At 36.1% G+C, this 60948-nt stretch overlaps 1 pseudogene; it reads left to right on the top strand.

Moving 5' to 3' along the window:
• The first annotated feature begins 23586 nt into the window (after window positions 1-23586).
• On the top strand, window positions 23587-27807 carry LOC137838634 (small ribosomal subunit protein uS12-like; annotated as a pseudogene).
• Window positions 27808-60948: the final 33141 nt, after the last annotated feature.

Here is a 60948-nt window from a genome sequence, read left to right as displayed (position 1 = left end):
TCTCCTCTGACGGCTAAACTCACTTGAGGATGCTAAAGCACTACTCCTAGATAATGATACTTTGGTCCTGCAAAATCACTTTTCATCTCTTGATGGTTTGAAAATTACAAACGCGGGAGGTGGTCATAATACTGATACACCAATTATTCCATTTGCCACTATTGATATTAATTCTAAACATATAACTGTTGCCAATTAGGTCGTCTCCAAATTTTGGGCGGATCATAATGAGATGGAGGAGAATGCAGTGATACTGGGCGGAAACTGTTCGCACTACTAAAAAACCAGGGAGACCACCTAAGGGGACTGGTAAATCCAGGAAAACTGCTAAGGCAGTTCTATCCAAAAAGTCAATGAAGGTCCCTTATTTTTTTTGGAATGTGAGTGGACTGGCAAACCACAAAACTATGGAGATGTTGTTTACTTTACTTAAACTGCATAAAACCTCTCTTTGTTTTTCTTGTTGAACCTATGATGCCGTACATTGATGCTTTAGATGTTTTTTTTTTAAATCTGTTAATCAACATTTGGTTGCTACGTCTCCTATCGTTAATAAAGCTGCTAAGCTTTGGTGTTTTTCGGTTCCAAATCTTGTCCAAAATTTATTGGTCAATGATCATTTTATTTCTGTAACTTTTCTTTTGCATGATAAATGTTTTTGCTTTGCAGGTGTTTATGGTGCTAACACATACTTGGCTAGATAACTTTTGTGGAGGGATCTTAGTTTTTTCACAGGATCTTGGTATATTTTGGGAGATTTTAATGTTGTACTCTCGGCTGATGACTACAAAGGGGAGGGGGCTGACTCCTAATAAAGTTTCTTGTAAGGAATTCCTTGATTGGATTAATATTAATGATCTTATTTGTATGTCTTTTACTGGTCCTTGTTATACTTGGTGTAATGGGAGGAGAAGGTTACACAAAATTCATAGAAAACTGGATAGGACTTTATGCAATGGAGTGTGCTTGGATGAATGAGATTCTTGTACTTATGGTTCTTGTTAAAAACTGTTCTAACCACTCCCCTATTCTTGCTAGTAATTTTTGAAGGAAGGTTAGCAATTTTCATTTCTTTTCTATGTGGCTTCAGGATAGTTCATGTATGAAGCTTATTGATGATTCTTAGGCTAATATGGTTGTTGGTGGTCCTATGTTTATTTTGAAACATAAGTTAAAAAGGTTGAAAAATGAGCTCCGAGCCTGGAATAAAAAGTCTTTTGGTAATGTTCACAATACAATGCTTCTTAAGCAGGGTCTCCTCCTTGGTATTCAACAAACTTTAGAGACTACTAGTTTGTCTAATATTGATGAGCTTCTCTGTCAAGAAAAGATTGCCAAGGAGGAGCTTGATCATGCTCTTCAGTATCAATATTTGTTTTGAAAAGAAAGGGCCAGAATGCTCTGGTTTAAAGACGGGGATAGAAATATTGCTTTTTTCCATGTTGTGGTTAAGAGGAGAAATAATTCTAGTGGGATTTATCGTGTACGAATTGATAATGAGGTTATTGAGGATCCTCAACTCATTTAGGATCATATTTTGGATTTTTATAAAGAACTTTACGCTGAGTCTGTTTCTAATGATCAAGATATAGGTAATATAAAAGATTTTATTGGTACTTATATTCATGAGCTGGTTTCCTCTGAGGAGTATATGATGTTGATTAAATGCCCTGATTATTTGGAAATCAAGAATGTTGTTTTTAATCTTAATGGTAATAGTCTTCCCGACCCTGATGGTTTTTGTGGTGTTTTCTATCATTCTTGTTGGGAAATTATTGGGATAGATGTTTGCAAAGTTGTTCAACAGTTTTTTAAACAAAGCTGGGTTATTCCTGGAATGAACAGTAATGTGGTATCTTTTATTCCTAAGATTTAGGATGCTGAATCCATTAAAGTTACAGGTCGATTGCTATTGCTAATTTCAAATTTAAGATTATTACCAAAATACTTGCGGATAGGCTTGCAATTGTGGCTTCTAGAATCATTTCTCCTAATCAAGGTAGATAGATTCATGATTGTATTGGTATTGCTTTTGAAGTTATTAACATGCTTTATAAAAAGGTTTGATGACGTAATATGGCTTATAAAGTCGATATTCATAAAGCATTTGACACTTTGAGTTGGAAGTTCTTATTATTAGTTTTGACACGCTTTGGTTTTCATCCCTTGCTTGTTGGTTGGATTAGTCCAATTCTCCATTCAGCTATGCTTTTTTTATCAGGATAAATGGTAGTTTGGTGGGTTTTTTTTCCTTGTAGTAGAGGTGTCAGACAAGGAGCTCCATTGTCTCCTTTACTTTTCTATCTTGCAGAGGAAATTCTTAGTAGAGGTATCTTTAAGCTTGTGGATGATAAGAAAATTATACATATGGCTAGTCCGCAATGTTATGTCACTCCCTCTCATATTTTATATGTTGATGACATATTTGTTTTCTATCAGGTGCATAGTAAGTTTTCTTAGAAATCTGAGTATTTTTCTTAAAATATATGAAGATTTGTCTCCAAAATTCAATGTCTTCTTTCTTGTAGTCATGATTGTTTACCTTTTACTAATTTAGGAGTGCCTATTTTTGTTGGTGCTCCAAAGTGTCGATTTCAAACTTTGGCTAATAAAGTCAAATTGAAGCTAGCATCTTGGAGAGGTAAATCTCTTAGCATGATGGGTATGATTCAGTTGGTTAATACTGTGATTACTGGATTTTAAGCTTATAACTTTAATATGTATAAATGACAGTTTCCCTTCTTAAGCAAGTTGAGTAATGGTGTAGAAATTTTATTTGGATTGGTGATATTATGAAAAAAGGCATAGCAACAGTTAAGTGGAATAAGATTTGCTTTCCTCTTGAGAATGGAAGTTTGAAGATTATTAACCTTCATCATCAAAATAACGCGTATCTTCTTAATCTTGCTTGGAACTTTTCTTATAGCAACAAACATTGGTCTTTTATCTTGAAAGACATAGTCCTTAAATCAAAATATAAGCTTAGAATGGTTTATAGATCCTCATCTATATGACCTGAAATTAAGTAGTTTTATGAAACTATTCTTGACCCTTCTTCTTGAACTGTTGGTACAAGTACTTTTATTAATTTTCGGAATGATAAATGATGTTCTACTACTTCTTTAGCAAATATTGCAAGATTATCTGATGGTGTTAGCATTCCAAATACAGTCTCTCAGTTTTGAACTGGTTGTGATTGGGATATTCCCTTGTCTTTACAACATATGCCTCATTTTTTTAATCATATCATGGTTAGGAAGGAACAAGATATTCCTAATTGAATTCTAGATGAGTCTGGTTGTTTCACTCTTAAATCAACTAGGACTTTTTTCTTGGAACCAGGAGTTCCCTGTGGTTGGGGTAAATTCATTTGGTCTTCATATATTATGCCTTCCAAAACTCTAGTACTCTGGTAAAGTTCTTCGTCCTTTTCCTGTTAGATGGGAGTTTCCTTCACCAGGCTGAGTTAAAATTAACACTGATGAGGCTGGTAGGAGATATCCTGGTCTTGCTACTTGTGGAGGTATTTTTCGTGGGAGTATGCGAGACTTTATTGGTGGTTTTCCTGTGTTTCTTGAAGTTCAAACTGCCATGATTGTTGAGTTTTATGGAGTTATACATGCTATGAAGGAAGCTCAAAAGATGGGGCTTACTAATGTATGGCTTGAATGTGATTCTACCTTTGTTTGTGTTGCATTTACTGCTAGGATTAATGTTCCGTGGATGCTTTGTAATTGATGGAATACCCTTCTTAATTATTGAGGGAAAATCAGGTTTAGGGTTACTCATATGTTTCGTGAAGGGAATGTGTGTGCTGATAATTTCGCTAATTTAGGATTTATTCATAGAGAATAATTTCATTGGTATAATAGGCTTCCATGTAGTTTGTTCTTAGAATTCTTTATGAGTATGTATAGTCTACTTATGTATCATTTTTGTTAACATATGAGTTTTGGTCTAGTTTCTCCATATTTTTTAGTATTTCTTTCTTTTTTCCTTTTTAATACATTTTCCATCCAGATGATTGTTATTACTTGAGGTGTCAGTTAAGCTGAGATATCAAGTTGCATAGTGATGGCTAACATAAACATTTTATAAAAAAAAAAACTAAAGTAAATTTTTTAATTATAATAATATAATAAATAATTGAATTATATTTTTTTGATTATAATAATATAATAAATATTTACATTAAATATAAATAAATGTAATAATTCTTTTGATGATTATATGAATAATGATAAATAATTTTTATTTTATTTAAATATAATAAATATTACCATTAAAATATAAATAAGTTTAATAAATATTTTAAAAAATGTTGAAATATACGTTTATTTGAATATGATAAATATAACAATAAAAATATAAAAAGTGTAATAATTATTTTAAAAATAAATATTTATGTATTCAATAAATTCAAATATTTAATATTAATATTAGATTATTCATAATAAAAATGAAATGAAAATAAAATTGTAAAATTTTGTAAATAATAAAATGTAAAAATTGCAAAATTTTGAATATACATTATGCAGTTAAAATATTAAAATTTGAATTAATATTAAATTTTTTTAAAATAATAAAATTAATGTCGTGGTTGAGAAATGCATGTAAAACTGGTTATATAATTTTAAATTTCCTTTTTTTAATTTTCTAATTATATTTATATAATGTGAAAATACGGATAAGTAAAATTTGGATAAATATAATGAAAGAGATTATAAGATTGATTATTATATTTTACAAAAACTTGTAAATGAAGATAACAAAGTTTTTTTATATTACTTTGTTTAACTTAAATGTATAATATGATTACTTTTTTGTGAATAAGACTAAATAAATAAAGTTGAATAGAAGAAGAAAAGACCGTTAAAGTTATTGATTCTTATTTTATTTTTATGACATATTATAAAAGTAGTATAAACTATTGATGGGAAGTTGAATCTCGAATGTTATAATTATTGAGACAATTATTTATTGTGTGTCTTGGAGTTTGACAATAAAAACATATTTTTGATAAATTTGTTCCTTGATATCCATTTTAGTCTTAATTCTTGGTGATTTTGGATGACCTTTTAAACTTCTTCCAATTTTTTGATTTGGTAAGACTTGTGACTTTTATGTGTTGACTAGGAAACAATGAAGTTATGCAAAGAGTTTTTCATGCAATTATTAAAACTTGTTGTTTCGAGCTCCAACGTTCATCTTGTAAAAGCTTTATAAAAGATTCTAAGTCAAAGTTGAAGACAAGAACAATATAAATAGCTTTGTTCATAAAGTTTCATATATATTTATATATGAGTGTTTTCATATAAACTTTATACAACATCTGGTATACCCAATGAGCTTTGATTGTACTCTCTATAAGAGCATTTTTATTGTATCTTGGGAGATCTTAGTCTCAGTGGAAGATTAAGACTGGTATAACATGGAGAGGTTTGTGTACTCGTGTAACTTATAAATGTTGGTGTACTTGTTGTAATTATTTGATTGATTAGTTGAACCTTTTAAACAATGTCCTTGGATGTAGCCCAAAGTTTAAGGTGAATCAGTATAAAAATATGCTTTGTTTGTTTCCTTTATTTTGTTGTCAGACATTGATGAAAACTTAAGAGATAAAGCATCCCCTGACCAAGCCCAACCTTCCAGAAGGATGACCCGGAGCATGACATAGGATCCAGGGTTAGGTAAGGACCATCCACTAGCCAGTGCCTCAGAGGCTATCATTCCTCAGAGGATCGCTAGGAGCAGAGCCCATGTGATGGGAGTTGAGCATCAGCTAGTTTCTCTATTTGTAATTTCAGTAAATTAGGTTCAAATAGCTAGAATAAAGTGTGCTTTGGGCTTGTGCCAAGCCCATTTTCTCTTCATGAGCACCTAGATTTAGATCTTTTGTAGCCCTAAGTTCTAGAAGCTATGCCTAAGGGGCGACTTTGACCTTAGTCCCTTATTCCTAGGGTGTCTTCCTCCATGTATTTTGACATTGAATTTAAATATAGTAAAGAAACTCTGCATGAGTGTTTAGTGAGACTAGTGTTCTCCTATTCTTGGGTCTTATCTTGAGTGTGCAGCACCTCAAGTGGCGGCTCTTTCACCACTAATCTTGGAGTACATTCTTCTCCAAGTGGCATGACAACCCCTTTTCTTCCATAAGCTTCCTTCATCCCTTCCTCTTTATACCAATGAAATGATTCTCTATGAATAAATCTTAAATTAGCCAATTTATCAGCACACACATTCCCTTCACGAAAAATATGAGTAACCCTAAACCTGATTTTTCCACAGTAATTAAGACAATATTCAATCAATTACAAAACATCCACGAAACATTAGTCATAGCAGTAAACGCAACACAAACCAAAGCAGAATCACATTCAAGCCAGACATTAGTAAGCTTCATTCCTCCATAGCATGTATAACTCCATAAACTCAACAATCATAGTAGTCTGAACTTCAAGAAACACAGAGAAAGCCCCAATAAACTTCTCCATACTCCCATGGAAAATACCTCCACAAGTAGCAAGACCAGGATATCCCTAGCAGTAGTGTTAATTTTAACCCAGCCTGGTGAAGAGAACTCTCATTTAACAGGAAGAGGACGAATTAAAAAAAGAAAAATTGGAATAGTTTTTTGGTAATTCGCTTTTCTTCTTCTTTCGTGTAAGTAAGTGATAGGAATAAAAGATAATGATAGGGTTGTTGGAGACAAGAACGATGGTTGTTGACGGTAGAGAAACTGTAAAAATATTAGATTTGGTTTTTTAGGTTTTTTCAGTTTTAGAGGGAGGGCAGGAAGGGTTGTACCGCCTAGATTAATATTTTGGTTATTCAACAATTAACTTAGAATATATCTTTCTATGTAGATTTTTTTAGCAAAGGTATTTTTTTTATCTTTTGTATTCATGTTATATTAATGCAAGACATTGTATTGATATTATGCATATGGGAAAAGAAAAAGAATGTGACACTTTCATTAACATGCTTATGAACATGTTATATAAACACTAAGTATGTTTTCCAACATATCACATTTCACTACAAGAAAATCATGAAACAGAAATCAATTTTTAGATACCAAAATAATTAGTTGCAATAGTAACTAAATTAGAGACCATTTTAGAAACTAAAAAAAAATTGGTTTCTAAATTAGTTTCTATTATTGATAAGTAGTTTCTAAATTGATATCTAATTAGCAACCATGGTTTTAGAGACAAAATTTAGAAACTAAATAATTGGTAGTTAAAACCTTGATTGCTAATTAGATACCAATTTAGAAACTATTTAACAATAATAGAAACTAATTTAGAAACCAATTTTCTTTTTAGTTTATAAAATGATTTCTAATTTAGTTACTATTGCAACTAATTATTTTGGTTTCTAAAAATTGATTTCTATTTCATTATTTTCTTGTAGTGTTTTATAAAAACAAGAAGAGTATACTCTTTAAATATTAAGAATCCATGAAAGATACTAGGTATGTTATGTATGCCAAGGTAATTGACGAGAAGTTATTTAATTGGAAAATGAGATTACAATCTTATTTTGTAAATTGGAGATTTTTCTCCTTTTACATATTGTTTATATTGTTAGAGAAATATGATTGTGACTTTTTTTTATTCAATATGGATATATCAATTAAATGATATCTGAAGATTTTGAAACGGTATACCAAGAACTTATAACAACCAAAAGTGTCCATTGTTTGAAAGATATATTATATATAAGGGCCAATGAATTTTGTTTTGAGTACTTGACTAAAGGATATCCAATTACTTTTGTCATGATGATAGAAAACACACAAGTCAAAACATTCACTCACAATTATCACAACTATAAGTATTCTAGTAGTTCATTAATTTATTATAAACAACTAATTAATGTATATAATACTTAATTTTAGTGTAATAGGCAACTTAGTTGCTCTTAGTGTGACTATCATGCCATGTAAAGGATGTGACTCATAATGATAAGAATTGTAAGAAATTCTTTAAAACATTAAACAATATAATGTTTATTCTTACTTTAACAATATATATATATATATATATATATATATATATATATATATATGATCTTAGCTAATATATATTAGGTATTTAAAGAAAAAAAAAACCATTGTCCTAATAAACATATTTCAGGTATTTAAAGAAGAAAAAATATCATTCTCCTGATAAACATTTTAAAGATGTTAGAAAGCCTAGCAACTACGTTTTTACAAGTTAGGAATTATCAATTCAACGTATTTATGGTTAATTTTGATTGTTATAAACTATTTTTATTCTTATATATGATACTAGTTTTTATTTTATAAGATGATAATTACCTTAAAAACAACGACCAAATAAAAAAAATCATATTTTATTACAAGCTATATCATAATAAAAATGAAATCTAACGTTACTTATCTTAGAAAAAGAATATTTGTACTTAAATTTTTATGTCTGATTATGAATATAATCATTATAAAATACTATAACATTTTTTACGTCCATTTTAATATAATCAACGTGGAATCCTAATTTTCAATATCATCTTAATCTAATGTGAAATTTTTTCACTTTGTCGAAAGAAGATTTTAGAACTGATGTTATATATATATACCTTCTAAAATCATCATTATTTAGTGTTACTATAATATTATTAATTAATTTAACCAATTTATTAATGATCACCCCTAATCATCCTCTAGTGTTACATAATAAATAAAAATTTCTTGATGGAAAGAAATCAAAATCACTCAAATTGTGATACCTCTCGTATTCCACATAATATTTTTTGGATGGTAATATATTGTAATGATAACCAGTTGAAGCAACATAAGGTGACAACAAAACCCGAGGTCTTCTTTGGGACATTTATTTCCAAGTTTGAGATGATTATAGTAGACAATTTTAACAACATCTTTTCATTAGCTTTTTGGAACTTCAAGATGTTATAATTTGGTGGTCTTTGACTAGGAATCGATGTTAATTTAACAATATAAATATCATCATAAATTATTTTTATATAATTACACAAAAATAAAAAATATAATATAATGAACATAAAAAATTATTAATTTCTATCTAAGTTAATTTGTAAAAAAAATAAAATTATACTAACCTTTTTAAGGTTTTAATTTTTTTATTTGTGTAAAATAATATTAATTTTAAAAAAATTGATTTTGTTTGCCTTCATATTTTTCTAGAACAAATAAATTCTATATTTTTATGATGAAAATTTATAAAAAAAGTTCTAGTTATAAAACTAGTCTGACTGCAAATGAGAAATATTTGATATTTTATTGTGTTCGTAAAACTATTATTTAAATATTTCATATAATTAAAATTATTTTTATTTTTAATTGTTTTCTACTTATCAACATAAAATTGGTGAAATATAGATTTAATTACACGTTTATTATATAAGTATCACAATGATACAACTTTTTTTTTCAATTAAACTAGTTAAATTCTCTAATATCCTTCAATGTATAAACAGGTTAGCCAAATATTTAAGAGAATATATTGATATAACAATTAGCATATTAACATAATCATGACATCATGCTAACATGAGTGATGTGATAATTGACAATGTACTCACATGGTGGACATAAGCAGAGAAGAAATTTGCAAGGTGATGTTTCTGATTCAAACTTATACCTCAACACTGTCACTCAAAGTGGTGGAGTTTGACAACAAGTTTCATTCCTTTGCCCCCTTCAAGTACATTTTACTAATTTTATTATAAATGTGAATTATCAAACCAAATTCTTACTTTAATACATCATGTTAATTTATTAAAAATAGAATAAATATACAAAATATAAACATATTTATTATTAGTTTATACTAATAATATATTAAGTATAGATATAATAACACATTTTTATATTTAAATGTGCATTTAAAGTATGTATTATATATGATATAAATATATATAAAATATATTACTATAAATATTTTTTTAGATAATCTTGAATGATTTTATATTTTTCTGTAAATATAAAATTCTTATACAGTTGTGCTGTGGAAAAAGTATCATTTTTTTTAAAAATTATTTTAGTATTTTTATTAATGTATCACTGCAAGATTTTTTTTAAACTCCAGGAAAAGGCTTTCATAACCTCCGTAAAATAAAAATCCTTCCAGTAGGGAGGAAAGGGTTAACCACTAAACCAAAAAAGTTCTTCGGTCATATTATCATTTTTATTTTACTTATTATTATTAACATAATTTATACATATTAATATTATATTAACATTATTATTAATATTATTCATATTATTAATATTATTACTATTATTATTATAAATATTATTATTAATATTATTAATATTATTATTAATATTAGTATAAATATTATTATAAATATTATTATTAATATTATTATAAATATTATTATAAATATTATTATAAATATTATTATTAATATTATTATAAATATTATTATTAATATTATTATAATGAATAGTTTCCCGTGTCTGATTCTTCAAAATTTGATACTGCAAATGTAACCAAAAAATAAATTATGATGATGTATATATGTGATAAGTTAATGTCACTTCACACACAACTTATTTTTACTTATTGAAATTCATAAAAACAATCTTTAAGAATTGAATAATAATTTCAATTAATGAAGTGCCTTCTAACTTCAATTAATGAATCAACCTCTAAGACCTAAGTTCAAAGCATATTTAAATATGTATACCAGTTTAGGCTAAACTCACTAAAAAATTTAATTATATCTATTTATTAAGAATTGAGAAAATATAAAATATTTTATTGATGTTTTACAATAAACTTTTGACACTTAAAAAAAATTAAAAAACTATATTATTTTGATGAGATTTTAGAATAAATATTTAGAATTTAACGAAGGTTTTAAAATAAACTTTTGGAAATTAACGAAGGTTAAAAAAATCTTTGTTATTTTATGGAGGTTTTAAAATAAACCTTTGTAAATTAACAAAGGTTAAAAAAACCTTCGTTATTTTGTGGAGGTTTTAAAATAAACCTTTGGAAATTAACAAAGGTTAAAAAAACCTTCGTTATTTTGCGGAGGTTTTAAAATAAACCTTTGGAAATTAATAAAGGTTAAAAAAACCTATGTTATTTTACTGAGGTTTTAGAATAAACCTTTGGAATTTAGCTAAGTTAAAAAACCTCCGTTATTTTGTTGAGGTTTTAGAAAAAACCTTCATTAATTAAATCAATTCTTAAGATTATATTAACCTCCACTAAATAACCTCTATTAAAACCTTTTTTTCTTGTAGTGTATCCGGATATATATATATATATATATATATTTATATTTAATTTTATAAATGTATTGATGAATAAATATATTTAAATTAATATTTATACAACATAAATTAATTATGTTTACAACATAAATAAATATGCTGCATTTTAGCCTATTTCTTCATATATCTACATGATTTTTTTCCCCTCTATTCTTTAAGCATTGAAGCAACTAAAATCACCACCCTCCATTCCTTCACACGTTCATTTTTCCCTTTATTCTTCCCTAACACCCCATAAAGGTAACTATTATTCCTATTTTTTCATTGTCCAAATAATGATTGGTATATGAATATAATTTAAACCCTCATAAATTTTATTCTTAACTGAAGTTCACTGAATCACAAAATTATATAAATTTTTATTTAATGAACTTTTCTCTCTGGTTTACTTTCCTTCTTCAATGTTAATACCAAATGATTTGATGTTTAACAAATTTTATATACATACATATATATATATATATATATATATATATATATATATATCCGCCTTTCAGTTTTTATTCTAAAAAATAATTCAGTTATAATAGTTGAATTAAAATGATATGAAAATAAAAAGAAAGAATAATTCTTTTGAAACTTTTTCTTGGAGTAACTTTATATATTTGAAAAAAGGTTAAGTTTACACTTTTTCTATTATTCTGTTTTTTTTTTAATTTTGATCCTCTATTTTTGAATAGATTTAATATCTCTACTGATTTTAATTATGTCATTTTAATTTATTAACTAATAACAATAATTAGGATAAATGTGTACTTGACTGGAACACTTAAACCAGTACATTTATGCTAAATGAATATGAAGTTAACAGATAGATAGAAATTAAATAACGAAAGTAATGAGAAACAAATTGGAAGAAAAAGGACCAAATTTATAAACGAACAGAAGTTAAAAGGACACGAACTTATTCTTATGAAGCTGCAAAATAATAACTGAAGCATAAAATTGCAGAAAATTAGAGGAACAATCTCTGTGGAATTTGCCTTCGGTTTCTCTTTCCTTTCATGTACAAGAGCTATAATTTTACCTCAAATGAAGCTACATAGTACATCATGACTTCAACCCTTCAAGTTTCTCTTATTACAAGAAGCACATATATAAATATGAACTTGAGCCAGTCACATGATGCATGGAGAACTCAATCTAGGTTCCATATATATGCTTTTAAGCTTCTTACTTTTCTTTTTTAGCCTTTGAAAGGGCCTCCAAAGTATCCAAAAACAAGGGGAAGTTGATACAAGATGTTAAAGGATAGTTAAGATACCATATACATATTACCCCATACATATATTTTCTAACAGATGAGTGAAAGAAAGGAGTAAGATAACCCTCTATGGTTTTTTCCCCCTTGAGTTTTGTAATTGAATGCTGTTGTGCTGCCTAGAAGGTCCTGAAGGTGGCAATGGCATTGCCTTTGGCAAGAAGCCGAAGAAATTTTGTGACAAGCCTTGAGACTTTGGCTGCATGTTGAAAACTTGAGTGTGTCTAGAGCCATTACTTGTGCCAACGGAGTGAGCCATCAAAAGAAGCAGCATTAACCATGCATGAAGATGTCTTCTACCCATCTCACCAAACCAAGGGAAAAGAGAATAGAAAAAGAAGAGAGGGAGTGGAAAAGAGAAAGAGAGGGAGGGGGGAGGTGTTGTTAAACAGGAAAAGGAGAAAAATGTGAAGAGAAAGTAGAGAATTTTGAATGGTGCAAATATACTCAATAAATGAACATTAAAGAATTGGGAGTGCATTATGAAGTGCCAAGAGAGGTTTGTTTATGAAGGATAAATGAGAGAATGGAAGTGGTAGGGGCAATGAAGGACGAGTGTGCGGAAACATGGGGAGAGTAAATGCAAGATCATGTGATTTGAGATTTGGATGTTAAGAATCATATTTGTGTAAAGCTTTTGGTGGCTTGTAGCATTAAATGAGACAACATGAAGCAATAGTCCTTTTGTCCAATTAAATAGAGACTAGGAAAGCCTTTTAAGGAACCTAGAACGGGTCATTAGGGAGTGTGTTTTAAGTCACATAAAAATAGTAGTAGTAGTAGTAAAGACACAAAAATACCAAAAGGGTATTGGCAAATAGGAAAAAAGCTGAGAATAATATTACTATATCACACTATGGTCCATGCTACATTACTTTGAGAGAAAAAAAAAACATATTTAATACAAAGATTCACATAAGATTTAACTGTTGAAATTGTTTCTCTGACTCTCAGACAAAATGTGTGTGTGTGTGGTATTTTTAGAGGAAAAAGTGGAGAGTGTCGTCTGGTTAGGTGAGTTTGTGGGCCTGCATGGAAAATAATGGCTGAGAAATGAACTCAAAGTCTGAAACAGTTGTGCCAAGTCTCACAGCAATAGAAGATGTTTCATCTCTTGCCAAACATATTTTTTTGAAGCTTTTATGAAACTAGTAAAAGACATTATGAAAAGGCTAATACTAGTTTTGAGATTAATGTGATGAGTTTAGATACCTAATACAATAGTTTTGAGATTGGGTCACCCCAGAAAAGATTCTAAAAATGAGGTGAACAAGTCCATGGTGATGTGAGATTGTGAGGCATGGCAGAGCAAAAGATGGAAGCATTAAAACTTATTGCAAACTGAAAAGAGAAAGCTCCCCACCCTGCTATCCTACACACATAGGGAATTGATGAATGAGGCGTGTACTGCATGAGTGGATAGGCCAAGGAGTTGGGTTTCCTTGACATAATAACTAAGGGTAGGTCCATGAAATGCAGCCAAACAAGAAAAGACACATAAAGTTGGACCCACATGCTCTATGTATAAAGAAACAGATATGATGGATGACATGAGAGGGAGGATTTTGTTGTAAACTGACCCTGTGAGTTTTCAGCACAGGGAAACCTCAATGCTCATAATTTATGCAAGAGTGGAAACTACTTGAAACAAAAGGTGAAACATTGATTTGATGTCCCCAGAAGAACACGATGTAAGTGTAACTGTAAAGTTTTCCAGATTGTTGTCGGAATTATTACTATTCTGTGAAAAGATTAACAACTTAAATGGATCAACACACGTGGTAATTAAGCAATTGTACGTAATTGTATGCAAATTCTTTCATTCAACCCTTCAGTGACGATGCTTTATACCCAAAGGTTCCTATTTATTTGATTGGTTCTTTTGTTCTCTAAGATGTGGTTTTCTATTTTAACTTCTACCTCATTATTCTACTTCTTTAGTAATCAATTAAAGACAGTTTTAATATATTTTTTTTTTTGTAATTTTTCGGTAAATTTTTTAAGAATAAAATCGAGATGAAATTTCAAATTCATCGAATACATTCATTAATTTTAGTGATATTATCTTCATAGACATAAAGTCATAATATTATTTAAAATAATTTAAAACTTAGTATTTCCCCAATTTAGAGAGAGAAGCACATGAAGACATAGACAAAGGGATATCCTAAGATTGAGCAATGCTACAAGGTGTTTTCGCTTGAGTTACTAAATAACTACTTTTGTTGCTTACATACATGAGTAAAATAAACATTAAAATTAGTGAAAAAACAATTCATTTGTAAACAATTGTCACTGCAATTTTTTTAACCGCGGTATTAATAAGAAAAAAATATAACTAATTTCATTGGATATCTAGCTGAATTGTTCATTATTTTTTCTTTAGAAAAGAAAAAGAGATTCAAGACCTTTTCTAGCCCATAATTCTTTTCATGATATTGAAATTCTAGAATTTTTTTTCCCTTTTTGTTGAATAGATGATGCTGTACTTTCAACTACTTTTTGGAATATTCAAGTAATTGTTTTATGTATATTTATATTTTCTTCACACACATTCTGATATAATGTAATATTTTAAATCATTTAAAATTTTATACTTTTTAGAAAATATTTTCCGAATGGAATCAATTTTTTTCTGGAATGCTTTTCAAATACGTAATTCGAAAGTTTCTTAATACATTTCAGGTAATATTTCTGATTTTAAAATGGTAGGTGTCGAAAGCAATTAGGATGGTGAAAAAAAAAACTATCTCGATAGTGTTTCAAATTGAAAAGACACTATTTCGGCCCAAGGCCTTTGTAATTTTCATTGTTGTTTTGGACTATTCAAGAACGTGTTGGGAATTATCTCACCCAATTAGAATCAAGAAAAGGAAATTATTTCTGTACCTGCATGTATTTCTTCCTGCACCCCACGTTTTTTTTTTGTAATTTCAAAAGGTGAAATCTAATAAAATATGAAAATTAAAATTTGTGATATTTTTATTTATTTTAAATACAAATTTTTTATACCATATTTTGAACTGTATATTTTAAAAAGTAAAATTTGTATTCAGAATTGTATAATTTAGAATAAAATTATGTATTTCAAATTAAAAATTATGAGATACAAATTTATATTATAAATTACAAAATCAAAAATAGATAATTTGGTACTTTTGAAAGTATGGGTTGTAGGGATTCTAACCCTTAACGTGACAAAGAATGGAAAAAAAAATTGGAAATATGGAAAGAAAATTTCTCTCAAACAGATTTCATATTAAAAGAAATTTAGGAAACCACTTTTTGATATGCCCTTTCAAATATATTATGTTTTATAAACTTCAAATTTATTAAAAATTACAAAAAAATATAGAATTCGCATTTTATTTAATAATTCTCTCTTGACTGTGTAGTATTTAATAAAGTGAATTATTGAAAAAATTTCTTCTAAACATATTCTTTTATTTACAAAAAAAGTGTGGAACCCACATTTTGTTTAACGATTCTCTTTTAACAATGTAATTTTCAATAAACTTAAATTAATAAAAGAGATTGCTTCCGAAAGATATTGTTCCTAAATTTTTTAGAAAAATACAATGTATGGTCCTTTGGTCTACGAAATAAATAGGTGTATTAATTTTTTCTAATTAGAAAAATTCGTTCTTAAAACTATTAATTACTAATTTTGATTTTTATAATTCAATTTCAAAAAGAAATATAGTTAACTATACAAATACGGTGAAGAAACGATTTTCAAGATGCTTTTTTATTTGATAAGTTATCTCTAAAACATAATTACGATTGTTCTTAAGCTCTTGAAACTAAAATCACATCTCATGTAAAGAGATAATTCACTTTCATTGCAATAATTCACTAATAATATAATTTACAATTTAATATAACACTACAAGAAAATCATGAAATAGAAACCAATTTTAGATACTAAAAATAATTAGTTGCTATAGTTACTTTAGACCATTTTAGAAACTAAAAAAAAATTAATTTCTAAATTAGTTAATATTATTATTAAATAATTTTTAAATTGGTATCTAATTAGCTACCAAAGTTTTAACTTCCGCATTATTTAGATTCTAAATTTGGTAGCAAAAATCTCGGTTGTTAATTAGATACCAATTTAGAAACCATTTAACAATAATAGAAGTTAATTTAGAAACCAAAAATTATTTTAATCTTTAAAATGGTTTTTAATTTAGTTACTATAGTAACTAATTATTTTTATCTCTAAAATGGATTTCTATTTCATGATTTTCTTGTAGTAGTGTAATGTTCCGTTTAGTTAAACTAAAAATAATTGTTTATGAAATAGGTCATTTTTAAAATAATCACTCATGTCATAGGAAAATAAGATTTTCTTATTAAAAATAATAAAAATGACTTATTTTTAAAATAAAGAGAGTAGACAAACACACACAAAAAAAACTAGATATTTTATTCTATAAAAAGTCACTTTTAAAAAAAAATTAAGCACAAACAAACTCATCCAACATTTTATTAATTTAAAAAAAAAATTAAGCTCAGATACATATATATAAGAATATTTTAGAGTTCCACAAATTAATTTCAGAAATCAGTATAACCGACACAGTTTAAAAAGTTATTTAAAGCATTTTTCTTAATAGATTATTCCCAAGAAAAAAACCATATACTTACCTCTCATTTCTCAATTAGGTATATCACTTATTCCCTCATATGAGAAACATAACATTGAAGAGTTTAGTTCATTTAGATTATTGCTTTTCTTTAGATTTTTACTTTGTGTCACTTGACGAACCATGATGGGGTCTTTTGAGCTTGAGATTCTTTGTTAGAACTATTTTGTTGAAGGAGAGCATCTACCAGTTTCCTTTATTGAAGGGATATATAATTTTTATGTTCTTTTCGGAAAAAAAGGTGGGGGTTGGGGGACACATGATGGTTCCCTTCTCACCAAAAGTGATCTTTCATCACTTGAGCTTCTCTCCATGAGGATTCCCACTACAAAGACTATGTCATTCCTACACTAACATTATTAACATTGTTATGTCATTCCTACACTAACATTATCAACATTGTGTTTGGAAGAGGGATTTGAACCAATAACATCAATTGTATTTGAATTGTTTGCAATTGAGTTCTCTTTATTTTATAAAATTTTGTTTGGATAGAGTAATTAAAATATCTTATATTTTAATTTATTTTGTTTGCATAAAGTAATGAAATTCTTCTTTTAAGTTAAAATTCCATTTCAAAAATATTTACCTTAAATTCATCAAATAAGTGAATCATTCTCTTAAATTACCACATCCAAACACATTATAGAAAGATTCCCACAAAGAGTATGTATTTTCTAAAATTGTCACTTTTAGGTATCCTTTTAATTTTTAAGCGTGCTAATTGTTTTCTGTTCATATATCTTTTATCTTAAATGTGTCACTCATTATTATTTTAGATTGTATTGTATTAATTTTTTATTTAATTTAATAAAAAATTATTACGATTTTACATTTTTTTAGTTTTTTTAATAGGAAGGTTAAGAAAGAAGAGTTATAAATACATTTCAATTTTTGGTGTAATGTTGATTGTTCAACAAATTTATTCAAGGAATAGAAATCTTATTTAAGTACTTTAGAATTTGTCTACTAAAAGGATTAGGGTTAAATTGAATTTGTGGATCAATAAATTATTTGAGTAATAAAAAATATTAGGATAAGAATTTGATTAAATGGTATGGAAAAGATTAGTCAAATCAATCTTCGACATTTCTTTATATATTTATATTTGAATTATATTTTATCTTAATCATTGTCATTTCAATTATATAGAGTATTTTTTTTACATTTTTGTTAATTTATGAACAAGATTTATATAGACACCTAAAATTGAAGAATATATCTCTCAAAACAAACGAAAAACAAAACATAAATCATGGATCAATTAAGCCCTCTAAGAGACTTGCTTAAGAATGAGAAAGATGAATCTTATGTAAATACCACAAAATAAGATTTGGTCTTATTCATGGGGATTCGGTAAATATTTCATTCCAAAAAGATAAAAAAATTCAAAACAATTGGAATTTTTTGGAGATTGGATGCAGTTACTAATTCATGATCTGACATGTAAAGAATGAAAAACTTCATTCTCGATTCTACAAGAACTTTTACGAAAGCCTTTCATTTGCTTCTTTTCAATGGAAGTTTTATTTTCCCAGAATATATCCTATTTTTTGGCCTAATTCTTCTTCTCGTGATTGATTCAACCTCTAATAAAAAAGATATATCTTGGTTCTATTTTATCTCTTTAACAAGTTTAGTAATGGGCATAACAACCCTATTGTTCTGATGAAGAGAAGAACCTATGATTTCCTTTTCGGGAAATTCCCAAACGAACAACTTCAACGAAATCTTTCAATTTCTTATTTTACTATGTTCAACTCTCTGTATTCCTTTATCCATAATAGAAATGGCTATCACAAAGTTTTTCTTATTCATATTAACAACTACTCTAGGAGGAATATTTTTATGCGGCGTTAACGATTTAATAACTATCTTTGTAGCTCTAGAATGTTTTACTTTATGTTTCTATCTACTATATGGATATTTTAAGAAAGATGTATGGTCTAGCAAGGCTACTACGAAATATTTACTCATGGGTGGGGCAAACTCTTCTATTTTGGTTCATGGTTTCTCTTGGCTATATGGTTCATCCGAGGGAGAGATCGAGCTTCAAGAAATAATGAATGATCTTATCAATACACAAATGTAGAATTCCTCAGGAATTTTAATTGCACTTTTATTCATCACTGTAGGAATTGAGTTCAAGTTTTTCCCAGCCCCTTCTCATCAATGGACTCCTGGCGTATACGAAGGAGTGCAGTTCATTCGATAAATTTCTATCTCTTTCTCTATTTCTGAGATGTTTGAATTTTTCAAAACTCCAAGGACATGCATAAGAGAAATGCTATTCCCACTATTTTTAATTTCAAATTCTAGATATCTTCATTTTTATTTATAGTAAATAGTTGTATAGAAATTCTATGTAAATTTGATACTTAAACTCTTGTTTGTTTACTATTTGCACAAACACTTATTATACAATGATACTTAACACTTATTACTATTTGTTTGTCTAGAATCCATCATTGATCATTCAAGCACAAACACTTATTATACAATGATCACAATAACTTTTTTTTTTTTTACAACATTACACCTAACCCAACATATATTCAAAAGAGAAGGTAAATAGAACACAAATAAAAAAACTTCAAGATAAATAAACCCAAAAAGCTTATTACAAATATGGGGAGTAAGGAGAGGGGGACAAGGATGAATATTACAATGTTCTTCCAAGCATAAATATTGTTGAACTACAATGAACTTTGTCTATGGAAAGTAATCCAAAGTAGGGAGAAGGTATGATAAGTATTGATTTTTGAAAATTAAAAACATATGGGAGATAGACTAGGGTGTGTGAGATTCATAAAGGTAAAAACACAAGGCAACTAAAGAGGAAACTATAAAATACTAGGATAAAAAATGTCAAGATCAATGTTAACCTACCAAGATTCAATAAATGTTGAAATAATAATCAAAGGGAAGCACACAAAAAAGTAGGAAGTAGACAGGTCTACTAGTCAAAAGCCTAATATGGATGATAAGAGGATGTGAAGAAAAGGAAAAAGAATAAATGGGTGGAGAAGAAGAACCCAAGAAAATGGAGTGAAGAATAATGGAGGGGTGGGATGTAAATATTCTAGTGACACAAAATTCAAATCTAGAAAAAGGGTGGGTGGGGAGGAAGCAAGGTAAGTCAGAAGGTGTTTTTTTTTAAAGTAAGAGGAGAGCTTTGGTAGCATGAAAATTTTTGAGTCTATGGTAGGTGCTAACTTGTTACACATAAAAACTAAGGTGTGATAAAATTATAAAGATTGTGCTATTAATATTTACATCAAATGTATTAACCCTAAAAATAATAAAGGAATAGTGTATTTATCAAAAGAGAGAAGGGTTATTGAGAAACGATTGGAAACAAACAAAACTCATACCTATAAGCCAAATTAACAAGAAAAAAAGAGAAGAAAGGGTTTGGTTGCTTGAAATGGGCACAACCTAACTCAGGGTGTAATCTAGGATGAAAGAAGAGATCAAACTTGATCTGATCGGTCATCGGTAGTCGATGACGTCAGCAGCAGATAACCACGGGGACCACTCGCAGGGTGACACGTGGACCAGGTGACAGAGAGATCAGGGAGGCGATCGCCTAGAGCGGTGATCGGTGGTCAGTAACCAAGTGGCCACCGACAGGTCAGGTGGCAGAGAAGTCAAGGGACAAATCACCCAGAACGGTGATCGGTGGTCAACCGAGTGCCCACCGACCGATCAGTTCCCAGATGAACACCTGGGGGCAGAACGCGAGAAGCAAGAAAGCACCGATCAGTCATCGGGGTACATGGTCATCGGGGTCTCGTGTTACACGCAGTTAAACTGGGGCTGTGGTTCCCAGCGAGAGCGTTACGCATGGACCTCGTGTGATCCTATCTCGGAGAAAGAGGAGTTGCTCGCCGGTAGAGTCGTGCACGAGAGTGGACTGAGGGAGCTAGTAAACCGGTCAGTGATTGGTGACTCCCTCAACCCATTACGTGCATGACACCGCGGAGGGGAAATCGTTCACGCAGAGAGCAATGCTTGGTGAGTGTGCCTAGACCAGCCACACCTGGCGTTCTCCTGGGAGTGTGCGATTTACCCAGACGAAAGAAACGCGTTAAGTTACTCCGCAAGGGAATGACTTAAGCGCACAAAGAGACGCGCTAGAGCCCTCCAGGGGGTGATACGTGTGTGGTTAGATGTGAGTTGCATGCCTCCACGTGTCACCATCTGAGTGAGGCGCGGCCCAGAGAAAGATACACTCCGTGTCGCTAAAGGTACAGACACGCACAGACGCTCATGTTTCACTGATTCTGGAGGTACGTCTCTGCAGAAAAGCATAACAGAATTCTGACACATGCCAGAAAAGCATAACAGAATTCTGTTAGGCACAGATGCAAAGAGAAGTATAAAAGGGAATCAGAGTGAGACTGAGAGAGGGGGATTCTTTTGAACACACACAGTTTTTCTATTGGTGGTTCTGTCGTCTAACTTGATCGTCGGAGTGCAAACGGCCGCTAGAGGCGCCGTCTGTGTGTTTTGCAGGTCACAGTTGGAGATCCTAGAGAAGGTTCTGGGGGTGATTTCACAGATAACACAGTCACGTAGACGGGGTAGTGAGAGCTACGAAGCGATTCCTCCACGCCCGAGTTGTCGGCAGGATCAAAACTATTATTGCATAATGACCATATCATAGTGGAGAAAGAGTTAGGAACAAGAAGCATGAGCAATAGTGGAATTAAATTAAGAGAACAAAGGTATGTGTCACAGGTGAAAGAGACAAATTTAAAGGAAGAAATGGTAGATAAAGATACAACAATGATAGTAGAAACAAAGAAGGATGATGACAATGATGTGCATTCAACTTACATAAGGGAAGAATTCTCATGCCAAGGGGTTATCTCTCTGCACCTCCTCCAAATAATGGTTGGTTTAACTCTTATGCTAGCCTAACAAAGGATTAAAGTATGGAGAAGAGGGATGATGAACTACCTGTATCCAGAGGCATGTTTGATCTCATTTCTAAAATGTGGAATATATTTTGGGTGGCTAGTAGTTGAGATGGGATGGAGAAGCAAAACATATTGGTTGTTTTATTGACATCTCCTACTATATCTTCCTGTGATATGGATATATGCTATGTTGATTGAAGTAGAATTGGCATGTGATTAGACTGTGATCATATTTAAATAACATTTCAGATTAAAATACAAACACTTATGGATATTTATTGATAATATAATTTAACCTCTAATTCATGAATTTATACCTCTTTACATATTTTGTGATTCTAATATGAATAAGAACAAATTATTTCCAAATTTCTGTTAATTTCATAATTCTATGGGAAAATGGAGATGAAAAGGTTAAAGGAAAACATACAAGATAAAAAGGGAAAGTTAGAACGCTCTAACATTCGTCCAAATTCGCCTAAGCCATAAGCCTGAGGAACTTCGCCTATTGATTGGTGATTGGTATTGTCATTTTATTCATAAGGTTTGTTTACCAGGATTTTAATCCTTAGATTTTACTTGAAAGTACTTATAAGTTTTTGACCTAAATGATAATGGGTAACATATTTGAATGCTAGCAATAGATTTGAAATATTAATTGCTATCAACATCTAATCGTAAGGATAAAGAGTTTTTATAAATATGCGAATAATCAATATTTAGGAGTCTCTCTTAATATATTTATATGCGAGAAATAAATATAAATGAATTTTATATGGACATCAATATCAATCAAAGATAGAATATTATTATGATTTTCAAAATACAAAAGAGTAAGAAGGATGATCCCCAATCCTAATTTTCTCAATTGAATCAACAACTCTTTACTTTGCTTTATTTCCATTCTTGCAATCATACACAACAAACATCATACAAAATTTTACTTATTGTCTTCTATTTAGTGAATCTTATTCTTGATAATTCAATTCTTCCTTGGGTTCGGTCTCTGTCCACAAATTATTACTTCTGACATGGTACACTTATCGTAAAATAGTCATTAAGTTTTTAGCGTTGTTGTTGGGGAAAAGTTTAATTTTAAGTACAAATTCCTAAATATTGTGAATATTTTAATTGTTTTTGTTTATGCAATTTGTTTTATTTTATATTCAGATTTATTTTAAATTTATTTTATTTTATTTTTTTTCAATTTTAATTTTTAGAAATAGTTTATTTATTTTTACTGCTAGTGAATCCTTGTGCTAACCCTTGGGTGAGTTGTCTTATATGATATTAAGAGGTCAAGTTCCTAGAGACCAATTATTATTTGAGTCAGAGATTGAAAAGGTAACTAGAAGAAACTGAGAGACAAAGATAAAAGAAAAACAAGGAGACACTAGAGAAGAATTTTCAACCACTTCTTCCCTTCCTATTAATATTTTTCAGGAGAAAAGCAACATGGCTGAAGAGCAAGCACCACCTTCTAGGAGAACACTTGGAGATTATGCCATGCGACAGGGGTCAAGCCATTTTTTTAGTATTGCAATACTTGTTACCACCGAGGTCTTTGAGATGAAACCTATTTTCCTTAGTCCTATCAGTACCCATCAATTTACAACAATGGACCATGAGGATCCATATACACATTAGTCTACATTTTAAGAATAGTGGGAATAATGGGCTTTCAATCAGGTATATTGAAAATATTTATATGCGTTTGTTTCCTTTTTCATTGACAGAAAAGATAAAAGAATGTCTCAAATCACATCCAAATCAAATCCTCACTAGCTGGAAGGATATAAAGAAAAAAAATTACAAATTTTTTTTCCATTATCTCACTAAAGCAAAGTCTGATATTTTTATGTTCAGACAAGGAGAAGATGGAGCCTTTTATGAGACATGAGAGAGATTTAATATGATGTTGAGAAAATTCCAAAATCATGAGTTTGAAGACATTGCTCAACTAAGCATCTTTCATAATAGTCCGAGATTTGATACCAAGATGCTTTTAGATACTTCAGCTGGTGGCACAATGATGATTATTGATATGGAACAAGTGACAAAGATTATTGATGCATTGGCATCAACATATTATCAAGCCCAACATTATAAACAAGGTATTTAAAAGAAAGGGTTGTTAAAGTTAAGTTCTTCATATGCACTCCTGACTCGGAATAAAATTCTTATACAACAGCTTGAAGCATTAACTGCACAAAGGGTTAAATTGCCACAACAATTACAAGTTGTACAATCTTCTCAGAGTCAGGGTTAACTAATAAGGTGTGATTTTTGTGGAGGTAATCATTCCAATGGTCACTGTTCTTATCAAAATAATTCATCTGATGCATAAGTAAATTTACATGGGCAATCAGGGAAGGCAAGGTGGTTTCTCCAACAAAAATAATTATTCTCAAGGTTGAAGAAGTAATCTGATGTGAGTTTATTTTACGATAGCACATTTTTATAGGTCACTCTTTGTTTATGATTTTTGGATTAACAATTATGGTGAGAAAACCAAAGAAGATTCCCACTGCATACGAACTTAACCAAGTGGTTAAGTAAATGTGAAGGTTCACTTCTAGAGGCCAAAGAGAAAACACAATTATATGGTGATTTAGATGATGATGGGTGGAAATGAAGCACATAAGAAAAAAAAAATACAATGACATAGAGAATGGAGAAAACTGACGCAAAGAAAAGGAACGAAAAAGGTGAAGAGATGAAGAAAGCTTATGAATATGAGAGGTTGTCATGCCACTTGGATGATGGGATACTCCGAGATGAGTGATGTAGAGCCTCCACTTGAAGTGAAAAGCACTCAAGATAAGACCCAAGGATAATAGGAGACTCAAGATAATACACTGACAAAGTTTCTTTACATTCAAAATTGAATGTGTCAATACATGAACCAATGCTTTCTTTATATAGGAAGAAATGACTTGGAGAGCAAGATCAGAGAGGGGTAGAAAGGGAAGGAAAGTGAGGGCGGCTATGGTTGCCCCCTATGCCTTGCTACTAGAAATTAGGGTTACAAAGACCTAAACCTAAGTGCTCATGAAAAGAAAATGGGTTTGGCACAAGCCTTAATTTATAGGCATACCCTATTCTAGCTTATTATTCTATTTAGACCCCCAAAGTGAGCCCAGTTTATTTACATAAAACTTGTTTTGTGAAAGAACTAGAAGGAAGAACATCTAATAATCTGGTTTATGTTTGGTTCTTCTTCTGCTGAGGCTCTCTTGAGGTTTGGTGGGGTCTGGTCTTGTATGCTGAGATGACTGACCTAATTGTGAAGTGTTTGTTGTATCCTTAGTCATTTGCTTGTCGAGGTGGTTTGCATCACAATCAAAATCAAAATTGTGTGGAAACAAAATAGTGGTCCATCCAACAAGCAAGGTTCTTCCACTAATAACAACAACCCATATACCCTTCAATTCCTAGAAGGCTGAATAAATTTGAAGATACCTTGGAAAAATTCATGAAAGCTACTCTGGTCAATCAAGAGAATAATATGTCGGCAATCAGAAATTTAGAAACGCAGTTGGAACATATTGCCAAACAATTAGTAGAGAGATTGGGTGGTTAGTTTTCAACCAACACACATACCAACCCAAAGGAACAGTGTAATATAATTACCATTGAAAGTGGTAAAATACCAGGAGAATGGGATGGTGATAAATTAGTTGCTGAAAAAGAAAGAAAATATGAGACTGAGAAAGAGAGATGAGATGGAGAGAGGAAAAAATAAGATTGAGGAGGAAAAAGAAAAAAGAGAAAAAAAATAGTGAAAATAAGAAGAGATGTGTTGCTTTAAAAGATTTACCATATCCTCATGCTCCTTCAATAAAAGATAAAGAGAGACCATTTTTTTTATAATTTGCATTTTGATATTTCTGTTAAGACTCTGGAGCAAAGGCCAACTTGTGAAAAATCTATGAAGGGGTTAACAACAAAAAAGAAGAGCTTCATTGATGAAAATAATATAAAGCTGGAGGTTGGTTGTAGTGGAATTGACATGTGATTGGAGTGCATATCTCATAATAGGTGCAATTATTTTATCTTTGTAGGAGGAAAATGTAGTATTTTAGGTTTTTATTTATCAAGGACTCGTAAATTAAAGGGAAGATTGGTAGTGAAGATTTCTTCATCGGTGTCAAGTGAAGGTTTTTGTAGAGAGATGAATAACTTATTGTTTGAGGTGGAGAAAGTTGTTGCACTGGATATGATATGATATTTATGCCACGAAATTATCAAGTGAAGATGACTTTCTCTTATCTAACTAGGGAATCACATGGCTAAAACATCCATCATAGTCTGATAAGTCATGCATGAAAACCTTTTTTCAAACAGATCAAGAGTGTGAGAAGAAAGGATATTGTTGAATTGGTTATAGGATTTTTGATGAGTGAATGTAGGTAATTGTAGTACTGTTTTCCTTGGTGCTGATGTTATGAGTTGTCTAGATTCTTAAACAATTATGCATATACAAGGTTACTGAACAACTTAAGTGATGTGGTTGATATGCAAAGGCACAAGCAAGTTTCTATTGGGAGATAAAAGGGAAGTGAGAGATGGATAATTGAATAACAAAGTTTCTATTGGGAGATAAAAGGGAAGTGAGAGATGGATAATTGAATAACAAAGTTGTTACTAAAGTTACCAAGGTAAACTATTTGTGGATTCTACATAATAAAAGTGCAGTGATGTGCAGTGTGCCAAAATAAGATTGTTTGTTACAGCTAACAAGAATTGGAGATTAGAATGTTAAGAATGATGCAAAACGCCAAATAGAATTGAAGGTGCTGGCCTGGGACCCATTCCAGGATTGCTAACAGTGCTTTAGTTTTAGCTTTAGGAAAAAAATTTGTAGTTAGTGTATGAAATGTGGGTGAATGTCGTGGTTAACCATGTAAGGTGAATGTCGTGTATAAGACTATTGTCTCATTACTTAGAGATTTTAATGGTATTTTCTTATTTGTTGATAAAAAAAGCAAGGTAATTAGAACATACATTGATGAAAGAGCATGAGGTACAAATACACACCTTATAAATCATTGAAATCTTAAGGCTTAAATATTAAATCTTACTTAGGTTTTTTGGTTGTGGTTTCTTATCATCCTTCGAAGTTGTGCACCGAAGAACGAAGTCGTGGGGAAGACACGTGGAATGGGAGTTTCTCACAAGCTCAAGTCCTATCGCAAGAGGCAAAGGTGGGCTAATAAGTCATAAGTCCGAAGTTGTGCACTAAAGAACGAAGTCGTGGGGAAGACACGTGGAATGGGAGTTTCTCACAAGCTCAAGTCCTATCGCAGGAGGCAAAGGTGGGCTAATAAGTCATACAAGAAATCCCATCTTGGGAATGAATGGAAGAAACCTTTTGTTGGCTCTTCCCATGGAAAGGGAATTGTTATCGAGAAGATAGGTATTGAGGCTAACCAACCCAATTGTGCTATTTGAAAGTGTGACAGGGTTCAACTCATCAAAAATGGGAAGAAGATTGCTTCTTTTTTCCCAAATGATGGTTGCTTGAACTACATTGAAGAGGATGATGAAGTTTTGATTGTTGGATTTGGACAAAAGGGCCATGCTATGGGTGATATTCCTAGTGTCAGGTTTAGGGTTGTAAAGGTCTTCGATGTGTCTCTTTTAGCTCTTTTCAAGGAGAAGCCAAGGTCGTAAATTTGTGGGATGCTAGTCTATTTTCAATAGATTTGTTTAAGTATTATGAATTTGTTTTTAGGTTAATGGGTTTTATTGACAATTTTGTATTTTTTTCTCGTTCATTTACTGAACATGATTATTTAACAATTTTAGTTGACATATCTTGGATTCTCTTCCTTATTTCGTGTTGTCACTTCTTTGGTTTATGACATGGACTTCCTATTAACTCTTACTCTAAAGGGTTTAACACTATGATCATGTTCCTTCTCTATAAGGACATGAATTTTAACTTAGAAAGCATGCACTTAATGACAAAACTTGATGGGAGATATATGCTTAAAGCAATTTAAGCCACACTTAGATCTTTAACTCAAGGCATTAAGAATACTTTTTAAAATTATTGTTCTTATTGTGAGTGTATGTCATTCAGCACCTAAACATTACAGAGGGTTTGTTTATATCACTAACATAGTTAACATAAGTCCTATTATACATAGGTTTTAGGCACCTTTCTAGATGTCTAACATTTAGAATACACAAGTAACACTTAGTGTGAGTATGCCAAATGATTTTTTGAGACTTTTGAACTCCACACGTAGAGTGATTACTTTAGGTATCAAACTAATATTTTTGTTAAACTTGTTCTTAGAATGTTAAATTTGGACTTAAGGCATACTATTAATATGATTATGAAATTGTAGGTATGCAAACTCTAAAACCTTTCAAGTCCCAAACTATGTATTCTTAACATTAAGCTTAAGATGATAAAATAGACTAATTTATCTCATTTTGATCCATTATGTCTGTAGTACCTAACTAAAAATAGGTTGGCACAATTTTTTTAAATTACAATATTGTTATTATATATTACCATTCTTCAAACAATTTTTTTTAAATTTTTAATAAATAAACTTTAATATTTACACATATAATATAATTTAAAATTACAATAATATTGTCTATTTGCATTTTTTAGAACAACACAACATAAAAAATAATTTGTTATTATTTAATAAATTAGTTTTAATATTTTACATATATAATATAATTTTTTAAACACTTTGTCACCCAATTGAAGCTACATATTCCTAAACATTAGCTACTCTCCAAAAAAAATCCATCAAGAACTCATAAACTTCAACAATATTAATCAATATCTTGTATCTAATAATGAAAAATGTGTTTTCTAAAAGAATGAAAAAGGAATAATAACACACTTAAGTTAAGGAGATGCATGATCATTGTACATAAGACATGATATTTAGGTCATTGTCATTTCTTACTTCATTGTTTTTTTCATTTATTTTATTCTCCTTTCTTCTTTTTTTTCCTTGTAAAACATATGTGTAGTAGCATGAATATGGAGAGGGAAATATTATTTTATATCTTCAAACTCTTTTTTATTCCTATAATTCATTATCTCCTAAACTGCAAATTAATAAGCTTGGTGTGGAGTATGTGTCATAAGTGGGTAAATTTAACATCGGTATATCATAATCAGATAATACAAAGCTACAATCACTTATATAGTGTGTTCCTAAATGTAAAGCAGAATGCATTTTAGAAGGGGTTATAGTCAACAATAGTTAGGGAAATATGGAAAAATAGGAATAACATAATCTTTAGGTAAGGGAAGGCTGACATGGAAGATGTTTGGTGTCTGGCACAACTAAAAGCATGACCATGGATAAAACATAAGAACAAAAATGTAAACTTTTTGTTCTCTGACTAATGCATTTTTCCTTTTATGTGTCTTAAATCGTTATAATTGCTTTAAACGTGTATCATGATGCTACACAAAGGTATGTGTTTGCTTAGTGTTGTTAGAATATATGGCCTTAAACAAGAGGGGGGTGAATTGTTTATGAAAGATTTTTGCAAACTTTGAAGGTAAAACAGAGTTCAATGGAGAATCACAAATATAGAAATCCAGAAAGCAATCAAACAAAGTTGTTTAAGTTGATTATCAGAAAATCAACTGGTTGTTTTTGCGATTCAACCGGTTGTTTTTATCAGCAGAGTTAAAAACAACTTAAAAGCAGAATTTAAATGAGTTCAGGGTAAGAGAAAAGCACACAAGCAATTTATACTGGTTCACTCTTATCCCAAGAGCTACATCCAGTCCCCAGAAACCATTGGGTATCTACTATGCAATCAAAATCCATATTACAAACACACAACCAAAGAAGTTACCTTGAACACCTCAAGTCACACACTTCCTTTGGCACACAAACACCACAAAAATCATAACACCCTCTAATTCTGCACTTACACACCAGTATTCAGAAATATAAGAGACACAGAAAAGATTACACATGATGAAGATCAAATCAAAAGATTACAGCAATCCTATTCCACTTCTTTGAGAAAACCCAAAAGCTTGAATGCAAATCTTGAAAACTCAAATTCGTTTTCACAATTTCACAAAATGTCTCAAAATTGTATCAATCTTTAAGAGTGTATAACAACCTCTTTAAATACTCCAAAATTTGTTAAAAACATTTAAAGCAGGAGCCTATTCAGTTAGAAAATATTTAAAGCTGATTGGCAAACATAACAGAAATTTTGTTATGGATTTTCAACAAACAATTGGTTGAATTCACGAAACAAACGATTGAATTGGTTTGACAGCAAAGTCAACCAAGTCAAATAGTTTCAAATCCTTTTCAAAAACCACTAAGTGTCAAACAACCGATTGAAACGATAAAACAACTTGTTGTTTTTCCACTTCTTTATAGAACAAACTTTTTCAAAAAGGTTTTGATTCCAAACTGTTTTAGATTCAAACAAATAGTGGATTACACATTAATCTAGCCAGAAGCAGTAACTTCAGCCTTCCATCAAACACCATGGATTTAGAGACATCAAAGCTTCAAGATCATCCTTGATCAACAATCTCCCCCTATTTGATGAAGACAAATCCCTGGTTGTTTGTGTTGATTTGTTTGAATCTGAACCAGCACCTGCAAAACAGAAACTATGCAAACATAGAGCATATATTACAGCAGGTTACCAAGGCATACAAACCAGTTTTTTGCATTATCAAAAGAGCAGAAAAACCAGCCAAAAACAGTGTCAAACTAGTGAGTGTAGCAGCAGGCAGCAGCATAAACAATTTTTAAAACTTTAAATCAGAGTTTTGTAGTTGCAGCATACACAACACTTAAACCAACACCTTCTCCCCATATTTGTCTTCACAAATAGAATGAAGAAAGGGATATGTACCGCCCTGGTAGTCGGGAGTGATGACGTGGCATCCTGCTACAGTATAGGCGTGTTGGCAAGGCGCCAGGCTGGCAGAAGGGAAGGAAGTCGGGGGGCTCGTGAAGCCGCCAGTTATTAAGTTGGCGTGTTCCGATCTCCAGCATATCAGAATAGGCGATCACCAGGTTAAGTATGAAGTCGCCAGATGTGAACCCAGGCGACCTAATCATTGGAAATCGCCAGAGCAAGCACATCGCCAAAGATGAAGGAGAAGCAGATTATGAAGGCGGCCGACGAGACCACAGGGAAGGTGTATGAAGGCCCCTAACTCGCCAGTTCCAGTAGAGATCGCACTCCCAAGTTAACTATGCACTGGGCAGTACCATGCATAAGTAACTTAGCCAAAATGAGAGTAGAAGCAGCGCCAAGTCAAGGAGGCTCCAGATGATGGCACGTGTACGATTGGATGCGAGCCACGTGTCCAGGTCTGTAACTGCCAGGAGAGAGAAAATAACCAGGTATATAAGAGTTCTCAACAAACTTTCTGAGGTACGCACGTTCAGTTCATACTCTTTACGCTTGCGAGTTATAGAGCTGACTGTGAGAGAGGATTTGCACGGTTCTTGTTCTCTTAGTATTTGGTGATTCGGTCACTGACTTGAGCATTGGAGTGCGATCGGCCGCAGCGGCGCCGCTCTGTTTCTTTGCAGGTTCTTGAGGTGGATCTCGGAGAGGAACGGAGGTGAGAAGCGGTGCGCACGTCGATCCTTTGACGAGGCAGTTTCCAGCGTTCCGGTCAACAGGCAGGATCATCAGGCGCCCACCGTGGGGCCGTGTAAAACTTGCTCCCATCCACAGCGTGAGTTCTTGGAGGTTTTCGAAGTTTTTTTGTGTGGTTGTGTGCTGGTGCAACCATCGCTCGCTGTTTGCTTGAGTTTCGTTCGGTGAATTCGCGTTTTATACCGTTCGTTTGGGTTTTCGATCGGTGGAGTGAGGTTTCCTGCTGTTTGCGCGTAATTTGTTTGGTGGAAGTTCGAGTTCTTTCGCTCGTTTGGTTGTCCGTGGGGAAGCGGTGGTTTCTAGTGAGGTTGTGGTTTTCTTTGAAGGTTGACGGTGTTCTTGAGTTTTCTTGCGCAGTTTCGCACTGTTTTCTCCGATTGATCGCTGATTCGATCGTAGTTGAAGTGTCGTTCGCTGCATCCTGTGATTCGCTGAAGTTCATGAGAAAAATGAGAAGCAATCGTTCAAGCCCCGTGGCGCCTGTCGCTGCTGAAGGCGACGCTGCCATGACCATGGCGCAGATGGCAGAAATGATGCGTTCGTTGCAGGCAACTGTGGAAGCCTCACGCGTAGAGCAGGCGAGAATGCATGAGGACCTGGTCGCCTCTCGCGCCAGGAACGAGGAGCTCAGCAAGGTGACTGAGGAGCTGCGTCAAGCTCTTCAGGAGCAGCAAGGGCGTTCTTCTGCTGAAGAGGTGGCGCCGTCGACGCCACCTCGTGTTTTCCCTATGCCTTTTGTTCAGGCGATTACCGACACGCCTATTCCCACGAGCGTGGTTCCGGTTAAGGCTGTCTTTACCGGCGTGGAGGATCCAGAGGCTCATCTGACCACGTTCCATACGCAGATGATGCTGTCGGGAGGGTCAGACGCCGTCTACTGCAAGATGTTCGTGAGTACGCTCCAGGGAACGGCAATGGAGTGGTTTGTGAGCCTGCCTAACGGCCACATAACCAATTTTCAACAGTTCTCGAAGATTTTTGTCGAGCAGTACATCGTGAATAAGGCACCGCCCAGGGTGTCTTGTGATCTGTTTGATATAAGGCAGTACCATGGGGAGTCCCTCAGGGATTATCTGAATCGCTTTGGAGCGCAGATGGTCAGATCGCCGACCAAGGATGAAGAAATGCTGGTCTATGCCTTCAAGAAGGGCGTGCAGCCGTGATGTGAATGTAACTACAAGAACACATGATTCTTGACATTCTTAGGAGCAACTTGAGCTGGATTGAAAGGCACTTTACTTTAGAATTGGATCAATGTTCTAAATTCAAGAACTCACCAAAACTTAGCACCAACCAAGACTCATATGGAAGTCCATGTATTGTCAAATTGAATCAAACACAAGGAATGAAGAACAAGAATTAAAAACTGGACAGAATTGAAAAGCTAGCTACTGAACCAAATAGAATAAATGGAAACCAAGCTGAAAATAGAAATGTAAACGGTAGAAAAATGAAGGAAAACACTAGGAAATTAAGCTACCAAATGGAAATTGAAGAAAAGGAAGAAGAACACTTATAGAAGAAGATGCTTGCTGGATTTTGAGAATTGGAAGAAGCCATTCACGCCACTTGGAACCTTGAACCAAGATAAGTGATGGAGTGCCACCACTTGAAGCTCACCATAGCTCACAAGATAAGGCAAAGAAGAGGAGGACTCAAAACTCACAAATTCTCTCCCAAATTGAGTATAGTCTCTCTACTATAAAATTCCAATCTGAATTGTGAAGGACCTAAGCCCTCCTTTTATAGGAGTAAGGGCTGGTCATTTACATAGCTTATTCCCTAAGCTACCCAAAAAACTCCTAAGATCACACCCCCCTTACTAAGCTCACTCCCCAAGCTTCTAGAATTTGCTGAACTAAAGCCTAAAGATGCTTTTACAAAAGAGGTGTCTCATGTTTCCCTCTAAGCACCTTTCTAAACATTATTCTATATTATTTTCAATTTAAAAGAAACTATAAAGAGAGATATTTAATATGAAGCCTATTATTTGAGAGTTTGTAGACTTCTTTATCTTTAGGCTTGATCTTCTCTTTGACTTCTTTTAATTTGTGAGAAGACTAGAAGGAAGAACTTTAAATGTGTAGGAGAAAATCCTCTTCCTTCATTAATAAAATCCTCTCCTAGTGGATATCCATCATACTCCCCGAGTTGGAGAGAATTCGTCCACGAATTCAGTACTCCTGCATAAAACAAAGTCAGTTTGCTATTATATAAGAGAAGACAAGAAGAAATGGGCAAACATGACTTATCACTTTGAAATGTGGGGAGTTCAGAAAAAGATGGTCTATACACAGACCATGTTGGAAAAGATTGTTTAGGAATGATATTATTTGGTAAAATAGGAGATATGAAAAAGTCATCCTTAACATTCTTTATCCAATATGGTGTGGAAGTAGGAACCTTAGGTAATGAAAATGACAAAGAAGAAGAAGACCTTGTAGGCGTAGCACGAGTCAACAAAAGTGATTGAGTTGAGAAGGTATTAAGACTCGGTTTATCATGTACTTCAATTTCCTTTTCATTTTCTTTTTGAGTTTCTTTGGGATTGGTCCTATATGCTAGACGATGTGGTAAAGAAACCCTGGGCATTAAGTCTATTTGGTGTTCAATCCCTCTTAGAGGTGGTAAGCCTTTAGGAGGATCTTGAATCACATCTTCATAGTCCTTTACCAAATTGTCCAAACATGTGGGACTATCCTTAGCCGACTCACAGTCAATAGTCCTAGGAATAGCTAAAAAAATAGGCTTTTGAGTAACTATTACCCTTTTAACTTGTTGTGTGGACATGAGAAGGCTTCTCTTGGAATTTTTTATATCATTTTCTTTCTCTCTTTTTTCTCTCATTTTAACTTGGTCCTCATGTACTTCCTTTGGAGAGAGAGACTTAAGAGTGACTTTGTGTCCATGGAAGTGAAAAGACATTTTGTTGGTAAAGCCATCATGAAAAACTTTTCTATCAAATTGCCATGGCCTACCTAAAAGAATATGTGTGGCTTCCATTGGGACAACATCACACAAGACCTCATCTTTATATTTACCAATAGAAAATGTAATGAGGACTTGCTTGTTAACAACTATCTCACCCACCTCACTCAACCACTGTAACTTGTAGGGCTTGGCATGAGAGATGGTAGGCAATCCAAGTTTGTCTACCACTCTTGTGCTTGCCACATTCGCACAACTCCCCCCATCCACAATCAAAGAGCATACTCTATCATTAATAAGACACCTTGAATGAAAAATATTTTCTCTTTGAGTTTCATCAAAAGGTTTTAAAACTTGACCAAGCATGCATCTTATTACTAATAGGTCACCCTCATGTGGGTTTTCACTCTCACTCTCACTTGGGGATCTAGAAGGTGAGGAATGTCTAGAAGATTCGGACTCATGCTCACTACTATCTACCCCATCATGCATATACATAGCTCGTTTAGAAGGGCAATTAGAAGCAATATGTCCATAGCTTAAGCATTTAAAACACTTCTTACTAGACGATTTAGGTGGTGATTTAGGCCTAGAATTGGAAGTGGAAGGCTTAGACTCTCTAGGTTTGAAAGTAGAGTCCTTAGAAGGGATATTTGAAAAAGAGTTATTTTTATTTTTCCAAGAAGAGTGGTAGTAGTTATCCTTAGAAGAATTTTTGAAAAACACTTTGGACTCGTGTTTGTCCCTGGGATATCAGCTCGACGATCTGGTTAAGAGCGGGTTCCTAAATGACTATCTGCTGGACAGAAGGACGGGGGGAGCGTCGAGTTCCCAGCCAGCAGGTGGAGAAGCCCAGCAGCACGAGATGCCTATCCACGGGGAGATCCACACCATTGCAGGGGGCTTCTCAGGTGGTGGATGCACCGCATCGCAGAGGAAGAAGTACGCGCGATCGGTGATGACAGTGGATATGTTTGAAGATCACTCGCTGGAAGTGGACATTACGTTCACCAAGCAGGATCTTCGGGATGTTGTGCCTCATGACAACGATCCCATAGTCATTTCGTTGGTTACAGCGGGAAGGAAGGTCCACAGAGTTCTGGTGGACCAAGGAAGCTCGGCGGACGTGATGTTCTGGCCGACTTTCACGCAGCTGGAGTTGCCCCTTGACCAGCTAAGGCCCTATGGAGGGTGCCTATATGGGTTCGCTGGTGACCAGGTGGAGGTCAGGGGGTACATTGAGCTGAGAACCACGTTTACAGATGAGGCTGGGTCGAGGACGGAGAAAATCAAGTACCTCATCGTAAACGCTCCTTCAGCATATAACATCCTGTTGGGAAGGCCCACGCTTAACAGGATAGGTGCCATCCCGTTGACTCGGCACATGAAGGTAAAGTTGCCGTCCATGGAAGGGGTGGTGATCACGATCAAGTCTGATAAGAAAGAAACGAAAAAGTGCTATGAGAATAGCCTGAAAAACAAAAGATCAGTGAGTTATGTAACAACCACCCCACCTCCCGGTGTGAAGCCCAGATCGACGGTAACAGAGGAGGCCGCCGGAAGAGATGTGGAGATGGTGGACGCTGAGCTAGGGGAGAGGAATGCTGGTCTGGGGGAGGAAGAGGCGCGAAATCGCCCTGAGGAAGCGAGAGAGCAGGGAATCGCCAGGGCGGTGATCGCCAGAGAAACCAGACCAAAACCTGTCGAGCAGTGGCTCGAAAAGGAGATCGGAGGAAAGATCTTCAAGCTGGGAAGATCTCTGGAGGTCGAGCTCCAGGACCAGATCGCCAAGGTGATTGAGCGGCATCTGGACGCGTTCGCATGGTCCGCTTCAGACATGCCCGGGATTGATCCCGACTTCTTGTGCCATCATCTGGCGATGGACAATTTGGTGAGACCAGTGCGACAAAGGAGAAGAAAGTTCAACGAGGAGAGGAGGCAGGCGATCAGGGACGAAACACAGAAACTCCTCGCTGCAGGCCACATCAGGGAAGTCCAGTACCCTGAATGGTTGACAAATGTCGTGCTGGTGAAGAAGAGTAACGGGAAATGGCGCATGTGCGTCGACTTCACCGATCTGAACAAAGCTTGCCCAAAGGATTCATATCCTTTACCAAGCATAGATGCCCTGGTCGATAGGCTGCAGGGTGTAAGTTGCTGAGTTTCCTGGATGCCTTCTCAGGATATAATCAGATCAAGATGCATCCCATGGATGAAGAGAAGACAGCCTTCATGACGGAGAGATCGTGCTATTGCTATAAGGTGATGCCGTTTGGGCTAAAGAACGCGGGGGCCACATACTAGAGGCTGATGGATCGAGTACTTGCACCAATGCTGGGAAGGAACGTGCAAGCGTACGTCGATGAATTGGTCGTGACCTCGCAGGAAAAAAGCAAGCACGTTGCAGACTTGGAAGAATTGTTCACGACGATCGCCAAGTTCAAGTTAAAGCTCAATCCGGAGAAATGCATTTTCGGCGTGGAGGCTGGAAAGTTTTTGGGTTTCCTCTTGACTGAAAGAGGAATAGAAGCCAACCCAGACAAGTGTGCCGCCATCTTGGAGATGAGGAGCCCAGCCACGGTGAAAGAAGTCCAGCAGCTAACAGGCCGGATGGCAGCCCTATCTCGCTTCGTGTCAGCTAGCGGAGAAAAGGGGCATCCCTATTTTCAGTGTCTGCGGCGCAATAATAAGTTTGTTTGGACGAAAGAGTGCGAGGAAGCTTTCGTCAAACTGAAGGAGTATCTGGCGAGCCCGCCGGTTCTGTGCAAACCGCTGGTGGGAATCCCTCTCAGGTTGTATTTTGCTGTAACTGAGAGGGCGGTAAGTGCGGTGCTCGCCCAGGATCAAGATCAGGCTCAAAAGCCTATCTATTTTGTGAGCAAGGTGTTGCAGGGCCCCGAAACGAGATATCAGGCCCTGGAGAAAGCTGCGCTGGCTGTGGTGTTTTCGGCGAGGAGGTTGCGCCACTACTTCCATAGTTTCACAATACTGGTGATGACTGACCTGCCCATCCAGAAGGTCTTGAAGAAACCCGACGTTGCGGGAAGGATGGTGAAGTGGGCAGTAGAGTTGTCAGAGTTTGATATTAAATATGAGCCCCGAGGCCCGATCAAGGGGCAAATCTTTGCAGATTTCGTGGTTGAGCTCTCATCAGAGGCGACGCAGGTTGAAGGAGACGATTTCCGTTGTGTACTTTCAGTGGATGGATCGTCGAACCAGCAGGGCAGCGGTGCTGGAGTCATATTGGAAGGACCCAACGGCGTGCTGATCGAACAATCTCTGAGGTTCGCCTTCAAAGCCAGCAACAATCAAGCAGAGTATGAGGCGCTGATCGCCGGGATTCTGCTGGCCAAGGAGATGGGAGCTAGGGTGCTGATGGCTAAGAGTGACTCGCTGCTAGTCACGGGGCAAGTAACAGGCGAGTTCCAGGCTAAAGATCCACAAATGGCGGCTTACTTGGCGTACGTGCAGGAATTGAAGAGTTCCTTTGCCTCCTTTGAAGTAGTACATGTACCCAGAGAGCAGAATGCCCGAGCTGACTTGCTAGCTAAGCTCGCCAGCTCAGGCAAGGGGGGTAGGCAGAGGACGGTGATTCAAGAAACTCTGAAGACGCCGAGAGCATTTGTGGCAGATCACCTGGTCCTTCAGATAAGAAAATCAATGGAGAAAGCAGCGAGAAGCCATAAGTCCCTGACGCAAGAAACTCTGAGATCGCCGAGAATTAGAGCATGCCGAGGAGAGAAGGTGGATGTGATGCAGGTCTGCGCTACCCATGAGCCAGACACTTGGATAACACAGTACAAGCGGTGCCTGGCAGATGGCCTTCTCCCGCTGGATCCGACAGAAGCTAGGAAGGTAAAGAAAAATTCCAGCAAGTACACATTGATTGATGGCGATCTGTACAGGTTTGGGTTCACTCACCCACTCCTGGAATGCGTACACGGCGAGAAGTGCACGAGGATCATGGCAGAGCTCCACGAGGGTATATGCGGAAGCCACGTTGGGGGTCGAGCTCTGGCCGCGAGGACTCTTCGTGCAGGCTACTACTGGCCATCGATGAGAGAAGATTGCAAGAAATATGCCCAGTGTTGCAAACAATGCCAACAGCACGCCGATTGGCACAAGACACCTCCCGAGGAGTTGAAGTCGATCTGTAGCCCTTGGCCGTTTCATACTTGGGGAATCGACATCCTGGGACCTTTCCCGCTGGCGATCAGGCAGATGAAGTACTTGGTGGTGGCGATTGAGTATTTCACCAAGTGGATCGAAGCAAAACCAGTGGCCCAGATCACCGCACACAAGATCGAAGGTTTCGTGTGGAAGAACATCGTGTGCCGGTTCGGAGTGCCCAAACGCCTGGTGTCGGATAATGGGACTCAGTTTGCAAGCCACCTGTTGAAGAAGCTTTGCGAGGGGGTGGGAATTCAACAAGTGTTTGCATCCGTCGAGCATCCTCAGACAAATGGCCAGGTGGAGTCAGCTAATCGGGTGTTGTTGAGAGGTTTGAAGAGAAGGCTTGAGAAAGCCAAGGGAAGTTGGGCTGAGGAGGTGCCCCGTATAGTCTGGGCGTACCACACCACTGAGCAGTCAGGAACCCATGAGACCCCGTTCAGCTTGGTCTATGGGTGTGATGCCATGATTCCAGTAGAGATCCAGGAGAGCTCGCCGAGATTCCAGAACTTCGTAGAAGAAGACTCGAACGAAGAGAGAAGGCTGAACCTGGATCTACTGGACGAGGTCAGGGAAGAGGCGAGACTGAAAGCTGAGGCGGTGACGAGGAGGATCGAACGAAGATACAACTCGAAGGTGATGCCAAGGCAGTTTAGAGAGGGCGATCTGGTGATGAGGAAGGCCCACCAGTACGAGATGGAGAATAAACTGTCGCCCAAGTGGACTGGACCGTTCAGAATAACCGAGGCGCTCGGGAACGGCGCCTACCGATTAGAGACGCTGGAAGGAGGGGCGATTCCTCGCACCTGGAACGCCACGCACCTGAAGTTGTACTATAGTTAAGAGCTTTGTAAGTAAAGACAAACACAAAGGTCATATTACAATGTCTCTGATGAAACAGTTTGAAGGGGGCACTCTTTTTTCCCTAAGGAGGGTTTTTAATGAGGCCACCCAATAAAAGAAGAGTTTTCGAAGTATAAGGTGTTTTCAGATTGCATGTTTGCTTTTTCCCAAAAGTTTTGAAGAAAGACCTTGTCGCTTGTACGTGATTTAAGGCAAGAAAAGATATATCGCATGCTTTCTAAAAAGTTTTTAAGTCCTCATCGTTTTTCGGCGATTGGAGGCACCAGTTAAAGTTTTAAGTCCTCATCGTTTTTCGGCGATTGGAGGCACCAGTTAAAGTTTTTAAGGTCCTCATCGTCTTTCGGCGATCGGAGGCACCAGATGAAAGACCTCAATGCCCTCGCGCGTTCTGAGGCAAGATAAAGACCTCCTCGCCGTCGAGCGAGTGCAGGCGAGGAAGAGTAAAAAGTCCTCCATGTTTCTGGGGGCGAGAAGATGTAACCCCTGGGGCAATGTAGAGGCACCAGTAAAAAGTCCTCCGTGTTTCTGGGGGCGAGAAGATGTAACCCCTTGGGCAATGTAGAGGCGCCAGTAAAAAGTCCTCCGTGTTTCTGGGGGCGAGAAGATGTAACCCCTGGGGCAATGTAGAGGCGAGTTAAAGACCTTCTCGCCGATGAGCGAGTTCAGGCAAGTTAAAGACCTTTTCGCCGATGAGCGAGTTCAGGCAAGTTAAAGACCTTCTCGCCGATGAGCGAGTTCAGGCGAGTTAAAGACCTTCTCGCCTACATGCGAGCTTAGGCAAGATAAAATCCTTCTCGTCCCGAACGAGTTCAGGTATGGTGCAGAGGGTGGAAGAAGTTTGGAAGGTGGCTAAGGTAGGTTCGAAGAGAACGCCTAGTCAACCGGTCTTTTGTTCTGAAGTTCAGGGAGGCAAAGAAGGATCCCAAAAGGCGTTTCTACCCCCAGATAAAGAAACAATGGCCAAAGCATGAGGCTAGAAAAAAGCTGATATCACCAAGAGTCTTTGGCGATCAGGAAGAGTTCAAACAGCGGCGAGAAGGTTAAAAGACCTGTTTGATGAAGCAGGTCGAGTGGAGCGTGTTTAAGCCAGCAACTGAGTTGCAGTTCGTTGCTTGAAGGATATTTTTACGATAAGGTTAATTGCCTTAAGGTTACGAATTGTTAAGTGTTTGTTGCTTAGGGCTGAAGTGATCCGAAGCGGTTAAGTCAAAGGTTGTACCTACCGTTTTCCTAAGTCATTTCTTTGAAATTAAACAAGCAAGGAAAGTTGAAGCGAGTGAAGAAGTTATAAAAGGAAAAACGTAAACCTTTGTCATTAACAGATAGCAGTGAATAACAGTTCGGAACATATATGCGAGGGGACATAAAAGTTTATTACAAGTTATAATACAAGGGAAAGCACAAAGGTAGCAGATGAAGAAGAGTTGATTAATCTTCAGCAGGAACGACTTTTCCATCCACCACCTCATTGTTCAGCGACACCATGCTGAGATCCAGGTCGGGGAATAGGCAAGCAAATTGTTCCCGCGCAACTTCGAATCCAGCAGCCAGAATTTGAGCAGAGTTTAGCTTGAGTTCTTCAATTTGCCTTTGAAGTTCCTCAATCCGCTTCTTGAGGTCTTCAGTTTGCTCTTTCAGCTCTTTATTCTGTTGCTCCAGCTCTTCAACCTGTTTTTTGAGTTATTCGTTGGTCTCTTGAGCCTGGAGAAGGTCTTCAGTAACCTTCTTGGATTCCGCTTGCGCTTGGGCCAATTCAGCAGCCACCTCTCCCTTCTCTTTGTTGGCCTCGGCAAGATCAGCTATGGCGTCGTCCCTCGCCTTTTCCACTTGCCCAAGGAATTTCTCTCGGTCGATCGACCTCTGCTCCAATTTTTGCACCTTAGCGGCGTTGGTTTTCATGAGAGCCTCCAGGTCAAACACCCTGACGCGAAGAGGCACAATCTTGCTCTCCAGTTTGACCTTCTCTTGAGCAAGTTGATGCACCTTGTGGCGAAGGTCAGTGGCCTCCTTGCGCGCCAGCCTGAGCTCGGTGTTCATTGCATCCTCCACTCGGGAGTGTTCGATTTCTGCGAGCGTCAGGCTGAAAGACAACTTCTCCACCTCGACCCTCATGGTGCTGTTTTCGGTTTTGAGGTTAAAGAGGTCGTCTTGGAGCCTCCTGGTTGAGCCCTCCACAGCCCTGGTTATGATCGCCGGGATATCCTCTGCTATGGTCTTCAGCTTGGCAGTTAGAGGCTCCCACATCCTTGTGACCTCCAAAGGGAGGTTTGCTGCTTGGAGAGGCACCAGGTGGGCCTGTTGTGGGTTCTCGTCGCCACCTTCCTTAGCAGGTTCTTCAGTAGTTGCTTCCTGGCGTGGCGATGGAATCGGGGATTCTGTGATTAGAATCGGAGAGGTATGAGCAACCTCATCCCCGATTGGAGCATCTTCTGCAGCTGAGGCGTTTGAAGGGGGACCCCCTCCAGCTGACACATACGGTGTAGAGGCGCTTGGGGGGTCCTCCAGGAAGTTTGGCTCTTGGGCCTCAACTGCAGGTGGCGCAGTGGCCAGTGGGACCGCTTGGACTGGTGAGGCGGGAGCCTGTGGGGGTGGCGATGATGGAGGAGGAGCAGGCGTCGATGGAGGTGTGGAGGTTGGAAGAGGAGGTGGAGCAGGCGGTGAAGAAGGTGCCACCCTCTTCCTCTTTGAGACCAAACCGTCTTCGGTGGCCTCGTCATCTTCTTCCTCTTCCTCGTGGATCACCTGGGGGGCTTTCCTTTTAGGTCTCTTGAGGACCAATTTCTTGCGTTGGGCGGGTTCCTTGGGTGGTGATCGCCCTTGGACGATGGCTGTCTCCACCACCGAGTTGGGCACCGTTTGAGAACCCGTCGCCAACTCGTGGTTTCGGGCGAGCGCCTTTAGTTCAGCGAGCATGCCTTTGCCCAACATGTTGTCTGCATGGAACGAAAATGCATGGGTCAACTTAAAGAAAAAAATAAGTGCATAAGGTAGTACACAAGCAGATGATATGTGCAGGAAAGATAAAACCAAAGTCTTGCGCATAACGCGCAAGACGCCCAGAAACAGCTAAACAGGAGCAGTATCAAAACAATAGTTGTTAATATTCTAACCTATTCGAATTTCTAGCTGGTCTTCGTAGAATTCGAAGCAGATCAAGGTGGTGGTAAGGAAAGTAATGTTGGCGTCCGCCACCCTTTTCCAGAAGAGACAGAGATCTCTGTCCAATGCTCCCATGCTGTCAGGACTTCTGGGTCTCCTGAAACAGCTCTTGGACTCTTTTTTCCCCTTGTCCACCCAGTACAAGGGGAAGCCGTCGAGAAGGGAGGAGTCCTTGTCATTGGCACGCACTTGGACGAATTTTCCCTTCCAGTCCTTGTAGGATTGCTGGAAGATAGCAAAGATGGACCTCCCAGCAATCGCGTTCAAGCTAACCCACAGGCGGTCTCCTGGGTGCTTGGCTTCGAAGAGGAATAGGAACACGTCCACCGATGCGGGCAACCCCAGGTGGTCGCACATCACTTGAAAAGCTCGAACAAACGCCCAGCTGTTGGGGTGAAGCTGGGCGGCGGCAATGTTGAGCTCGGTGAGGAGTTCCCTCTCGAATCGGGTGAAAGGGAACTTGAGCTTTACCTTCTTGAATAAAGTCGTGTAGACAAAGCAAAAGGGCCCATCGGCGCTTACTTTGTCATCGGCACAAACAGGCAGATCGGGGGGGCAAGGCAGCACCATCATCTTCTCGTCGTGCTCCTTGTGAAATGATTGATGAAGCTCGTCCCCCTTAGTCAGCCGCAAGACTGCTCCCGCAGTGTTCACAGAGGATGTCTCCCTCAGAAGGGTCGAGTTGGCCCAGGGATACAAGGTTTTGAAGTCTGGCAGGGGAACGGGGGCTCCTCCGGCGATAGGTGGAGTCGCCTGGGCCAGGACAGGACGGGAAGACGCAGGCCTCTCAGCCTGCCAAGATGAAGCGCCACGAACTCGTGGTGGGTCGTGTGCTTGTGAAGGGAGGTTTCGTGACGAAGGAGGAGGATTCGGGGTGATCTTTGTGCGAGTCATGGTTGCAGCTGCAAAGGAAGAAGAAAAGGAAGAATGATCAGGGGTTACAAAGGCTGACTCGATCATAGAAGGAAGGCGAAAAACGAACGAATGTAGGTTCGTTGCGACGATTGACGAAGCCCTAAGTTACGCAGAAGGAGAAATGGAAAAACAACCCACAGCGTATGCACCAGGCAGTTATAGGATGATGCGAATCGGTTAAAATGCAAGGAAAACCAGCAGAAGAAGGAAAGTAGGTACCTTTTGATGATCAGGAAGACGATGAAGATTGATGGTGATTCAGAATGCTGAAGAGCGTTGAGAGTTTTTCGCAGAACGAAGTTAGAGCGTTCGTGAATGTAAGGGAAAGTGATGGAACAGTGTTGAGTGAAAATGGGTTTAAGGGTTTTTTCGAAATGGGTTTAGGAAGCGCAAACGGCAACTGAAGAGAGCCGTTGATGCCACGCGTCAAGCGATGAGTGAGGGGTTTGGTGGAGCGTCAGAGCAGCAGAAGGTACAACCGCTTGGAATTCTGCGTCAGTGCCACGTAGACCGGTGTTGACGTGACTTTTTCAGTCTTTTCGCTAGACAAGTCTTCGCTTAAGACTGGGAGGCTTGTGTACCGCCCTGGTGGTCGGGAGTGATGACGTGGCACCCTGCTACAGTATAGGCGTGTTGGCAAGGCGCCAGGTTGGCAAGAGGGAAGGAAGTCGGGGGGCTCGTGTAGTCGCCAGTTGTTAAATTGGCGTGTTCCGATCTCTAGCTTACCAGAATAGGCGATCACCGGGTTCAAGATGAAGTCGCCAGATGTAGTTTCAGGCGACCTAATCATCGGAGATCGCCAGAGCAAGCACATCGCCAAAGATGAAGGAGAAGCAGATTATGAAGGCGGCCGGCGAGACCACAGGGAAGGTGTATGAAGGCCCCTAACTCGCCAGTTCCAGTAGAGATCGCACTCCCAAGTTAGCTATGCACTGGGCAGTACCATGCATAAGTAACTTAGCCAAAATGAGAGTAGAAGCAGCGCCAAGTCAAGGAGGCTCCAGATGATGGCACGTGTACGACTGGATGCGAGCCACGTGTCCAGGTCTGTAACTGCCAGGAGAGAGAAACAACCAGGTATATAAGAGTTCTCAACAAACTTTCTGAGGTACGCACGTTCAGATTATACTCTTTACGCTTGCGAGTTATAGAGCTTACTGTGAGAGAGGATTTGCACGGTTCTTGTTCTCTCAGTATTTGGTGATTCGGTCACTGACTTGAGCGTTGGAGTGTGATCGGCCGCAGCGGTGCCGCTCTGTTTCTTTGCAGGTTCTTGAGGTGGATCTCGAAGAGGAACGGAGGTGAGAAGCGATGCGCACGTCGATCCTTTGACGAGGCAGTTTCCAGCGTTCCGGTCAACAGGCAGGATCAAGTTACTTCTAGAGTATCCCACATCTCCTTAGCATATTTGCATTGAGAGACCCTGAAAAACTCATCAAAATTTAAGGCAGAGGTGATAATATTTTTTGCAATGCAATCAAACTTTGCTCTTTTGTTTTCTGTATCAGTCTATTGGGACCAAGGCTTTCAATAAAAACACCATCCTTTTCAAGCTTAGGAATAAAAGGGCCATTTCAATTGCATCCCATATTCCTCTATCAAGAGATTCAACAAAGATCTTCATACGTACCTTCCAAAATTGGTAATTCAAACTATAGAACAAAGGTGGTTTGTTTATTGAAGCACCCTCCCCAAAGGATAACTTTTCATCCATAAGAAAAAGATTTTTAGGATCAAACTTGAATATTTTTCAAGTACCAAGCTCTTGATGCCAATTGTTAGAATATATGGCCTTAAACAAGAGGAGGGTGAATTGTTTATGAAAGATTTTCGCAAACTTTGAAAGTAAAATGAAGTTCAATGGAGAATCACAGATATAGAAATCTAGAAAGCAATCAAACAAAGTTGTTTAAGTTGATTATCAGAAAATCAACCGGTTGTTTTTGCGATTCAACCGGTTGTTTTTATCAGTTGAGTTAAAAACAACTTAAATGCAGAATTTAAATGAGTTAAGCGTAAGAGAAAAGCACACAAGCAATTTATATTAGTTCACTCTTATCCCAAAAGCTACATCCAGTCCCCAGAAACCATTGGGTATCAACTATGCAATCAAAATCCAGATTACAAACACACCACCGAAGAAGTGACCTTGAATACCTCAAGTCACACACTTCCTTTGGCACATAAACACCACAGAAACGATTACACCTAATGAAGATCAAATTAAAAGATTACAACAATCTTATTCCACTTCTTTGAGAAAACCCAAAAGCTTGAATGCAAATCTTGAAAACTCAAATCTGTTTTCACACTTTCACAAAATGTCTCAAAACTGTATCAATCTTTAAGAGTGTATAACAACCTCTTTAAATACTCCAAAAGTTGTTAAAAACATTTAAAACAGGAGCCTATTCAGTTAGAAAACATTTAAAGTTGATTTGTAAACATAACAGAAATTTTGTTATGGATTTTCAACAAATAATCGGTTGAATTCACAAAACAACTGATTGAATTGGTTTGACAACAAAGTCAACCAAGTCAAACAGTTTCAAAAACCACTAAGTGTCAAACAACCGATTAAAACGATAAAACAACTGGTTGTTTTTCCATTTCTTTATAAAACAAACTTTTTCAAAAAGGTTTTGATTCCAAACTGTTTTAGATTCAAACAAAGAGTGGATTACACATTAATCTACCCAGATCCCACCCACATAAGCAGCAACTTCAGCCTTCCATCAAACACCATGGATTTGGAGACATCAAAGCTTCAAGATCATCCTTGATCAACAAGTGTTTCAGATTTTAAGGGACTGGAACGAAAGAAATATCATCAAGTTAGTATTGGTCACTAGAAAGTTGGACATGGAAAATATTATTTGTTTTCAACAAGCTATACCTGGAATAGGGTCAATTGATACATATGGAAGCCTTTAGACAAGCAATAGTTTTCTAATTATTTGTGTTTGTGAGTTTTTCATAGTAGTTATGTTGGGCTTAGAATGTCCAACCACAACAAACATGTAGTTGGTACCCACATCGAGTGTTGGGTGCCACTACACAACTTTAGAGAAGAGAAGGGATGTTGGATGTTGGTTTTATGCAGCTTTAGAAGACTACTCAGAGATGGATCTAAGGTAAGTACATGGTTTGCATTTTAGGTGGAATTATAATAGATTAATATTTTTTTATTTTTCTTATAAAGGGAATGTCTAAGCTATAAACTTTTGTTGCTTTCTTTTTGCATCCTGTAAGCTATCATATGGCCTAGGTGGTCTCACTATAGAGGAAGGGATTATGATGAAATGCAGTAGTAGGGTTTAAACTAGATTCTGATGTTAAGGTTAGTTTTAGAACAAATCAAAGGTCTTTTTGTCAATGTAGAGGTAATATGTAGATCCTATTTTTCTCTAGTTGTTAGGGTTTTTGGTAATAGAGAACTACATTTTTTTGTATATGGGTTGGAATACTCCTTAAGTACTCTATTTTAATTTAATTTATTCTTTACTAATAAAAATATGAGTTAATAATAATTTGTATTACCTAAATCAATTTCAAAAAATGTTATAAAGGGATTGTCTACGCTGTAAACTTTTGTTACTTTCTTTCTACACTCTATAAGCTAGCATATGGCCTAGGTGATCTCACTATAGAGGAAGGGATTGTAATGAAATGTAGTAGTAGGGTTTAAACTGGATTCTGATTTTCAAGTTAGTTTTAGAACAAATCAAAGGTTATTTGGTAATGTGTAAATCATTTTTTTCTCTAGTTGTTGGTGCTTTTGGTAATAGTTGGGTCATAGCAACATTTTAATTTAATTTATTCTTTACTAATAAAAATATGAGTTAATAATAATTTGTATTACCTAAATCAATTTCAAAAAATGTTATAAAGGGATTGTCTACGCTGTAAACTTTTGTTACTTTCTTTCTACACTCTATAAGCTAGCATATGGCCTAGGTGATCTCACTATAGAGGAAGGGATTGTAATGAAATGTAGTAGTAGGGTTTAAACTGGATTCTGATTTTCAAGTTAGTTTTAGAACAAATCAAAGGTTATTTGGTAATGTGTAAATCATTTTTTTCTCTAGTTGTTGGTGCTTTTGGTAATAGTTGGGTCATAGCAACATTTTGCACTGATATGAGGACTGCCATTTTTTTGTATAAGGGTTGGAGTACTTCTTATGTACTCTATTTTCATTTAATTTATTCTTTGCTGATAAAAGAATGAGTTAATAATAATTTGTATTACCTAAATCAATTTCAAAAAATGTTATAAAGGGAATGTCTACGTTGTAAACTTTTGCTACTTTCTTTCTAGACTCTATAAGCTAGCATATGGCCTAGGTGGTCTCACTATAGAGGAAGGGATTATAATGAAATACAGTAGTAGGGTTTAAACTAGATTCTGATCTTCAAGTTAGTTTTAGAACAAATCAAAGGTTATTTGGTAATGTATAGATCATTTTTTGCTCTAGTTGTTTGTGTCTTTGGTAATAGTTGGGTCATAATTGTTGATCAAGAGTGATCAAAGGCTTTGAAGAATCCAAATCCAAGTGTTTGATGCAAGGGTGGAGTTGCTGTTGTGTTTAGGATAGGATTTGGGTAGTTTAAATCTGTAATCCACTCTTTGTTGAATCTAAAGCTAGTGTGTTTTAAAACCTTTTTGAGTTTAAAGTGTTTTTCAAACTAAGTGAAAAACAACCTGTTGTTTTATCGAAACAACCGATTGTTTTACTCTTAGATGTTTTTAAAAAGGTTGAAAACTGTTTTGGTTAGTTGACTTGCTGTCAAACCAAAACAATCGATTGTTTCGTGGTTTCAATCGATTGTTTCTTTGAAAATCCTAACAGAATTATATTTTGTTAGTTGAGTGTGCTTTAAATGATTTCCAACTGAATACGCTCCTCTATTAAATGTTGTGACCAATCTTTGAAAGATATAAATAGTTTGTTTCTGTTTTATAACAAACAAGAAAAACATATTTGAGTTTTTCATTTGTGAAAGATTTCTTTCAAGTTTTGAACATTCACATCAAGCTTTGGGTTTTCTCAAGAGAGAGTGGAATAGGATTACATCTGTATTGATTTCAGATTGTTTTGTAAACAAGTGTAATTTGTTCTGAATATTCTGTAAATTCTGGTGTTGTTGCCAAGGAGTGTTGTGTGCTCTTGAGGTGGTCAAGATCAACATTCTTGGTGTGTGTTGTGCCAAAGTGAGTGTGTTTCTTGAAGGGTTCAAGGTCACTACTTTGATGGTTTGTGTGTAATCTATTTTGATTGCTTAGTGGATTGCCCAGTGGCTTCTGGGGACTGGATGTAGCTCTTGGTTTAAGAGTGAACTAGTATAAATTGTTTGTGTATCTCTTTCTTCCATTAAACTCCTTTAAATTCAGTTGTTATTACTTTACTGGTATAAACAACCGATTGTTTCTAAGAAACAACCGATTGTTTTTCTGGTGCTTTGCTATTTTGAGCTTAATTTCTTGGCTAACTGAATTTATGATTTAGTTTCATACAAAGGATTTTGTTCTAGCTGAAAAAGTTTTCAAAAACCCCTCTTAAACAATTCACCCCCTCCCCCTCTCGTTTAAGACCATATATTCTAACAATAACAATATTTTGCAATGCTAGGATGATATAACCCAAATAGTCAAGCAGATGACCAAGGACACAAAAGACACTTTACACTTTGATCAGTCATCTCAGCATCCACGATAAGGCCCTACCAAATAGTGGGAGGACCACAGCAGAAGAAGGACTAGGCATATACCAGAGCATCAGATGTTCTTTCTTATGATCTTCTTACAAGAAAAAAATGTTTGTAAATAAATTGGGCTCACTTTCGGGGTCCAAATAGAAAATAAGCTAGAGTAGGTTTACATAGCATAAATAGGAATGTAGTTAGCAAATTGAGATTGTGCCAAGCCCACTTTTCATGACACATGCACCTAGGTCGCCCCTCTCCCCTTCCCTTTCTACCCTTCACTCATCTTGCCCTCCAAGTCACTCCTTCCTATATAAAGAGTGCCTTCCTCCATGTATTGACACATTGAATTTGAATATTGTAAAGAAAATCTGCAGGAGGCTTTTTTGTGAGACTTGAGAGTTCTCATAGTGGGTCTTGTCTTGAGTGTGTAAGCACTTCAAGTGGTGGCTCTTTCACCACTCATCTTGGAGTGCCTTCTTCTCCAAGTGTTGTGATATCCCTTCTTCTTCCATAAGCTTTCTTCATCTCTTCCTCTTTTTATCTTCCTTTTGTTTCATCCATTCCATTCCTCTTTATGATATAATGTTTGTCTTTTATTTTGGTTTCCAGTTGTATTTCTTCATCTTCTGTTCTTTCCATTTCCGCAATTTACATTCATCATCACAATCACCATATTGTGTTTTTCTCTTTGCCCTCTAGAAGTGAACCTTCACACTTACTTAACCACTTGGTTAAGTTTGTATCCAGTGGGGATCTTCTTTGTGTTCTCACCTTAATTACTAATTCAAAAATCTTAAACAAAAGTGTCACCATAAAATGTGTCAATCTAAAATCAACTCACATCATAGGAGGACTGTCATTTTTTTGTCTAAAGGTTGGAATACTCCTTAAGTACTCTATTTTAATTTCATTTATTGTTTGCTGATAAAAAAAATGAATTAATAATAATTTATATTACCTAAATCAATTTCAACAAATGTTATAAAAGTTGAAAAAAAGGATTTTCTCATAGTTTATTATTAATACAAAATTTGGGAATGTTGAGTAAACAATATTTCTAAAATAAAATTACTTTGTTTTCAAAAAAATTAAATATATTTTAATTCTTTCAATTTGGGAAAAAAAGTTCTCCTTTACTTAACTGTCTAAAGAATTAATTAAAAGTTAGAAATTTTTTTATAATGAAAAATCATATTAGTATTTTATAAATGACTTGAATTTTGTGGATACTTAACTGTCTAAAGAAATAATAAAAAGTTATAAATTTTTTTATAATGAAAAATCATATTAGTATTTTATAAATGACTTAAATTTTGTTAACCACGTAAATAGATATTTTAATTTTTTAGGATTTAGGGTTTAGGGTTTAGGGTTTAAGGAACAAACAACTTCTTCTCCTTTGGAATTTTCGGCTACTCGGTCTTCTATCTTGGCTTTGGGCTTTCGGCTACATTATTCACTATTTTGAGCTTGACTTGGTTATAAAATATGGACTCTCACTCACTCAATCCGATCAACTGGAACTCTCGGTCTTTGGTTTCGATATCATCTCTCGGGTATGTGTGTGTACCTCCAAGGGGCTCCGATGATAAAGTCAAAATCGATTTTAGTTAATTATCAGATAAAATTCACTTTACTTACCTCTTGGGTTGATCACCTATTTATAGTACTCCTTTATTGGGATTTTTCTCTTTGTGCCTAAAATTTACTAAACATACTACACATATTTGGGCATATTTAATGGGCTTTGCTACAATATGTCACTATTTAATTATTTATTTATTTTTGCTTAGTTTTCAGTCTTATTGTCGGTCTAGACAGTACACTAGCCTCCCAGGCATAAGGAATTTTAAAAGACAAAATGCCTATTAAAGAAGACGAAATGACATCTTAATTGTTTATCATTTTTTTCAAGATGATTTTGATTTTGACATTTATGAGATTTTGTATATTAAATGCACTTTTGTACGAAAAGATTGCAACATTTCACGTGTGTTACATTTTGTGTCGTTGATGTGAAAGCTTATTAATCCTTGATCGTTGGATGCATTCAAATTCAACGATCGTGATGTTGTGATGTTTTGTTAGGAAGGAGTTAGAAATAGTATAAATATTTGTTCTCAAATGGTATACCCCATTGCTTCTACTACTTTTGTATTCTTGCGTCTGAGAGATATTCATTACCATTCTTAGAAGGTATTATGTCTCCCTCAAGCTTTGTTTCCCTTTTTGATGAGGCTACCGAGAGAATAATTGAGAAAACTACAAACATTTATTTGGCTAGTTCATCAACTATTGTATCTCCTGTAAAGAATAAAGCTTATACTGGTATTAGTTCAAGTGATGAAGCCATGGATCTTGAGGCTGAAGAAAGAGCCAAGAGAGCATAAGAGAATTGGAGTCTTCGTCATGGTTCTGACTGGGTTAACCCTAAGGTTTGCGAATATTTCTCTCAATATTGCTATTCTTCAGCCTTTATTTTTGGTGTGCCCGAGCTATCGATAATGTTTGTCATGGTCGTGAAGGTGAGACTTCTGAATTCTTTTATTTTTATGAGTGTCTTTTTATGGACATTCGTTTTCATTTTCCACTAGACGAATTTCAAATGGGTGTTCTTCGTCTTCTTAATGTTGTCCCTACTCATCTACACCCTAATAGTTAGGCTTCTATGCAAGCCTTTCACATTCTATGTAAATAAATTTCATTGTCTCCTAGTCCGGGAGTTTTTCTTTCCTTTTATAGTTCTCGACCCGGTAAATGATCGAGTTGGTTGTTTTTGAACAGCTGGTCGAAAGCTTGCTTACATTCTCCCTTCACATCTTCCTATAAAAACTTTAAAGGTGGTTTTTTCAAAATTCTAATTGAAAAGATCAGAAAGAAATATTTTTATGATGGTAATATCCCAAAATTTCCATTCTATTGGACGAGCACCCCTTTAAAGTTCAATTATTGGTCATATCATTCAATGAACGCAGAAGACCGTCATCTTCTCTTGGTTCTTGATCATTTATCCTGGAAGCTTCCCACTCGTGATCTACTGCAAATTTATCTCTCCCCTAAACCAAAAAATATTTTATTGGTCTGTATTTTTTCAAACAAAAAAATTGAACCAGAGAATTTTAACTTTGCTAAAATTTCTCTTGGATTTCAGGTTTGATAGCCGCCACCAATCCCAAAGGCCGAGCATATTTTCAAAAGCTATTCAAAAAATCTGATGGTTCAAGTCCTCAACCTAAAAGAAAAGTTCAAGTCAATAAAGAGATTCAAGCTGCAAGAGAGGTTGAAGTTGTAGAACCAATCTCTTGGGTTGAAGCTAGTCTCGACACTGGTGATGGTGGTAATGCTATTGTTGAGCCTCCTAAGAAGAGTAGAAAAAAAGATAGTAGGCGGTCACATTCTTCACCACAACGTCATCGTCATGGTACCGACAACTCCTCTCAACCCCTTCCAAAAACTATTTTCGGTGCTTCTAAACGGTTCTCAGAGTTTGTGCATACTAAGATGGACCATCCCGACATATGTTTCGGTCGACAAATGTTTCTTTTCTAAAAAAGTTAGTTATCGCACTTGCCACTCAGTCTCTACTAATTGCAAAAAGACTTAGAGAAGAAACTGTTAGTGGTGTCTCAACCACTGAATTTAAAAATGTGAAAAAGGAGTTGGTTGAGTCTAGCAAAAGCCTTGAATCGTCTCTTAAAGCTAACTTGACCTTGACCAATAAAATCAAAGAATTGTCGGATGTTCATGCTCATTATGAAGCTGAAAAAGAATCTTTAAAGGATGAAATTGCTGGTTTGACTGCCGAAAGGTTATCATTTCAAGGTAAAATCCAAAGGTTGAAGGGAGGCCTAGCTGATTTATTTGTTGCCAAACATGTTGATGCCGAAAAGATAAATCAATTAGACCTTAAGATAAGTAAGTTAAAGAAATACCTAACATAGGTTGAGAACTTTGTTGTTGATCAACATAAGCTAGGTTTTTCCAAAAGCTCTTCAACAAGCCAAGTATTTTACAAGATTCCTTTGGATGTAGAAAATTTTGATGTGATAAGGATTTTCACAATGGAAAGCTCTTTCAATTGATGGCATTCCTTATGATGAAGCATCGAAAGGAAAAACTGCACATGATGATGAGAATGTTGACGTTGAAGAATGGCTTAGTTTTAATTTCTTTTTGTTTTTGTAATACCTCTTGGTCATTAGTTACTGGTTTGTTACGTTTTGATTTGGTCTTTGTTTGCCATTTTTGAACTTATTAGACTTTAATATAATAGTTTCGGCATCATACTTTTCTTATCAACCTTTCGGCCATTCAACATGATTAGCGTATAAAATAATTTATGTGAAAATGGCTAACTGTTTTAAACTTGTCTTTAAAAAAGGAAATATGCTTATTCCTAAACACTTCGTCCTCTTGGTCGTTTAACCTTTTCAATATATCAACTTTTAATAAAAACAAATCATGTAAATATGATTAAATGTTCTTAAACCTTTCAACCTTTCGACCATTCGGTCAATTTTAACATATATCAACTGTGATAAAATAAATAAAGTAAATATGGTTAAATGTTCTTAAACCTTTCAACCTTTCGGCCATTTGACCTATTTTAACATATATCAACTTGTGATAAAACAAATCATGTAAATATGGTTAAATGTTCTTAAACCTTTAGACCTCTCAGTCATTTTAAACAAATCATGAAAAAAATTATTAAATTTTTAATGAGAGCTTATATTTGGTTAAGAACATTTGATAAGTTGTTTTCCAAAATAAATTCATTTGTATCGAAGGCAAGATATTTTTTGTCGAAAGATTTGTGCTTTCTCTTAATCGAAGAGGTTTATCTTAAATAACATTTACCTATTGTTAGAACCTCATTGACCGAGAGTTTCTAAGTATTGGATTATAGAGATTCACTTAGTATGAAAAATTTGACATGTATTTCTTTTTGTAAAGATTCACCTGGAATGAGAATTTCCTTACCTGAGAGGTTCGATTTAAAAGAAAAGCGCTCTAGAGAAGTATTACGAAGTGGACTTTAAGTCTACCTCAACCCTATAAAACCGGCTCTTTGAGAAGATCAAGGATGTATTTCCTTTGAGAAATAAAGATGCCCTATCTCGAGTAAGCAACCTTTATCCTAAGGAAGTACTTCAGCTTCCCAAGATCCTTCATCTCAAATTGAGCAGCTAGTCTCTGCTTCAAATTTTGTTTTTCAATCTCATCATCACCTGTAATAATCATATCATCTACATAGACCAAAAGTAGAGTGAGTTTATCATTCTGAGAATATTTTATAAACAGAGTATGGTCACCTTGGCTTTGTCGGTACCCTAAAGATACCATAGCTTGAGTAAACCTTCCAAACCAAGCACGAGGTGATTGTTTAAGACCATACAGGGCCTTCTTAAGTCTGCACACCTTATTTTCTTCATTAGCATTACCATAACCAAGTGGAATCTCCATGTATACTTCTTCCTCCAAGCTTCCATGCAAGAAGGCATTCTTAACATCAAATTGATGCATCTCCCAACCAAAGTGCGTTGCCAAGGAAAGAATAATTCTAACTGTATTCATTTTTGCTATTGGAGCAAAAGTTTCCTCATAATCGATCCCATAGGTTTGAGTGTACCCTTTTGCAACCAACCTTGCCTTATATCGATCCAATGTGCCACTAGACTGATACTTCACTGTGTATATCCACCGACAACCCACTGCCTTCTTATCCTTTGGTCTCTCTACAATCTCCCAAGTCTCATTCTCTTCTAATGCCTTCATTTCTTCATTCATGGCTCGAACCCAGTTCTCATCCTTTAAGGCTTCTTGCACTGATGTAGGGATTCTAATAGAATCAATAGCTGAAAGAAAACTCTGGTGCTGCATAGAAAGTTTTTCTGTAGACACAAATTGAGATATAGGATATTTGGCACAAGATCTTTTTGTTGAATCAAGTGTGATCAAAACTTTGAAGAATCCAAATCCTAGCGTTTGATGGAAGGCTGGAGTTGCTTGAAGTTGCTGATGTGTTTTAGAGTAGGATGTGGGGTAGTTTATCTTTGTAATCCACTCTTTGTTGAATCTAAAGCTTAAGTGTTTTCAAATCTTTTAAGTTTAAAGTGTTTTTCAAACTAAGTGAAAAACAACCTGTTGTTTTGTCGAAACAACCGATTGTTTTATACTTAGGTGTTTTTGAAAAAGTTTGAAAACTGTTTTGGATGGTTGACTTGTTGTCAAACCAAAACAACTGATTGATTCGCTCTTTCAACCGATTGTTTGTTTGAAATCCTAACAGAAATAGTTTTGTTAGTTAAGTGAGCTTTAAATGATTTTATAACTGAATACGCTCCTGCTTTAAATGCTTTAACCAAAATTTGAATACTATAAATAATTTGTTAATGTTTTATAAAAAACAACAAGAAAGAAAAACAAATTTGAGTTTTTCAAAGAGCTTTTCAAAGATTTGTGTTTTCACTTTGAGCTTTGGTTATTCAAGAGAGAAGTGGAATAGGATTACTCTGTATTGATTTCAGTTGATTCTGTAACAGTGTAATTCGTTCTGAAAACTGTGTACATTCTGGTGTTGTAAAGCCAAGAAGGGTTGTGTGCTCTTGAGGTTGTCAAGATCAACATTCTTGGTGTGTGTGTGCTGAGCCAAAGGAAGTGTGTTTCTTGAGGGGATCAAGGTCACTTCTTTGGTGGTGTGTGTATGTAATCTGGTTTTGATTACATAGTGGATTCTCAGTGGTTTCTGGGAAACTGGATGTAGCTCTTGGTTTAAGAGTGAACCAGTATAAACTGTTTGTGCATCTTTCTCTTCCTTAAACTCTTTAATTTCAGTTGTTGTTATTTTTACTGGTATATACAACTGATTGTTTCTGGGAAACAACTGATTATTTTTCTCGTGCTTTACTATTTTGAGCTTTGTTTCTTGGCTAACTGAATTCCTAATCTGGTTTCTTGCAAAGAAAGTCATTATAGCTTAAAAAGTTTGCGAAAACCCCCTTTAAACAATTCACCCCCCCTCTAGTTTAAAGCCATACATTCTAACATTTTTTTCTTTTCTCAAGGCAATAGGTAAATCATCTAGCTTAGTTTCATTTAAGGTGTCCTCAAAAGTCTCATAGGTATGAGTTCTTACCTCCGGTCCGAACAATTGAAGTTGTTGTTCAATCAGGACGGGTTCTTGTTGCCTTCGTTGATATTGTTTCCCAAAGTATCTGTCCTCGTTATTCTTCTCTGGTAATGATGTTGGCATAGGGTCTTTGTCATTCTCCCAAAGAACGAAATCCTGCAACAAAGGAAAAGGTGGCAAGTCAAGGTCCTCAGTTTCTTGAATACTCTCCCCCTAAAGCTGAGAACTCGGAAAGAAAGACTTTGTTTTATGGAAGGTGACATCTTTGGAAATATAAACTTTACGACTTTGAGGATGATAACATTTGTACCCCTTTTTTGTTGGGGGCATAACCGATGAAGACACATTTGATGGCGCGAGGATCTAACTTACCTCGATAAGGACTATGAACATGGACAAAAGCAGGTTAACCAAAGACACGAATCTGAAGACTATTCAACATGGGAATAGAAGGATAAAATGTAGTCATAAGCTGAATAGGAGTAACACCCTCCAGAACCCGGGAGGGTAATCTATTAATCAAATAAGTGGCAGTCAGGACTGCTTCCCCCCAGCAAGATTTAGGAACAAATGTTTGGAAAAGTAAAGTTCGAGTAACCTCAAGAAGATGACGATTTTTCCTTTCAGCAACTCCATTTTGTTAAGGAGTGTCCACACAGGTTAATTCATGAACAAATTTATTTTCCTGAAGGAACTTGGAAAGGTTTTGGTTCACATATTCTCTTCCATTATCAGAACGCAATCTCTTAATTGGACTTTCAAATTGTGTTTGAATCATTCTATAAAACTTTACAAACAGATCAAAAACTTCAGACTTATCTTTCATGAGGAATATCCAAGTAACCCGAGTACAATCATCAATAAATGAAACAAACCATTTTGCACCTGAGATATTAGGAATAGGTGAAGGTCCCCATACATCTGAATGAATAAGATCAAAAGGTTTAGAACTTTTATTACCATTGGGAGGAAAAGTTGTCTGATGGTGTTTAGAAAACTGACAAACATCACAATGAAATGACTCAGCAGACACTTTTGTAAATAAAACAGGAAATAAGGAAGTACTTCAGCTTCCCAAGATCCATAGGTATGAGTTTTTACCTCCAAAGAGACTGGCAAGTTGGGTTGTAAGACCACTAGAGCGCTAATAGAGCAAAATCATAGGATTGGGAATGATGAGAAAAACCCAAAAGTGGAGAAGACACAATATCAAAGACTTATGGGAAAACTCATTTATCTATCACACACTAGGCTAGACATAGCCTATGCAGTTAGTGTGGTTAGCCAATTTATGCATGATCCAAGGGAAAGACACTCGCTTCAGTACTTAAAAACCTCTCTAGGAAAAGGATTGCTATCCAAAAAGGGGGCGGTGTTGGAGATCTCACATCGACTAGAGATTAGAGCCTTTCATTGTATATAAGTGGGTGCAAACCTCAACCTCATGATCCAATTTTATGGGGTTGAGTTAGGCTTAAAGTCCACTTTATAATATGGTATCAGATCCATTTCGAGCCCATCCTAACGAGTATTTGTTGGGCTTATCCGGCCACCTGCTATCGGTTCGCTATCGGACCACCCATAATATATAGTCCCACGCACGAGTTGGCAGTCTCGGCGTGATGGGGTTGTGTTAGAGATCCCACATCGACTAGAGATTAGAGCCTTTCATTGTATATAAGTGGGTGCAAACCTCAACCTCATGAGCCGTTTTTATGTGGTTGAGTTAGGCTTAAAGTCCACTTTATAATAAGAAGGATTCAAATGGAGTGATAATCATACTTGGTTGATAGGCTTGACTTAGGCAAAATAAACTCTCGGGAGGGATTCAGATGGAGTGAAAAATTCCTACGACAAGAGGTTTGAGTATTCTCGGCTTGACTTTTGCATTAAATCTTTTACATGCTCTTTTCCTCACTACTTCCTCTCTTATTTTGCTTTCTCTCGAAGCTCTTCAATCAAATCCAAATATTTTCTTCAGCATTCATTATTTATGTTCGAGTATTCTATTTGTCTTTTCAAAGTTGGTTCACTTACTTCAATTGGTATCATGGAATCGGTACCATATGTAAGGTTGAATGGAGTTTCTCTAGTTGTTGTTTGCGGTGTGCATCTATATGCCTATAGTATCTCTGGTAACTTCTCGACCCATAGTCCCTTCGCATTTCCAAGTCTTCTTTTCAGATGGCCGAGAATGAATTTGCTGGTGGACTCCGCTTGTCCATTTGTTTGCGGATGTTCGACCAAAGTTGTTATAGATTTAACTCCTAAATCTACATAGAATTCCCTAAGTTTTTTATTAGTAAATTGTCCGTCATTGTCAGTTATAATAGTATGTGGGATACCAAATCTACAAATTATATTTTTTCCACACAAATGTTTGAACTTGTTGAGCAGTTATTCTTGTGAGAGCTTCAGCTTCTATCCATTTTGTGAAGTAATCTACTGCAACAACCAAAAACATTATTTGTCCTCTTCTTAAAGGAAATTGACGTAGAATGTCCATACCCCACTTTACAAATGCCCATGGTGAAAATAATTCCATGTAAGTCTTGAGATGGAATGATGGAAGAAGGCCAAGCTCAAGCCCAACAACTAGCTCAATGGCAAGGAAGATTCAAGAAGATTGGGAATTTGCTACTGATGGCAGAGAAACTTTCCTATACATGTTCAAAAATTCCATAAACCTAGTGTAGAGTGGAATTTGTTTTTTATTAAAGTAGAATGGGAATTTTACTTGTATTTTTTTCTATGTAATTAGGTTGAGTTAAGGCAACTAAAAACTTAACCTTGGTCGATCCTTTAGACCTAATTTGAGCACATGATACACACCATGTCACGCCTTCCATGTGAGCTCAAAATACGCACCTAATTCAAACCATTTTCCATTTGAATTTCCTACCAAGTTTGTACACCAATGGTCAAACCCTAAAACTATATAAAGGGGTGTTTGGCTCATGTCTTTGTAAGATTAATGAATAGTGAAATTGTTGCCAAAGTTGCTAGCCTTTCTCACTCCCTTGTCTTTCCTTTTTAGGATAGACATTTTAATCTTTTTATTCACCTAGCCAAGTGATATGGCCCAACCAATCACTTTCCCTACCTATCATGCACCTTCAAGGAATCCATAGCTCTATATGAGTCATCCTTGTTCATCTCATCTGTACCGACCAGGTCATCAGGCGTGATGACGTGTCTTGCACGTGCTCGGGTGGGGCGTGCTCAATGGAACGCGTAGGCTAGAAAAGATGAATGGTTCAGAAGTGGGCATAGCCGCCGATCGCTGAATTGGCGTTCTCCGATCTCTAGTGTGCGTAACCGGCGGTCACCAGAGTTACGTCGCAGTCGCCGTATGAGAGTGCTAGGAGAACGGATGATCAGAGATCGCCCGGGAATGCTAAGAGATCGGGTGGTTTACACGCCGCCACGAGGAGCACATCGCCGGATCTCCCAACAAACTTAGTTAAAGCTATTGCAGGCTCAGAAGGGTAATTTCAAGCGTGTAAGTTCAGTGAGACGATTGTGGCACCAGCATGGGGCATGAAGGTCGAGTGGGTTGGGGGGAACACCTTGCTCCTCAGCGACAGGATTCCCAGAGTGGAAATTTGTTGGTGGCAAGGTTTCCCCAGCTAGAACATGCATGGCGTAGCAGTAAGGAGGGTGCCATTCGCGATGAGCGATATCACAGAGATGATGCACTTTGTTGCATCCGATACTCGCCTTGTCGGGTGATGTTCCACAGTGCATTATGTGCTAGGTTGCTCCTTGAGTTGAGGACTTAGCTGTGTGGCTGGTTACTACACAAGAATGACGTTCAAGTTAACCCAATCCAGATGACGACACGTGTAGGGTTGGATGTCACCAGTTACTCCAACCTAGATGATGACACGTGTAGGGTTGGGAGCAATGGAGAAATGACGCTCAAGTTGCCTTAGCTCAGATGACGACACGTGTAGGGCTGGGCGCTACCTGCTATCCCAGCCCAGATGGCGACACGTGCAGGGCTGGATGCGAGCCACGCGTCCAAAAGCATAACGGCCTGGAGAGAGAAGAAACCTAGCTATAAAGGTAACCTTAACAGAATTTGCAGGGGTACGTTTTTCATTACGGCTGATACTGCTAGGGTTGTGTGCCTACAGTACGGTCCTACAGAGCATATTCTCTCTTAGTTTTTGGGTGTTCTTGTCACTGACTTGAGCGTCGGAGCGCCACCGGCCGCAGAGGCGCCACTGTGTGTTTTTCAGGTTCTCAGAGAGGCTATCTAAGGAGTGAACTTGGAGGGCACGTGGTGTCAAGCTGGT

This window comes from Phaseolus vulgaris, chromosome 4 (assembly GCF_000499845.2).
Source record: "Phaseolus vulgaris cultivar G19833 chromosome 4, P. vulgaris v2.0, whole genome shotgun sequence".
Taxonomy (NCBI): Eukaryota; Viridiplantae; Streptophyta; class Magnoliopsida; order Fabales; family Fabaceae; genus Phaseolus; species Phaseolus vulgaris.
The sequence above is the reverse complement of the archived record's forward strand: the minus strand, read 5'-3'. Positions and strand labels throughout refer to the sequence as shown.